The following is a 71,656-nucleotide window of genomic DNA, read 5'->3' as shown; positions in this document are numbered from 1 at the left end:
TTCCGAGCCCATGCTTCGTCCATAAAACAACCCTCAGCCCCAGAGTCTATCAAGGCACTGCAGGAAGCAGCCGAACCGGTCCAGCGTAGATGGACCGACAAGGTAGTACAGGATCTTGATGGAGAGACTTGAGTAGTAGCGCTCACCAGTAGCCCTCCGCTTACTGATGAGCTCTGGCTTTTACTGGACATGACATGACAAAATGTCCAGCAGAACCGCAATAGAGGCAAAGGCGGTTGGTGATTCTCCATTCCCTCTCCTTAGTCGAGATGCGAATACCTCCCAGCTGCATGGACTCAGTCTCTGAGCCGGTGGGAGGAGATGGTTGAGAAGCGGAGAGGGGAAACACCGTTAACGCGAGCTCTCTTCCACGAGCTCGGTGACGAAGATCTACCCGTCGTTCTATGCGGATGGCGAGTGCAATCAAAGAGTCCACGCTGGAAGGAACCTCCCGGGAGAGAATCTCATCCTTAACCTCAGCGTGGAGTCCCTCCAGAAAACGAGCGAGCAACGCCGGCTCGTTCCAGTCACTGGAGGCAGCAAGAGTGCGAAACTCTATAGAGTAATCCGTTATGGATCGATCACCTTGACATAGGGAAGCCAGGGCCCTGGAAGCCTCCTTCCCAAAAACTGAACGATCAAAAACCCGTATCATCTCCTCTTTAAAGTTCTGATAATCGTTAGAACACTCAGCCCCTGCCTCCCAGATAGCTGTGCCCCACTCCCGAGCCCGACCAGTAAGGAGTGATATGACGTAAGCGATCCGAGCTCTCTCTCTTGAGTACGTGTTGGGCTGGAGAGAGAACACAATATCACACTGGGTGAGAAAGGAGCGACACTCAGTGGGCTGCCCAGAGTAACATGGTGGGTTATTAACCCTAGGTTCCGGAGACTCGGAAGACCAGGAAGTAGCTGGTGGCACGAGACGAAGACTCTGAAACTGTCCAGAGAGATCGGAGACCTGAGCGGCCAGGGTCTCAACGGTATGACGAGCAGCAAACAATTCCTGCTCGTGTCTGCCGAGCATTGCTCCCTGGAACTCGATGGCAGTGTTGAGAGAATCCATAGTCGCTGGGTCCATCTTGGTCGGATTCTTCTGTTATGCTGGTGAATGAGGACCCAAAAGCGACGTAATAGAAACAGAGTCTTTATTCCAGTCTTAAACAAACAATGATTCTCCTGGATATTATCAAAGGTAAATCCAAAACAGGAAACTGAAATCCTCTCGTCAGTAGAGAGGAACGACTGGAGACGCGACCACAGACTGCAGGTCGCTACAGGAAGGCACAGGCCGTAGCTGACATAGACACCTGCTCACACGCAGCATCTGAAGAAGGCAAAAACACGACAGGGCGGAACAAGGACACAGAACAGCAAACATCAAACAAGAATCCGACAAGGACAGAAGCGGAAGACAGAGGGAGAAATAGGGACTCTAATCAGAGGGTAAAATAGGGGACAGGTGTGAAAGAGTAACTGAGGTAGTTAGGAGAATGGGAAACAGCTGGGAGCAGGAACGGAACGATAGAGAGAGAGAGCGAGAGAGGGAGAGAGGGAGGGGGAGAGAGAGGGATAGAAAGAGGGAAAGAACCTAATAAGACCAGCAGAGGGAAGCACAGGGACAAGACATGATGATCAATGACAAAACATGACAGGTATGTCTTTTATTTTGTCAGAATTATGTTCTGTATAGTTTTACTTGTATATGCTGTTGTGCAGCGAGTGTGTGCACGCAGCACCTGTTAATTCCTTTTGGCGCTCTTTTGCCTGACCCTCGGCTAGCAAGGTGCCGGAGAGCTGTGACTGCACCAAGGGTAACGTGTGTGTTGTCTCTTCGTGTGCAGCAAGGTGCCGGAGAGCTGTGACTGCACCAAGGGTAACGTGTGTGTTGTCTCTTCGTGTGCAGGGCAAATAAAAAGAGTTCAACGAGCAGACCGTCAGTTGTGGCAGCGTCCTAATTGAAAACACACAACGCAGAACGAACCACGCTACACCTGCTCCACGCACTCTCCCTCAAGTGCGCCTTCCCAGTCAGGTACGTCCTGTGCCTGCACCCCGCACTCACCATGAAGTGCGTGTCACCAGTCCGGTGCCACCTGTGCCGGCCCCACGCATCAGGCCTCCAGTGCGCCTCCCCAGTCCAGAGCGTCAGGCAACGGTCCCCAGTCCAGAGCTTCAGGCGACAGTCCCCAGTCCCCAGTTTCAGGTGACGGTCCCCAGACCAGAGCTTCAGGCGACGGTCCCCAGTCCAGGGCTTCAGGCGACGATCCCCAGTCCAGGGCTTCAGGCGACGGTCCCCAGTCCAGGGCTTCAGGCGACGGTCCCCAGTCCAGAGCTTCTGGCGACGGTCCCCAGTCCAGAGCTTCCGGCGACGAGTTCCAGTCCAGAGCTTCCGGCGACGGTTCACAGTCCAGAGCTTCAGGCCACGTTTCACAGTCCGGAACCTCCTGAGACGGTCCACGGTCCGGAACCTCCTGAGACGGTCCACGGTCCGGAACCTCCTGAGACGGTCCACGGTCCGGAACCTCCTGAGACGGTCCACGGTCCGGAACCTCCTGAGACGGTCCATGGCAGGAGCCCTTCTCTGCGCCGATGCCCAGTCCAGGCACGGCGTCCAGTCCTGCTCCATGGCAGGAGCCTACCTCTGAGCCGGTACCCAGTCCGGGTACAGTGTCCAGTCCAGTTCCATGGCCGGAGCCTTCCTTTGCGCCGGTGCCCAGTCCGGGTGCGGCGTTCAATCCAGCTCCATGGCCGGGGTCCTCCTCTGCGCCGAGGCCCAGTCCGGGCACGGCGTTCTACCCAGCTCCATGGCCGGACCCGTGGTCTGGGCGGGGGCAAAGACCCGCACTGGAGCCGCCAACGACGCTAGTCACCCCCCTACCCTCCCCAGTTGGTTTCAGGTTTTGCTGCCGGAGTCTGCACCTTTGGGGGGGGGGGGGGTACAGTCACGCCCTGACCATAGAGAGCCTTTTTTAATTCTCTATTTTGGTTAGGTCGGGGTGTGACTAGGGGGGGGTGTTCCTAACTAGGTGTTTTGTTTTCTATGTCGGCATGGTATGGTTCCCAATCAGAGGCAGCTGTTTATCGTTGTCTCTGATTGAGGATAATATTTAGGCAGCCTTTTCCCACTGGGTTTTTGTGGGATCGCGGTTTTGCTTAGTTGCCTGTGAGCACGCCATAGCGTCACGTTTCGTTTGTGCTTGATTGTTTTTTTTGTGCCGGTTCACTAAATAGATATGTTGAACCCATACCACGCTGCACTTTGGTCCGACAATCCTTACAACGACGTTCGTGACAGACGATCCCACCACTCACGGACCAAGCAGCCTGCACAGGAGGAGAGGGTATCCTGGGCCTGGGAGGATATCCAGGAGGTAAGGACATCCTGGACTTGGGAAGAGATAATGGCAGGAGACGAAAGCCTTCCATGGAAGCAGACGCAAGGAAGGACAGCGACGACGCCGGGGTTCGCGGCCACGATGCAAGCCCAAGAAGCAGCCTCAAAACATTTTTTAGGGGGGGCACACGGGGTGGTCGGCGAAGTTGAGGGGTGAGTCAGAGACCGTCGAGGAGTTATTGGTTAAATTGGAGGAGAGTGAACGGATGGGAGAGTTAGAGACCTTTGAGGAGTTGTTGGATAAATTGGAGGAGAGTGAAGCGAGAGAGCTGTGGGTTTGGCGTAGTATGCACGGCATTCGCCCTGATGAGCGTGTTAGCCGTCTGATGCCATCTGTGCCAGCTCCCCATACTCGTACTGAGGAGTGTGTCATTTGTCCGGTACCATGTGTGCCGGCTCTACGCACCAGGTCTCCAGTGCGCCTCCACAGCCCAGTACGTCCTGTGCTATCTCCCCCCACTCACCGTGCGGAGTGTGTCATCGTTCCGGCACCATCTGTGCCAGCTCTACGCACCAGGTCTCCAGTGCGTCTCCACAGCCCAGTACGTCCTGTGCCTCCTCGCACTCTCCCTGAAGGGCGTGTCCCCAGTCCGGTATGTCCTATGCCTACTCCTCGCACTCTCCCTGAAGTGCGTGTCCCCAGTCCGGTACATCCTGTGCCTGCTCCTCGCACTCTCCCTCAAGTGCGCCTTCCCAGTCAGGTACGTCCTGTGCCTGCTCCACGCACTCACCCTGAAGTGCGTGTCACCAGTCCGGTGCCACCTGTGCCGGCCCCACGCATCAGGCCTCCAGTGCGCCTCCCCAGTCCAGAGCGTCAGGCAACGGTCCCCAGTCCAGAGCTTCAGGCGACAGTCCCCAGTCCCCAGTTTCAGGTGACGGTCCCCAGTCCAGAGCTTCAGGCGACGGTCCCCAGTCCAGGGCTTCAGGCGACGGTCCCCAGTCCAGGGCTTCAGGCGACGGTCCCCAGTCCAGAGCTTCCGGCGACGGTCCCCAGTCCAGAGCTTCCGGGCGACGGTTCACAGTCCAGAGCTTCAGGCCACGTTTCACAGTCCGGAACCTCCTGAGACGGTCCACAGTCCGGAACCTCCTGAGACGGTCCACGGTCCGGAACCTCCTGAGACGGTCCACGGTCCGGAACCTCCTGAGACGGTCCACGGTCCGGAACCTCCTGAGACGGTCCACGGTCCGGAACCTCCAGCTCCATGGCAGGAGCCCTTCTCTGCGCCGATGCCCAGTCCAGGCACGGCGTCCAGTCCTGCTCCATGGCAGGAGCCTACCTCTGAGCCGGTACCCAGTCCGGGTATGGTGTCCAGTCCAGTTCCATGGCCGGAGCCTTCCTCTGCGCCGGTGCCCAGTCCGGGTGCGGCGTTCAACCCAGCTCCATGGCCGGGGTCCTTCTCTGCGCCGAGGCCCAGTCCGGGCACGGCGTTCTACCCGGCTCCATGGCCGGACCCGTGGTCTGGGCGGGGGCAAAGACCCGCACTGGAGCCGCCACTGACGCTAGTCACCCCCCTACCCTCCCCAGTTGGTTTCAGGTTTTGCGGCCGGAGTCCGCACCTTTTGGGGGGGGGGGGGGGTACAGTCACGCCCTGACCATAGAGAGCCTTTTTCAATTCTCTATTTTGGTTAGGTCGGGGTGTGACTAGGGGGGGGGGTGTTCCTAACTAGGTGTTTTGTTTTCTATGTTGGCATGGTATGGTTCCCAATCAGAGGCAGCTGTTTATCGTTGTCTCTGATTGAGGATAATATTTAGGCAGTCTTTTCCCACTGGGTTTTTGTGGGATCGTGGTTTTGGTTAGTTGCCTGTGAGCACGCCATAGCATCACGTTCCGTTTGTGCTTGATTGTTTTTTTTGTGCCGGTTCACTAAATAGATATGTTGAACCCACACCACGCTGCACTTTGGTCCGACAATCCTTACAACGACGTTCGTGACAAAAACATTACTAAACATTCATAGATTTCATGACACACTGTGTGTCCTCAGCCCCCTACTCCACCACTACCACATATCTACAGTACTAAATCCATGTGTATGTATAGTGCGTATGTTATCGTGTGTGTGTGTATGTATGTGTCTGTGCCAATGTTTGTTTTGCTTCACAGTCCCCGCTGTTCCATAAAGTGTTTTTTTTTCATCTGTTTTTTAAATCTAATTTTACTGCTTGCGTCAGTTAAACATGGGTCTTTGTGCGTGGCAATCAATACTTGTTTGCTCATCAGCTAAGGCACGTGCCCAAGATGAAAGTTCATGCACGCAATGCATGCATACTAACTGAAGTCTTGCTGGTGTTAACATGGTTTTGCGCGTGTGCCAGGTGATAGAAATTTCAACGACGCTACCAGCGTTCTAAAAGGTTATGTAAATAATATTTTCCTGACGATATTTTGTCAAACATTTACACCAGCTGAAGGACCAACCACACAGACAACTGGTAGAGAATGGCGCTGCAATGAATAGCAACCCTTTTACGGGCTCCTGACCAATTCTGTAATTTTATGTTTTTTTTGTGCTGATCTTAACTTTTTTTCTACATAATGTTTCCGCCATCGTTTCCTGTGACCGAAAATAGCTTCTTGACATCAGAAAAGCAATCACTAACCTCGATTCGGGTGAAGATTTGTACTTCAAGGAATCTGAGGAGCTGGACATACTGCTCACCCAGGCCCTAATCCCAGAGACTCTGAAAAGAAAAAGGCGGAGTGAGAGAAGCTGACGTATGGGCACTGGGCACGGAGACGAAACTATGTCGGCGAGTTCATAAACCGCTTCTACCCTCCGTTCTATTGACAAACATACAATCACTGGAGAACAAACTAGACGAGCTCCGTTTGAGACTACCCTATCAAAGGGAAGTGAATAATTGTAATATCCTATGGTTCTTGGAATTGTGACTGAGCAAGGACATGGATAATATACAGTGCCAATCAAAAGTTTGAACACACATACTCATTCAAGGGTTGTTCTTTATTTTTTACTATTTTCTACATTGTAGAATAATAGTGAAGACATCAGAACTATGAAATAACACATATGGAATCTTGTAGTAACTAAAAAAGTGTTACACAAATTCTTCAAAGTAGCCACTCTTTACCTTGGTAACAGCTTTGCAAACTCTTGGCATTCTCTCAACCAGCTTCATGAGGTAGTCACCTGGAATGCATTTTAATTAACAGGTGTGCCTCGCTAAAAGTGAATTTGTGGAATTTCGTCTTAATATGTTTGAGCCAATCTGTTGTGTTGTGACAAGTTAGGGTTGGTATACAGAATATAGCCCTATTGGTAGAAGACCAAGTCGATATTATGGCAAGAACAGCTCAAATAGGCAAAGAGAAACAACAGTCCATCATTACTTTAAGACATGAAGGTCAATCAACCCGGAAAATGTAAAGAAATGTGATTTTTTTTTAAAGTGCAGTCGCAAAAACCACAAAGCGCTATGATGAAACTGGCTCTCATGAGGACCGCCACATGAAAAGGAAGACCCAGAGTTACCTGTGCTGTGGAGGATACGTTATTTAGAGTTACCAGCCTCAGAAATTGCAGCCCAAATAAATGTTTCACAAAGTTCAAGTAACAGACACTACTAAAGGACACAAATAATAAGAAGAGACTTGCTTGGGCCAAGAAACACGAGCAATGGACATTAGACCGGTGGAAATCTGTATTTTGGTCTGAGGAGTTCAAATTTGAGATTTTTGGTTCCAACCACCGTGTTTTTGTGAAACGCGGAGTAGGTGAACGGAACACACACCAACACAGTCGTGAATAGGGCATGACAACGCCTCTTCCCATGCAGGAGGCTGAAAAGATTTGTCATGGGCCCTCAGATCCTCAAAAAGTTCTACAGTTGCACCATTGATAGCATCTTGGCTGTACCAGGCAGAGGAAGTCCCTAAAAATTGTCAAAGACTCCAGCCACCCAAGTCGTGGACTCTCTCCTACCACACGGCAAGCGGTACCGATGCACCAAGTCTGGAACCAACAGCCAACAGGACCCTGAACAGCTTCTACCCCCAAGCCATAACACTGCTAAATAGTTAGTAACCCTCTAAAGTCGATTGACTCACCGGTGCGTCAATCTAAGTAACATAATAAAACAATCCTCGTAAAAATCTGTCAGTTTAGTGGTTCTCAATCCACTGCGTCCGCCGATGTCGCACCTCCGCTTCTGCGGTGAAAGGTGGCAGAACTAAATTGGTCTTCTCGCGAAAACGCCTGTAGCGTCTAAATGGTTTGACCTACACAATATTATGACCACTCTATGGAAAGGGGAGACTCTCACGCGATGGTGTTCTCCGTGTCACTCGTCTAAAGTGTCACTCGTCTGAAGGTAACCGGTACCGGTTTTAAAAAATAAATGGAAGTATGAAGGTAGTTTTGTCACTACCCAAAAAAGGTGTTCGGTATGTGTAAAAAATATATATTTCCTGAGCTCTTATATCTTCTAGATAAAGGACAAACACTTCAAAAGCTTGTTTCTACTGATTTATTTTTTTTGTCTTTGTTTTGCAATTTACGAATGTGCTATTCAATGTGTTTCTCTGGGCTATAGTAGTAAAGGCCAAATTCAATATTTTATAAAATTATTGTTTTATATATATTTTTAATACCTAAAGGGGTCATAACATTCTAAATCAAATAGCTAAATTATCCATAGTATGTATGACACCCCACCCCCTGACCCTTTTTGCACAAATGTTTTATTTTACTCATCACATACGCTGCTGCTACTGTTTAACATCTGTCACTTTATTCCTAGTTATATGTACATATCTAGTTCAATTACCTGGTACCCTGTGTATTTTGCCAACCCAGCAATCCAAATGGGTTCTGTAAAGCTTCCCAGAACATTCGTTAGGGCGCGGCAAATGTTCTCACAACACAACAACTGTCCAGTCGTGGTGATGATTATAGAATATTTATATAAAACAATCACCTGGTGTTGCAAGAACGTTCATAGAACACTCATCATCTGTTCTCTAAATGTTTCCAGAATGTTCTATTAAGTTGTGGGAAGAGAACAAAATGGGGACATCACAAGAGACATGTTCCCAAAACACAAAAACTGTCCTGTTGTGCGGATGATTCTACAATGTTTCTTTTAGGGTGCAAAAAACACTCACCTGATTTTACAAGAATGTTTCCAGAACACATTTATTAAGCTGTTTTTTAAAAAGGTTCCCAGAATATTGAATTCGGTTGTGGGAACAGTCTGGTGGGAACATTGTGGAGACATCACAAAAGACATGTTCCCAAAACACTAAAACGATCCAGTTATACAATATTTATTTTAGGGTGCTAAAAACATTCGCCTGATATTACAAGAACGTTCCCAGAACACATTTAGTATTTTCTTTTGAAGGTTCCCAGAATGTTGCATTAGGTTGTGAAAACAGTCTGGAGCAAACATTGTGGGGAAATATTTTATACAAACATATACATTTTGGGGGAGTGTTCTGGGGTGGTTGTTATAGATGTTGTGCATCACATTTTTGTGAACGTTAGAACATTGCAAGGATATCTCATCTAAAACATTTTTGTAAATTAGATTGTATCAGAAACATTCTCAGAATGTTTTTGGGATGTTATCAGCCTAGACATTAGCTGCTTTTAGCAACGCTAGTATACACTAGCATTGCTAGGAATTAGCTTGCCAAAAAAAGCGGGATAGTCCACCAGAAGCCAGAAGTTAAATAAAATTCAATTTCAACTGTCAGTAGGGTTGGTCCTTATGCAGGGGGGATTTAGAAAAAATCATCTAATAGAACATAAATTAAACCGACTTTCCAAACCACAGGCAAAGTGAAATAACTAACATTTAATGGAACGTATAATTAAACCTGGGTCTGTTGTAGACCCGATGCAGTTTCTCTTCACTTACCTCATGCACGTGCACAATACCTGTACAAAAAAACCAAGAACTTCTGGGGGACTTTTATTTTGACATGAGGGAAGCAGAGAGGAACTGCATGGTTTGTTTTTTCACTTTGCCTGTGGTCTTGGTTATTTACTTGGTTATGAGGGTGAAGGTGGTATTGTCCAGGGAAGGGATAGACAGTTGCCTTTACATGTGCATTTACACATTCTGCATTCGTGGAGATGGGCTGTGCTGCTTTGAGCTGCAGTGGATTCATGTTAAACTGTTTATTTATCGTCAAAGGTTTATTCAGCTATGTCTGTGAGTCAATTTCCTTTTTTGGTGTCATGTAGAGTTGTGTCTTTTGATATTTTTCTTCACTGTCGCCTAAACATGGACATTGGACAACCTGCTCCACTCCCTCGCTGTAAATAAAACATTCAGCACTTGAGGACCTGGTTGCAAGTCATGCCTTTCTACATCTCCCTTGGCTACTTTGGGTCTGCTATTTTACACTATTATTTGCATAACATAATAACAGTAATAATTTAGAGCCCCCCCCCCTCTCTCGCTCTCTTTTGCTCTCTCTCTCCCGCTCGCTCTCTCTCTCTCTCTCTCTCTCTCTCTTTCTCTCACACACACACACACATACATATACACACCCACCCCTTCCTGTGGTTGTTGTTTATCAATTTTAGGGGAAATGACGTCTCTATCTAGTCCTTCCATAGGCACGTATAATGAATGATATGGTGCTGCATGTGAATTGTTTTCTTGTTATTGGCTACTCTCCTGATGCGAATAGCATATTTCTGTACCCAAATATTATAGCTGAAAAATATATTATATACTGAATTGCTTATACTGAAATTATAATTTAGTGTCGGATTCCATCAATATTTCTTTACATTGTAAATGTAGCTTTTTGGCCTTTAGAATTGGCAACATTGCACCTGTGCACAAGTCATGTCAGTCTATTTCCATCATTTCTGATCCGTCAGCCTTCGCCTGTGGTGTAAACTCACACACTCACATTGCTCTCATTCTTTCACTGCTGTTACTAAACAGACAGTTTCCCTCCTACAGTAGCCTCAAAAACAACCCGACAGATGTTTTAGCCAGAGTAGTGCTGCTATCTTCTGGTCATTCCGTAGTAGGACACATATATCGTTCATTATAATTGGGAGTCGCACTCAATATTGTTTTTCCGTTTGGTACTTTCAGCTCGGTGCGCATTGTACACCCCTCCTCTTTTTACTCACAAATGCAGGCACATTGTTTACCAATTTATTATTCGTTTTTAATCTGATTGATTCACAAAGCAATGTGGTAATGTATAGGCTATCATCAGCTTTGAATTACCCAAATATCTATTCATATAACGTCTATTTATCCAGTCAATCAATTCCCACCGATTTTCTTAAATGATACATGACTTATATTACATAAGACGATCATGATAGGGAACACCAAAACTAAATGTATTGTAGCCAATGTAGGCTATACCCATTATCATTACACACAGTGCTTGGAATTACGAATTAGAATACGTGAGTATGTCGAACGCTCTAACAATGGAATAGAAAATGATCGAGTTATTTTGGTTGGACTACAATCTGGCGAAGCCTGTCTATGGCGGCTACGCACCGCCTACTGGTCAAGATGACTCGAAATAAACCACTGATATGCCTTTAACCGTGAAACTGACGCCTGGTATCTTTGATTGCCAGGCTAAACAACCAATGGACGTCCAGAAAGCAACAACGTGGCAAAAACCGTCCGCTGAAGTAGCCAATCGTTGCACCCGCAGCAAAGCCTATTTGAGCCTACTACGTCCTCTAACTCTCTGACAATTTGTGTCTGAGCAGCGATTTCAGCACCACTTCGCTGTCCACTGACAGGGGTCACCGAAGGTAAGAAGACTCAAGATTGGCACTTTCTTATTCCACTTTGAATGATTTTAAAACGTCCCTAAAATATTCAGGAACTCCGACAGATTAAGTGTAGTATTTTAAACATCCTTTGTGGTTTAATTAGCTCATAAATACATAACCATGTGGGGGTTATTAGGCTAATCCTATTGAATAGACTGGAGTGGAGTCCCCCGACGCACCCTTAGATACTGTGGTAACTCGCTAGAACTCTGTGTCCACAACCCATATGTCAACACATTGTGGCATGTATGCAGGATACACTTGCTTGTAGCTTACACATTGCACGGGTCATGCTCTTGGACAGAGTGGGTATTGTCATGTAGTTGCAGCTTATGCTACTATGATAGGGGGTAGGATAAACTAAGCAAGTGATAAGTAGTCTAGTCCACCTGGTATGTTACAGTAAATCTGGGACAAGAGTGTAGCATGCAGAGTTTACTCAAAAAGGCTATTTATTCTACACATAAGCATGTGGATCATTATATTGGTGGTTTCAGCTTGAATGCTATTACTGCAGATGAGTTTGATCCATCAGACAGCAGTGCTAACGTACTGTTGCCTAGTGTTTCATGTAAGTAAAAGCCAACCACTGCCAACGACATGTTGATGTGTTGAATGGCAAATGCATACAATCCTCATGTTCACCTGTGTTTTATGTTATCACACGTTGCTCTGCGTTTCGCATTGGCGCCTTGCTTGCAGTGGAACACTGCGTTCCCAGGTGAATTCTCTCTGTCTCGCCACACTGACAGCCAGCCGTGCCATACTCAGGGGTCTCTATTAACATTTCACATTGGCATTGTAGTCATTTAGCAGACGCTCTGATCCAGAGCGACTTACAGTCAGCGCATTCATCTTAGGATAGCTAAGTAGGACAACCACGTATCACAGTCATATTGACTCTGACGTTACACAGTACACTGTCATCAACCACCTGTCAGCACATCACCACGTCGTTAAACATCTCCTAAACGGCCAGCGTCAGTTAGAGGAGAGGAGCGACGGAGACAGAATCCACTGAGGATACTGTAGCGAGTAACAGGTGTTTCGTTCTCACACATGAACTGACTGAATGAATTAAGACTAAGCTATTATTAGCTGCTAGTGGCTCTGCGTACTGTATCATCCAAGTACTGGAGAAGAGAAGAGCAAATAGACGCCATACTGTCCGATATACAGTCCAGCATGATATTGGGGAAATAGGGAGAGAAGCGTTTAAACGTGTCTGTTGATATAACCTAGTCTTGAGTCTGCAGAGGTTGTGTCCATCGTTACCCACAGGGTTCTTGATTGTCAACGTGACTGTGATCGTACAGGTGTGCAAAAGAGGATTTCGTCTTTGTTCATTTTTGTCGGGGCTGGATGACATTATTTACAGGCTGATATACGTCACCTTTCACAGTACTGGCACTGTATTTATAAACTGTTGACCAATCGAGAGCTTGGGACTTTAAGGGTCTATCTGCATTTTTGACAAAATTGGGTTATTGACATAGCCTTGTTCTGTTCAATACTGCTTCACATTTCCTAAAAAAATTAAAGAGTAAAAATGTGCTTAACAAGTCACCTAAGAAGTTGCATGGACTCACTCTGTGTGCAATAATAGTGTTTAACAAGATTTTTTAATGACTACCTCATCTCTGTACCCCAAACATACAATTATATGTGTAAGGTCCCTCAGTCGAGCAGGGAATTTCAAACACAGATTCAACCACAAAGACCAGGGAGGTTTTCCAATGCCTTGCAAAAAAGGACACCTATTGGTAAAATAAAAAAGCAGACATTGAAAATCCCTTTGAACATGGTGAAGTTATTAATTACACTTTGACGGTATAGTTTATCAATACACCCAGTCACTACAAAGATACAGGCGTCCTTCCTAAGTCAGTTGCCGGAGAGGAAGGAAACCGCTCAGGAATTTCACGAGGCCAATGGTGACTTTAAACAGTTACAGAGTTTAATGGCTGTGATAGGAGAAAATTGAGGATGGATCAACAAAATTGTAGTTACTCCACAATACTAACCTAAATGACAGAGTGAAAAGAAGGAAGCCTCTACAGAATATAAATATTCTAAAACATGCATCCTGTTGCAATAAGGCACTAAAGTAAAACTGCAAAAAAATTGGGCAAACAAATGTTACTTTATGTCCTGAATACAAAGCGTTATGTTTGGGGCAAATCCAACACAACGCGTCACTGAGTATCACGCTTCATATTTTCAAGCATGGTGGTGGCTGCATCATGTTATGGGTATGCTTGTCATCGCCAAAGACTAGGGAGTTTTTTGGGATAAAAATGTAATAGATCTAAGCGCGGGAAAAAGCCTAGAGGAAAACCTGGTTGTCTGCTTTCCACCAGACACTGGAACACAAGTTCAACTTTCAGCAGGACACTAATCTAGAACACAAGGCCAAATATACACTGGAGTTGCTTACCAAGAAGACATTGAATGTTCTTGATTGCCCTAGAAAATCTATGGCAAGATTTGAAAATGGCTGTATAGCAAGAATCAACAGCCAACTTGACAAAGCCTCAAGAATTAAAAAATAATAATGTGCAAATATTGTACAATCCAGGTGTGCAAAGCTCTTCGAGACTTACCCAGAAAGACTCACAGCTGTAATCGCTGACAAAGGTGATTCTAACATGTATTGACTCGGGTGTGAAAACTTACGTTAACAAGATATTTCTGTATTTAATTTTCAATGAATTTGCAAAAATGTATACAAACATGTTTTCACTTTGTCATCATGGGGTATTGTCTGTAGATGGGTGATGAATTTTTTCTTTTTATCCATTTTGAATTCAGGCTGTAACAGAACAAAATGTGGAATAAGTCATGTGGTATACCCTAATTCATGTTGTGAGGTTCAAAAGAATACCATATAATAATTGCTGACACCATTCAAACCAATGAGGGTTCTGAACTTAAAGCCAATTATCTCAGAACCATCTTGTTGCAGATAGAACCTTATCGTCCCAAGATCTCCAAATGTAGATTTGGCTTATTGTTTTGTTGCACAGTATGTTGTAGCTTATGAGAATACCTCAGTTCAGATGCTGGCCTATTCTTCCATGTGTCAAATGAGTTCATCTCTGTTTCTAACTGGATGTGTCTCAACTAAACTAAGGATAGCACGGCGTTATGGAAAGTCTAATGATGGAGGATATTGTGGTGAACCATCTGCGTTATTAAGAGTTAAATTGGGGATACAGTGGTCCCTCTGGTTTAATTTCGGTAGCACTTATAAACCATTCCCACAGGTCAACAACATGGTCCAAGGAGGTGTTTGGTTTCCACTATGCATATTTCCATAGGTCCACACACAACACAGATCTGACACAACGTGAATGGCGGTCTCAGGTGGAAATAGTCAGACACACACACACAACCATAAATAATTCAATCTATTCAACTCAATCCATGGCATCTCACGCTCTAAGGTCAGGGGTCAGGGAGAAGAGAGAGGAAAGAGTATGGGTAATCATCCTACCTACAGACATGCTACACACGACTCAGGTTCTTACTAGATATTAGTGTGTCAGGGTGAGTGAATGGCTCCTGTAGCCTGTAGGCTAAGGTTGTGTCCCAAATGGCACCCTATTCCCTATGTAGTGCACTTTTTTTTGCCATAGGACTTTAGTCAAAAGTAGTGCACTACATAGGGAAATGGGTTCCATTTGTGACACAGATTAGTTGATGTCAGGTGGCATTGAGTCTACCATGAGCACAGGACCAGACTTCAGCCAATAGGAAATCAGACTTAGTTCAGTATCCTCTGCAAGTCACTTTCACTGACAATCATGCTGATCCCCTTAGGGCACAGTGTGTGTGTGTGTGTGTGTGTGTGTGTGTGTGTGTGTGTGTGTGTGTGTGTGTGTGTGTGTGTGTGTGTGTGTGTGTGTGTGTGTGTGTGTGTGTGTGTGTGTGTGTGTGTGTGTGTGTGTGTGTGTGTGTGTGTGTGTGTGTGTGTGTGTGTGTGTGTGTGTGTGTGGATGGCAACTACGTAGACCTAGTCCTGTTCCACTCTCATGTAGCCACAACACTGCGAAGTATCCATTTTGTAGCGTATGGAATTGGAAACTGGAATTTTAAGGCTGTATATTAACATGTTGAATTAAAACATTACGGCTGTTTGTTGCTTCTTCAAAGGATCAAGGATTTAGTGTCCATTTCTGTCCAGCAGTCCTTTCTTATAAATGGTTTTAATTTATTTGAAATGCTTTGAATCTATACATAGCCTTACATGTAGATTAGTACATGTAGATTAGTACATGTAGATTAGTACCATGAGTACCAACATGTGAAGTTCATAGGAGCATATCAAATTGGACGTCAAATAAAAGATAAGACTATATATTTTTTTTTAAATTAAGGCGTATATAAATCTTTCAACCATTTTACATCCTAAAAATTGTGAATAAGCAAAGACTTTGATTTCTGGTCAAACAGATGGAAAAGGGGTCTTAAAAAACATGTACCAGGAAAAAGTCTTAAAAGTGAAATAATATCAACACTTATATTTGGTTTTGGAGAAATGTTTCTGCCTTCTGTAAGTTTAAGAAACACTGCCTTGTGCCTTGAAATTCCCGTCCCAAAAACGTATCTGTAAGAAACTTTCTAATTTCTCTCCCTGATGAGGAGGGAGGATAAGGAAAGTTCACAGAAGTAACAAGTAAAGGTAGACCTACCAATTAGTTATAGTTTTTTATGCATTATCAAGTGAATAAAACTCTAAATTCTGTTACCAAATCAGTAACGGAATTTCCAAAAAATCACTAACGGAATTTTTGGAATTGAATTGGATACAATCGGAAATCATAGTTGTCACAAACCACAATTAGTTTCACAAATTTGGACAGCACAGTACAGTAGAGTACAGCACAGTAAAGAAAAGTAGAGTACAGTACACAGTAGAGCACACTAGAGTTGAGTACACTATAATGTAAAGTAATGTAGTGTACTGAACTATACTCTACTTTACTGTGCTGTACTGTACTAAACTCTGCTCTGCTCTACTCTACTGTACTGAACTCTACTCTACTCTACTCTACTGAACTCTACTCTACTCTACTGATCTCTGCTCTACTTTACTGTACTGAACTCTGCTCTACTTTACTGTACTGAACTCTGCTCTACTCCACTGTACTGAACTCTGCTCTACTCTACTCTACTGAACTCTACTCTACTCTACTCTACTGAACTCTGCTCTACTCTACTCTACTGTACTGTACTGTACTGAGCTCTGCTCTACTCTACTCTACTGAACTCTGCTCTGCTCTACTCTACTCTACTGAACTCTGCTCTACTCTACTGTACTGTACTGAACTCTGCTCTGCTCTACTGTACTGAACTCTGCTCTACTCTACTGTACTGAACTCTGCTCTACTCTACTGAACTCTGCTCTGCTCTACTGTACTGAACTCTGCTCTACTCTACTGTACTGAACTCTGCTCTGCTCTACTGTGCTGAGCTCTGCTCTACTCTACTCTACTGAACTCTGCTCTGCTCTACTCTACTCTACTGTACTGTACTGAACTCTGCTCTACTCTACTGTACTGTACTGAACTCTGCTCTACTCTACTCTACTGAACTCTGCTCTGCTCTACTCTACTCTATTGTATTGTACTGTACTGAACTCTGCTCTACTCTACTGTGCTGTACTGTACTGAACTCTACACTACTGAGCTCTTCTGTGCTGTACTTTGATGTTCAAACTTGTGAAACATAGACGTCTATGTGTCACGCCCTGACCATAGATTGCTTTGTATGTTTCTATGTTTTGTTTGGTCAGGGTGTGATGTGGGTGGGCATTCTATGTTGTATGTCTAGGTTGTCTATTTCTGTGTTTGGCCTGGTGTGGTTCCCAATCAGAGGCAGCTGTCTATCGTTGTCTCTGATTGGGAGCCATATTTAGGTAGCCTGTTTTTCATTGTGTTTTGTGGGTGATTATTTTCTGTTGTGTGTCTGCACCATACAGAACTGTTTCATTTTCGTTTCTGTCTTTCACGTTGTTATTTTGTATTTTCAGTGTTCAGTTGATTCATTAAATATTGACATGGACACATACCATGCTGCGCATTGGTCCTCCTCTTCTCATTCCAACGACGAGCATTACACTATGATTGGTCCGCTCCAGACCAACCAAATATGGTCTTGATTGGGGCCAGAAGCACATTAAAGTAATAGTGTGTAGAATAATACCCAAATATGTGAAGGAGGATATTGCACATTTCTACCTTTGTGTACCTGGTTAGGATACATCACCATGAAGAGAATTACATTCATATCCATAATTATGCACTTCTGTATAGTACAGATCAGGGACCCATGATGAAATTCCGTTTCTGCAATTCCGTTACCGATTGTAAATCCACTTCACTTACTGTAGTTCAATACCAAAATATAATTTTTCAAAGTTAAGGTGTCATATCATAGCTGACACTCCATTATTTCTGCAGTCATCTTTGAATCTTAATTCAGAGCAGATATTTAACTTTCTGTTACCAAACTCTGCATCTCCACAGTTCTTCCAGAAACTGTGTTTTAGTAAAAATATTCAGTGTAACTTGTTAAAAGTAGTCCTTGTGCATAGAGTTGTATGGTTTGTTAGACTTTTAAATCAATGTTTTTTTGTTTGGCATACATTTTAAAGTGAAAAATCGAATTGTCAGCGCAATTCCGTTACCGTGGAATTGCCCAAGAGCAACACTTTTCACAGATTATTGTCTGTTTCATTGCACAACTTTGATTGCCTCTTGTTTTTATAGAACTCAAAATCAACCCTAAGAGAGAGAGAGAGAGAGAGAGAGAGAGAGAGAGAGAGAGAGAGAGAGAGAGAGAGAGAGAGAGAGAGAGAGAGAGAGAGAGAGAGAGAGAGTTTTTATTCTTGTCATAATTTGTTTTGGGAATGTAAATTCCATTACATTTCATGCCAATTAGGTCTAATCTTCCTGAAATCAATTCAATGAAATACCCAGAGTTAGAAGGAAAGGGGGGACTCTACGGCAAAGTGGAGACAGAGGCAGCATATGACTGGCATTTGTAGATCGTGCTGCTGCAAGGTTGCAAAAACCTCTGGTCCTTTGGTGGCTAATTAAACCGTACTGCTGTTCTTCCCTTGGCAGTAAGGCAACGTGGCTGCAGCGATATAGAGCCTTTGAAAACTTCCCAGCTTTCATGTGCAGAGCTGATTTAGGCCTAGGAGTCTGAATAATATTACCCAGTGAACATGACCGCGGTCTTGCATTTTGTACTTCAGTCGTCTTCAAAAACATTTGAATTCACTTGGTTGTCGTGAGAAATTGAATTCATTAGACTTGTTGATCATACATGCCAGGCGTCATACTAGAGAATGGGAGGGGTTCAAGAAAGGGATAAAATGTTGCAAAACTTTTCATTTAGGATGTGGACTGGTTCTTCCTGCTGTGCTCCTCTCCTTGGATTGTCCTTGACCTCTGTGACCAGTAACAAACCAACACCGCAGCAGTGTGTATGGCTTCCAGCCAAGTAGTCCTGCAGGACACATCTCATCAAGAGATTGGTGTAGCAGTCTAATGACCGGCTGTAGCTGTAGTATTTATAATGTAGCTTAATGGAGAGTGCATTGTCAGGCAACTAGGCAAAAAAGCTGCTTTGTGGAAAAGAAGAGGACTTAGTCTATACTTAGTCTATACTTAAGCAATAAGGCCCGAGGAGGTGTGGTATATGGCAAATATACCACGGCTAAGGGCTGTTCTAATGCACTACGGAATGTAGAGTGCCTGGATACAGCCCTTAGCCTTGATATATTGGCCATATACCACAATACCTTATTGCTATTATAACTGGTTACCAATGTAATTAGACCAGTAAGTAATATTTTTTGTCATACCCACGGTATACTGTCTGATATACCACAGCTTTCAGCCAATCAGCATTCAGGGCTCAAACCACCCGTTTTATAGTTATGATTTTATCATTCATACTCTGAATGGATGGCTTAACTCTTTCAGTAAGGATGAGCAACTTACACCTCTCTTTCTCACTCACACTCTCTGTCTGCTCTCCCTCTCCCCACTTCTCTATCTCTCCCCCCGTCTCTCTTTTTCTCTCCCTCAACCAGTGCTCAGTGCTACTTCAGTTGAACAGCCTTCCTGAGTCTGTCTCCATCGCCTAGGTAACGCTGCACCAAGTTTCCTCTCTGTCGCTCACCCCCGCAGCCGAGGGTGCTGGGATGTGAGTCCAATCACGAACATAGTCGTGGCATCACCGAACAAACCCACCTACACATCCATCCACCTCTCCTCCACCCATGTCCACCACATGACACACTTAGAAAAACACATATACCATTAAGTGACTTACAGTCATGCGTACATACATGTTTTTTAACATATCGGTGGTCCGTGGAATCAAACCCCCTATCATGGCGTTGCAAGCACTATGCTCTACCAACTGAGCTACCACTTGACTCTCCATCTAATCCATTCATTCATTAGTTGAAGGTACATTTGTCATTCTCCTGCTAATTAGAGACGAGTGTGTCTCTAGTCATTACCGTATCTACTGTCCTGTCCACACACACACACACACACACATACATGGATGCCACAGGAGGTTGGTGGCACCTTAATTGGGGGGGATGGGCTTGTGGTAATGGCTGCAATGGTATCAAACACATGGGTTCTATGTGTGTGATGCCATTCCATTTGCTCCGAACGCACACTCCCGCTCACATCGCTCACATCTCTCTCTCTCTCTCTCTCTCTCTCTCTCTCTCTCTCTCTCTCTCTCTCTCTCTCTCTCTCTCTCTCTCTCTCTCTCTCTCTCTCTCTCTCTCTCTCTCTCTGTGTAAAATATCATATAAGGACCCTCCAAGCCCCCTCAACCAACCTCAGATCCTCAGATGAGTTTAGAGACCAATCCCATACTCAAAGTCAGGAATATCTCTATCTCCAGAAACCTGTCTTTTTCCACCATCGTTGTCATGCAGATTGAGGCTTTCTAATAGAGATCGCTAGCCTCTCTAGACCCAGTGAGGGATCTCTCCACTGTGTCCTTATTAGCAGGGGCCATTACGCTGATTGCATTGTTACCATTATCTGACGGAGGAGAGAGCCAGCTCCACAGGAGACTGGAGCTGGGGATGACAAGGGGGGACAGTGGGTCCCTGCTAGAGGTTGTGCCGGGTTAGTTAGGTGGTTGTGGGTGAGGTGTGCAGTCAGTGAGGTGTGCAGTCAGGGGGTTAGGGTGAGGAAGTGTGTAGGTACTTGTGTAGGTACTTGTATGTTTGTGTGTGTGTGCATTGTGCATGGGTGTGTATAGGTAGGGGATTTATCATCATGGTACATGAGTAGGTTCACAGATGTATGTGGTAATCGGGCTGTGTGTGTGTGTGTGTGTGTGTGTGTGTGTGTGTGTGTGTGTGTGTGTGTGTGTGTGTGTGTGTGTGTGTGTGTGTGTGTGTGTGTGTGTGTGTGTGTGTGTGTGTGTGTGTGTGAGGGGGAGTTATAAGGCACGTCATTTTAATACAGGGAGCTGCAGTTGCCTGGCTACCGGCGGGGGCTGCACTTGTCTCCCACACACACACAACTACGCTGCGCCAGTCAATGAGTGCACACACACATACACACACAGTCATACACACATGCACACATACACACACCCCTCCGTCTCTATCTCTGAGACGTACACACAAGGCTCCTCTCTCTTCACTCGCCGGCTCTGTCTTCGCTGTGACAACATCACCACACCTCAGCTCTGTAAGCTTAGCTAGCTACCTTGCCTCTAACAGAGAACCTTGTCAATCTGTTAGCTAGCTACCTTCCCTCTAACAGAGAGCCTTGTCAATCTGTTAGCTAGCTACCTTCCCTCTAACAGAGAGCCTTGTCAATCTGTTAGCTAGCTACCTTCCATCTAACAGAGAACCTTGTCAATCTGTGAGCTAGCTACCTTCCATCTAACAGAGAACCTTGTCAATCTGTGAGCTAGCTACCTTCCCTGTAACAGAGAGCCTTGTCAATCTGTTAGCTAGCTACCTTCCCTGTAACAGCGAGCCTTGTTAATCTTGCTTTGGAGAGACTGGAGGGTGAAGGGATCCTTCTGGAAAATGGACACAGACAATCTGGAGTGGTACACTAAGAACGATGCCGACGTGAAGGTAGGGAAAAGAGGGGAGGGGGAGATAGAACGAGGGGAGGAGAGAGAAGGGGAGGAGTCAAGCTGTGTTTTGTTTATACGTTTTGTCGATGTGTTTTGTCTATGCGTTTGGTCGATGTGTTTTGTCTATGTACGTGCTCACAGGTTCTGTTATCTTCTGTTTCTGTCTGGTTGAGACAGAAGACAGATTATGATCTACAGGACTTTAATGAGGACCAACCAACCTTTTGATACAGGATGCAGGAACTGTCACCTGTTATAAAGCGAAGGGCGCTAGGGTAGACGGCATCCAAAGGTTTAAGAGTAGTGGAACTGGCACGAAAGTTGAGTGTACAACTTTCTGTCAGACAGGACACAATGTGTGCTTTCTGATGGTGTCAAGTCTACTTACCTTGATATTACTAAAGGTGTCCCACAGGGGTCGATTTTGGGACCTGTCCCAAAAACTATTTATATAAATAATATTGGTCTATCTGCAAAGACCTATAACGTTCATCTGTATGCAGATTTCACTGTTATGTACACTACTGCTGCTACGGCTGACCAGGCTATGTTGGAGCTGCAATCTGATTTTGTCTCCTTGCAGAAGGACCTTGTCGATTTAAAATTGGTACTTAAAGCCGGAAAAACTAAATGTATGCTGTTTTCTAATTCTCGTAGAAATTTTTAAGATGGCTTACACATTTATGCATTGGATGGTTCTTTCATCGAGCAGGTTCCAGCCTATAATTATCTGGGCTTTTGGATTGACAGTAATTTGACGTTTAAAAAACGTACGGTGACACCATTTATCGGAATGCAGCAGCAACTACTCTTAAACCTTTGGATGCCGTCTACCACAGCGCCCTTCACTTTATCACAGGTTACAGTTTTACTACGCATCACTTTATCCTGTATCAAAAGGTTGGCTTGTCCTCGTTAGAGTCCCCTAGATCACTTCATTACTCCCTTTTTGCTTACAAAGCCAGCATATTGAGCAACAACCGTCCTGGTATAGGGACACCGATCCCGTAGAGGTTCCGACCTACCAAACGTACTGTTCAAAATTAAAAATGTGCGACACCAAACCCGTTCACAGGGATGGTTAACTCTCAAGGTTCAACTAGTACTTATTGATCTAAGTAAATCCTCCTTCAGTTTCAGTCCACCCCATTTTTGGAATAGCCTATAAAACTCACTACATGTACACCTTGACTCTCTGGCGCCTGTAGGGCAATTCAGGACTTTAATGTTGAATGAATCTAATGATAATTGAAACTGTTTGGATTTCATGTAAATAATTTTATTTGTGGTGTTTGAAGCTGTAGTGTTGATTCTGTCATGTGTAGTTTATTTTATTTGTATTGATCATTTTGAATATGTTGTATTGTTGTCCTCAGGGCACCATGGCAAATGAGACTCTGGTCTCTATGGGTTCCCCTGAATAAACAACAGTTCAATACAAAAAAATAGAAGAGAAAGAGAGAGAGAGAGAGAGAGAGAGAGAGAGAGAGAGAGAGAGAGAGAGAGAGAGAGAGAGAGAGAGAGAGAGAGAGAGAAATGTAAATAGGGGGAATCTGACTGTCTCAAGGCTGTTGCTGTTGCTGTTGCTGTGTGGCTCCTCTGTGTGGTACCAACATCAACTCAACAAAAAAAGAAATGTCCCTTTTTCAGGACCCTGTCTTTCAAAGATAATTCGTAAAAATCCAAATAACTTCACAGATCAGACTGTCCGCAATAGGCTGAGAGAGGCTGGACTGAGGGCTTGTAGGCCTGTTGTAAGGCAGGTCCTCACCAGACATCACCGGCAACACCGTTGCCTATGGGCACAAACCCACCGTGGCTGGACAAGACAGGACAAGCAGAAAGTGCTCTTCACTGACGAGTCGCGGTTCTGTCTCACCAGGGGTGATGGTTGGATTTGCGTTTGTCGAAGGAATGAGCGTTACACCGAGACCTGTACTCTGGAGCGGGATCGATTTGGAGGTGGAGTGTCCATCATGATATGGGGTGGTGTGTCACAGCTTCATCGGACTGAGCTTGTTGTCATTGCAGGCAATCTCAATGCTGTGCGTTACAGGGAAGGCATCCTCTTCCCTCATGTGGTACCCTCCCTGCAGGTTCATCCTGACATGACCCTCCAGCATGACAATGCCACCAGCCATACTGCTTGTTCTGTGTGTGATTTCCTGCAAGACAGGAATGTCAGTGTTCTGCCATGGCCAGCAAAGAGCCCGGATGATCTCAATTCCATTGATCGGAGGGTGAGGGCTAGAGCCATTCCCCCCAGAAATGTCCGGGAACTTGCAGGTGCCTTGGTGGAAGAGTGGGGTAACATCTCACAGCAAGAACTGGCAAATCTGGTGCAGTCCATGAGGAGGAGATCCACTGCAGTACTTAATGCAGCTGGTGGCCACACCAGATACTGACTGTTACTTTTGATTTTAACCCCCCTTTGTTCAGGGGCACATTATTCCATTTCTGTTAGTCACATGTCTGTGGAACTTGTTCAGTTTATGTCTCAGTTGTTGAATCTTGTTATGTTCATACAAATATTTACACATGTTAAGTTTGCTGAAAATAAACACAGTTGACAGTGAGAGGACGTTTCTTTTTTGCTGAGTTTACATGCTGGTGTTTTCACTGATTCATGTACAACATCTCTGGAATCTGTTTGGTTACAAAGTGACTGGCACTCCATGTGAAATGTCAAACTACGTTTCTTATCAGTACGCGTTTAAGGCTACCGTGCTGTTATTGTGAGAATGGTCTGTTACGGCTGAATAGTAAGCCATTTCAATGTGTTATCAGTTCTGAAATGCAAGACTGATGTACATGAGAACAGAACATGTTTTAGACCTGAATGTATCCCTCAATCCATGAATAAGAATCACAGAGCATTGCCTGTGTTCTGGTGTAGTCCATCTCTTCCTCTTCTCTGTGTGTCGCAGATAAAGATGTCCCAGGTGAAACAGGTGGGCCTGCTGGCTGCCGGGTGCCAGCCCTGGAACAAAGATGTGTGTGCTGCCAGTGAAGACCGGTTCGCTTACTGTGCAACACTTGCTATATATGTCTACCAGGTAATTAGCTTGGCAAACATCGGTGTGTGTGTGTTTGTGTGTGTGTGCTCGTGCGTCCGTGTGCCTGTGCACATGTGTGCGCGCATGCGTGTGTGTGCGCGCGTGTTGGCATGCGTGCGTCTCTCTTTGTGTGTGTTCTCTCACTTCTCTGTCGAAAGGACATTCAAAAGAGATGTCTAATCTGCAAATGATTTCTGTCATTGACGTTTTCCTTATCTATCATTATCTGTGCCACTCCTTCTGTTTACATATGTAACACCAATGCAGTTGGACCACAGATACAATGAGTTCAAGCTTCGAGCCATCATGTCAGAGCACAAGAAGACCATCACGGCCATATCGTGGTGCCCACACAACCCCGAGGTGTTTGCCAGCGCCAGCGCTGACAACCTGCTCATCATCTGGAACGTGGCAGAGCAGAAGATTGTGGCCAGGCTGGATAACACCAAAGGTACTGATAATGAACTATGCCCAGTGGAGGCAGATGTACAGGGGAGTGGGTGGGCCAGAGGGGGGTGTTCAGTAGGGAGAAAACGTTTTGAAACAAGGTGGAGCGGAAAGTTTTGGCCAGCCTAGATAACACCAAATGTACTAAACATAGAGACATATGGTCTGTATAACGCAAAAGATACTGGTTCTGATCAATCATCAGAATGGAAATGAGGAATGACTGTGGACCAGTGGTAAGGGAGTTTACGTGGGAGTAGGTTCCTCTTTAGACACTACTGCTGGGAGATGTGTCAGAGAGGCTAGAGAGAGTAGGTTGGGTTGCCTTGGGAGGGTGACTCAGTGTAGTGAAGTGTTTGTGTGCTTAGTAATGTCATTAGGACTGGCTATTGTTGTTGCTACACTGACTCCTATCAGGAGGGAGATGGCTGACAACTGGGTGGTTTGGTGTTATTTGTTTTTCTAGGAGAGAGAGAGTGTGTGTGTGGGCGGGTGGGGGGGTGTGAATGTGTGTGTTTGTTTGTGTGTGTGTTTTCTGTGTGTGTGTGTGTGTGTTTGTTTTCTGTGTGTGTGTGTGTGTGTGTGTGTGTGTGTGTGTGTGTGTGTGTGTGTGTGTGTGTGTGTGTGTGTGTGTGTGTGTGTGTGTGTGTGTGTGTGTGTGTGTGTGTATCTAATGTGTCTCTAACCCTTGTGTACCATCACCCAGGCATCCCAGCGTCTCTGAGCTGGTGCTGGAACGCAGGTGACGGCGTGGCGTTTGTGTCCCACCGGGGCCCTCTCTACCTGTGGGCCATCAGCGGGCTGGACGCCGGCGTCACCATCCACAAGGAGGCACACAGCTTCCTGTCCGATATCTGTCTGTTCCGCTGGCACCCCGTCAAGAAGGGCAAGGTGGTGTTTGGACACACAGACGGGAGCCTCTCTATCTTCCAGCCAGGTAAGACTGAGGCTGCATCTCAATAGTTTAAAGATAGTCTAGACTGAGGCTGCATCTCAATAGTCCATAGATAGTCTAGACTGAGGCTGCATCTCAATAGTCTCTAGATAGTCTAGACTGAGGTTGCATCTCAATAGTCTATAGATAGTCTAGACTAAGGCTGCATCTCAATAGTCTAAGGATAGTCAATCAATCAGTCAAATTTATTTATAAAGCCCTTCTTACATCAGCTGATGTCACAAAGTGCTGTACAGAAATCCAGCCTAAAACCCCAAACAGCAAGCAATGCAGGTGTAGAAGCACGGTGGCTAGGAAAAACTCCCTAGAAAGGCCAGAACCTAGGAAGAAACCTAGAGAGGAACCAGGCTATGAGGGGTGGCCAGTCCTCTTCTGGCTGTGCCGGGTGGAGATTATAACAGAACATGGCCAAGATGTTCAAATGTTCATAGATGACCAGCAGGGTCAAATAATAATAATCACAGTAGTTGTCGAGTCATCAGGCCAGGTAGTCCTGAGGCATGGTCCTAGGGCTCAGGTCCTCTGAGAGAAAGAAAGAAAGAAAGAGAGAAAAGAGACAGAGAGGACACCGGATAAGACAGGAGAAATACTCCAGATATAACAGACTGACCCTAGCCACCCCGACACATAAACTACTGCAGCATAAATACTGGAGGCTGAGACAGGAGGGATCGGGAGACACTTTGGCCCTGTCCGACGATACCCCCGGACAGGGCCAAACAGACAGGATATAACCCCACCCACTTTGCCAAAGCATAGGCCCCACACCACTAGAGGGATAACTTCAACCACCAACTTACCATCCTGAGACAAGGCCGAGGATAGCCCACAAAGATCTCCGTCATGGCACAACCGAAGTGGTAGCCAACCCGGACAGGAAGATCACATCAGTGACTCAACCCACTCAAGTGACGCACCCCTCCTAGGGACGGCATGGAAGAGCACCAGTAAGCCAGTGACTCAGCCCCTGTAATAGGGTTAGAGGCAGAGAATCCCAGTGGAGAGAGGGGAACCGTCCAGGCAGAGACAGCAAGGGTGATTTGTTGCTCCAGTGCCTTTCCGTTCACCTTCACACTCCTGGGCCAGACTACACTCAATCATAGGACCTACTGAAGAGATGAGTCTTCAATAAAGACTTAAAGGTTGAGACCGAGTCTGTGTCTCTCACATGGGTAGACAGACCATTCCATAAAAATGGAGCTCTATAGGAGAAAGCCCTGCCTCCAGCTGTTTTCTTGGAAATTCTAGGGACAGTAAGGAGGCCTGCGTCTGTGACCGTAGCATATGTGTAGGTATGTACGGCAGGACCAAATCGGAAAGATAGGTAGGAGCAAGCCCATGTAATGCTTTGTAGGTTAGCAGTAAAACCTTGAAATCAGCCCTTGCCTTAACAGAAAGCCAGTGTAGAGAGGCTAGCTCTGGAGTAATATGATCACATTTTTTGGTTCTAGTCAAGATTCTAGCAGCCGTGTTTAGCACTAACTGTAGTTTATTTAGTGCTTTATCCGGGTAGCCGCATTGTAGTAGTCTAACCTAGAAGTGACAAAATCATGGATACATTTTTCTGCATCATTTTTGGACAGAAAGTTTCTGATTTTTGCAGTGTTACGTAGATGGAAAAAAGCTGTCCTTGAAAAAGTCTTGATATGTTCGTCAAAAGAGAGATCAGGGTCCAGAGTAACGCCAGTCACAGTTTTATTTGCGACGACTGTACAACCATCAAGATTAATTGTCAGATTCAACAGAAGATCTCTTTGTTTCTTGGGACCTAGAACAAGCATCTCTATTTTGTCCGAGTTTAAAAGTAGAACATTTGCAGCCATCCACTTCCTTATGTCTGAAACACAGGCTTCACCATGTGTCATCGAAATGTACAGCTGTGTGTCATCTGCATAGCAGTGAGAGTTAACATTATGTTTCCCGAATGACATCACCAAGAGGTAAAATATATAGTGAAAGCAATAGTGGTCCTTAAACGGAGCCTTGAGGAACACCGAAATTTACAGTTGATTTGTCAGAGGACAAACCATCCACAGAGACAAACTGATATGTTTCTGACAGATAAGATCTACACCAGGCCAGAACTTGTCCGTGTAGACCAATTTGAGTTTCCAATCTCTCCAAAAGAATGTGGTGATCGATGGTATCAAAAGCAGCACTAAGGTCTAGGAGCACGAGGACAGATAGGTAGCCTAGTGGGTGGGGTGGCAGGTAGCCTAGTGGTTAGAATGTTGGACTAGTAATGGAAAGGTTGCAAGGTTGCAAGCGAAAAAATCTGTCGTTCTGCCCCTGAACAAGGCAGTTAACCCACTATTCCTAGGCTGTCATTGAAAATAAGAATTTGTTCTTAACTGACTTGCCTAGTTAAATAAAGGTAAAATATAAAGATGCAGAGCCTCGGTCTGACACCATTAAAAGGTAATTTACCACCTTCACAAGTGCCTTCTCAGTGCTATGATGGGGTCTAAAACCAGACTGAAGCGTTTCGTATACATTGTTTGACTTCAGGAAGGCAGTGAGTTGCTGCGCAAAAGCTTTTTCTAACATTTTTGAGAGGAATGGGAGATTCGATATAGGCTGATAGTTTTTTATATTTTCTGGGTCAAGGTTTAGATTTTTCAAAAGAGGCTTTATTACTGCCACTTTTAGTGAGTTTGGTACACATCCGTACCATCCGTACTCACAATACCCATCCGTACTGAGTACACATTCGTACTGCATCTCAATAGTCTATAGATAGTCTAGACTGAGGCTGCATCTCAATAGTCTATAGACATTCTAGACTGTGGCTGCATCTCAATTGTCTAAAGTGGCTTCATCTCTTTGTCTTATCTCCTTAATTTGCACTGATGTGAAAGATCTGGGCATGCGTTTCCCTATTACAAACAATTTTACATTTGTGTCATTTAGCTAGCACACACTCTTATCCAGAGCGACTTACAATAATTTTAGTCGGGAAAAACAACCACATATTACAATTATTGCAAGTACAGATGTAGGATCTTAATTTGAGCCAGTTTGCTACAGCAGGAAAATAATCCTGCAGCAACAGGAAAGGTGAATTATTATGTCGATTATAATTAATGGATATATTTTGTAGATGTTGATCAATTTTTTGTTAGGGCAAATCAAGACTGACATTTTAAAGTGAAAATGACATACTATAGAAGCCTTTTAAAACCTTGAATACAATACAAGTTTGCATTTCCTGCAGTGCAGGAAAATTCTCAGTAACAAAAGAGTGATCAAATGAAGATCTTACATCTGTAGACCCTTCTTCGAAATAGCTGCTACCAGCAGAATCAGTGCCAGGAAGAAAAAACACAACCTTTAAATATGTATTTATTGACTGTTTCTTCCACATGGGAACCTTTATTTGGTACCTCCAGGTATTTCATTAGGGGCTGTGGTGACTTTATTTAGTCAGTTGATGCAGCAGGTCTCCTCTCCTGTCCTAGGATCTAAAAACCAGAAGCACGTGTTGCGCCCGGAGTCTTTAGAGGGGACGGATGAGGAGGACCCGGTCACAGCGTTGGAGTGGGATCCCCTGTCTACAGACTACCTCCTAGTGGCCAACCTGCATAATGGCATCAGAATGGTAGACTCAGAGGGGCTCACCTGTGTCACTACCTTCAGCTTCCCCAGTTCAGCTGCCTCTGTACAGTGTCTGGCCTGGGTACCCAGTGCACCTGGCATGTTCATCACTGGAGGTAAGGACATATTGGGGTAGGGTTTACGGGTAGGGTACAATGGGTTAGGGTGCAAGGGGGAGGGGAAAGCTGGGTCCCCAGCGCCCCCGGCCTGTTCATCACTAGAGGTAAAGACATGGGGGGTAGGGTTTAGGGGGTAGGGTATAAGGGGTAGGGTGCTGGGGGTTAAGGTAAGGTCACAGCCCTGGGTTTGTTCTTTACATGAGGTAGGGTATGTTTATCAGTGTAGGTAGCTAGAGGTCAGGTGTGTAAGGCTCAGGCCTTTAGAACTGTCAATACCACAACATGTTCCTTCTGTTTCCAGATTCTCAAGTTGGTGTGTTGAGGATATGGAACGTGTCCAGATCTACACCTCTGGACAACTTTAAACTGAAGAAGACCGGTTTCCATGCTTTACATGTGTTAAACTCTCCCCCAGCCAAGAAATGTAAGCATTAGACACACTACTGACACATTAGCTCTGATAATCCACAAATTAAGGTAGAATCCAAAGTCTGCAGCACACGCTTAGAAAAAAAGGTGCTATCTACAGCTGTCCCAATAGGAGAACCCTTTGAAGAACCCTTTTTGGTTCGAGGTAAAACCGTTTTGTTTCAAGGCATAATCCTTTTGGGTTCCATGTACAACCCTTTCCACAGAGAGAGTTGTATATGGAACCCAATAGGGTTCTACCTAGAACCAAAAAGGGTTACACTATAGGGACAGCGGAAGAACCCTTTTGGGTCCCTTTTTTCTAAAAGTGTACAATACCTTCAGAGTTTTGGATATGAATGACTGATCTTGTGAAATAAGATTGCTATATCTCTTGGAAAAACTGTAACTTTTCTATAGCATAGTGTGTTCTTTCCCCATTCTTGCTATCACCTGACCCCTCCTGGCCCCGCCATTATTTGCCTCCTACCCTCTTTTCAGCCTTGAGCTCCATCTCCCCGACAAAGAACCACTACACATCATCCACCAGTGAGGCTGTTCCTCCCCCTACTCTATCCCAGAACCAGGCCTTCTCCCTCCCCCCGGGCCACGCTGTCTGCTGCTTCATGGATGGAGGGGTTGGGCTCTACGACATGGGAGCCAAGAAGTGGGACTTCCTACGAGACCTGGTGAGGGAGGGAGGGGAAGAGATTGGGGGGGTGAAAAGAAAGGAGGACAAGTGGTAGCAAGGGAGGTAGGGAAATTGGGATGATGCTAAGGGTGTTCTTCTATTTCTTGTTTGTGTCTGCATTTCTGTTGGACATATCTCCCAATCCAGTTCGTGTTGAAGATAAACCTGACCATGAAACAATATGTTGTTCTCAGGGTCATGTTGAGACCATATTTGACTGTAAGTTCAAGCCAGATGACCCCAACCTGTTGGCGACAGCTTCGTTTGACGGGACCATTAAGGTGTGGGACATCAACACCCTCACAGCGGTTTATACGTCTCCCGGCAACGAGGGTGTGGTCTACTCTCTGTCCTGGGCTCCTGGTAAGACATGGGGAGAGAACACAAACAGACCATAATACTTTGGGTGTTTTTCAATATGCATTCTACCGTGTTCCACACTCTCGTGCTCCGAGTGCATTCTCCGAGGACGAGAGTGTGGAGAACGCATAAAACATGACATTTGAGAAGCACTCCCCCTACTGTATTACCTCACGCTGCACCTCCCCATTCAGTGAACCTAATTCCAGCCAGGACAATGGCAACAATAGAGACGAAACAAGATATACACAAAGCAAATGTTTTACTTCATAACTATCAGCTAGCTATATGTGAATCTTAATAATCTAGCTAACCAGACAGTTTAACAGGCAAAAATGACCTAAAACGAATGTTATGCAAGGTTGATGTCAATTCTTCGTCGGTAGCTCGCTACCAATTCTTCGGGGCTATCTAGCTAGCTAACAGTAGTAGCTAACAAGTCCCCCTATTGATTTACTAGGCTTGCTATCTCTGCACAGTACAGTGGATATTGTAGGCAGGTAAACATGCCAAAAATAACACAGTATGCATTTCTTAATGTATCAAGAAAAAACATTGTAGTCAGTTTATTTTTTCTTGCTTCAGCTCAAATAATGGCCATTGATTTCAAGAATTTAGCGTGTTTTTTTTTACATGGTTGCGTCATATTTCTGTGCACACTTTCCATTGAAGCTTGCATCTATGCACGCGTCAAAATATGTACAAATGGAGTACGCAGCCGAGAAGTGCCCGCATGTCCCATTGCGCATACTTTAATATGCACTCATACTCCGACCTTCCCATGCTCTAATTCGAAACACCCTTTATATTCGTCATGTTGACTTTTATTTTGAAAACTGCTCTGCTGGTGATGAATAGATGTTTTATGAACGCCTTAAGTATATATTTTCAAGTAAAATGTTACCTTGGGTTCTTTCCCATTAATAATGATTTACTGAATATATATTAAGAAGTCAACTTTATGCACTTTTTTTATGAAATATGTTGCGCTTTCTTGCGTTTGTTCATTTGGAAGTCATAAATATGTCTCTTGTTATCTTCGTTTGTGTTCTTCGAAAGGAGACCTGAACTGCATAGCCGGAGCCACGTCCCGGAACGGTGCATTCATCTGGGATGTGAAGAAAGGCAAGATGATCACACGATTCAATGAGGTACGTCAACAACACTGGCGAAAAACATGACAGTCATAAGGGCTTTTCACACTACTGAGCCGAACCGAGCTAAACCAAACCAAGCTGTACTGAGCTAGCCTGGTTACGCATCCACTAGCCAGCACAGTTTTGTTCGGGTCGGCATGATAGTGTGAAAAGGTTCATAGAGTGATCAATCACTAATCTCTTTAGTTTATCAATATTTATGTTTACGCCATAGACTTTTTGTTCCCTTGTGTACTCAACAGCATGGGAATAATGGTATCTTCTGTATCGCATGGAGCCATAAGGACTCTAAAAGAATAGCCACATGTAGTGGCGACGGCTTTTGCATCATTAGGACCATCGACGGCAGGGTCTTACACAAGTACAAGCACCCTGCTGCTGTGTTCGGTTGTGACTGGAGCCAGAATAACAAGTAAGAGTCCAGTTGTGTAGTTCACCTTTCATACTGTATAACAAGTATACTGGAAGATATAGTTAGTTACCTATGTTCTACTAGATCTTATATCCTCTCTCTCTCTCTCTCCTTCCTTCCTTCCTTCCTTCCTTCCTTCCTTCCTTCCTTCCTTCCTTCCTTCCTTCCTTCCTTCCTTCCTTCCTTCCTTCCTTCCTTCCTTCCTTCCTTCCTTCTCTCTCTCTGTCTCTGTATCTATCCCTCTCTCTCTTTCTTTCTCTCACTCTTTTTTTCTTTGTCTCTCTCTCTCTCCATTCCCAGAGACATGATAGCCACGGGTTGTGAGGATAAAAACGTCCGTGTGTACTACCTGGCCACCAGTTCTGACCAGCCACTCAAGGTGTTCACGGGTCACCTGGCCAAGGTGTTCCACGTGCGCTGGTCTCCTCTCCGAGAGGGTATTCTCTGCAGTGGCTCAGATGACGGGTACATGCAGTACATTAATACATTATTCATATATGTTCTTTCACTGAGTCTCACAGCACATTGCATTAGGGTAATTTATCACATCCACCAATGTGTAACAGTACCTGAATAATGCATGGCAAACACTTTGTACTGATACACAGATACTGATACACAGGTAGTTATTTGATATGCTACCATTATCAATACAGATGCCATTGGTTTGAGTAGTCACTCTATTATGTATATGGGAGTCCGTATTTAACCTCTCTCCCCCTCTCCTCCCTCCCTCCCTCCCTCCCTCCCTCCCTCCCTCCCTCCCTCCCTCCCTCCCTCCCTCCCTCCCTCCCTCCCTCCCTCCCCCACTCCCTCCCTCCCTCCCTCCCTCCTTCTCCAGGACTGTGCGTATCTGGGATTATACCCAGGATGCCTGTATCAACGTGCTGAGTGGTCACACGGCGCCGGTCCGAGGCCTGATGTGGAACACGGAGGTGCCCTACCTGCTGACCAGTGGCAGCTGGGACTACACCATTAAAGTCTGGGACACCAGGGACGGAACCTGCCTGGACACCTGCTACGACCACGGCGCTGATGTTTATGGTACCGGTCCTCAGTAATGAATCAGGAACACCACACTGCAGCCATCATCAAATCGACTCAGCCACGGGCCCAGGATCATTTCTAGAATGCAAACTGACCACCAGAAGGCCAAACATATAATATTTGACTAAAACATTATCATCTCAAACCTTGCTTGCGTTTGCATACAATCACATATCTCTCTCTATTATGCGTGGGAATCAAAATTAAAATTACTTGGAGCTGATTTGCTGGTGTTTTCACAGCCTTTTATGTCCAACAAGAAAAAAAATCTGGGTTGTTCACAAAACTTTGGGGGGCAAATAAAATAATCTGCGGACCACCAGTTGGGGAAGCCTGCTATTGTCACGTTCCTGACCTGTTTTCTCTTGTTTTGTATGTGTTTAGTTGGTCAGGGCGTGAGTTGGGATGGGCAGTCTGTGTTGTTTGTTCTATGTGGGAGTGTTGGTTAATTAGCCTTATATGGTTCTCAATCAGGGACAGGTGTTATTCATTTCCTCTGATTGAGAATCATATATAGGTAGGCTGTTTTACACTGTTAGTTTGTGGGTGATTGTCTTCCGTGTCAGTGTATGTTGCGCCACACGGGACTGTTTCGGTATGTTTGTTCGTTCGGTTTTTGTGTAGTCTATTTTCCTGTTCGTGCGTTCTTCGTGTCATGTAAGTTCGTTTGTTCAGGTCTGTTGACTGCGTTTGTTATTTTGTATATTCTCAAGTGTTTCGTGTTTGTCTATCATTTAAATAAATTCATTATGACTGCATACCTCGATGCGTATTGGTCCGACCCATGCTTCTCCTCTTCAGACGAAGAGGAGGAGAGCAGCCGTTACAGCTATGCTTTATAGAGGTCACTGAATGTGAAATGAAATATATGGTACTGTTTCTACACTGACACTGTGTCTGCAATGCTGTAACCTGATCTGATTCCTCCAGGCCTGACTTGCCACCCCAGCCGTCCGTTCACCATGGCCTCATGTTCCCGGGACTCTACGGTCAGGTTGTGGTCCCTCACTCCGCTCATCGCTCCGCTCCTGGTCAACGTCCTGGCTGACCACAGCTGGGACGATATCATCGGCAACACGGGTCAGTCAAATGTTTACGATACTGAAGAAATGTTTTGTGTAGAACATGTACAGTGGAGGGTAACGCACGTAAACACCCTTATTTTGTGCCAGCGTTTACCCACCTTTCGCTGACAAAATGCATTGAAAATACAGGGAGCGTAACTTTACTCACCGCGAACTGCGGTTAGCGTTTGCCTGTATTTTTTTTACCTCTACATCACTGGCCATGTAGAATAAGGAATCGTGTTAGTTCTATGTGCTACATTTCTATCTGTATACACTCCAGGATGAGGGATTCATCAGTAAACATCTCTTTATCACTCTCCCATCAGTCACTATGACGATATTGTTACGGAAGTGTTGATTACTCATGACATCAATATGTTGATTGCTCATAACTCTGTCTCCACTGTGAGAGTGATACCGCAAATATTTATCAGTCCAAACACGACATAGCCTCACAAGAACCAGTATTCTGAATCTGTGTGTGTCTGTATGGTAGAGTACTATATCCCCTCCTCTCCTCCAGATCGGGCCATGGTACCTGGTGCTACCCCTCTGCTCTGTGGGAAGGTGTCCAGAGACATCAAGCAGGAGCTGGATAAACTCTCCAGTGAAGTACGGATGAAGAAACTCAGGTGGTTCTCCGAATGTTTCTCTGTGAGTATATTTACTTGCAATTTTCCTTAAATTAATAGCACTCTATTTACAGTCATTTAGGTATTCCATTCCCGTAGTCCAGACACATGGTTTTAATCTGATGGTTTGATGGAAGTATAGTCGTTTTTTCCATGGTATAGTTTTACGTCATCAGGTATCAAATAACCTATGGATAACCCTTTAAGTTAGTACTCCTATTTGGTAGTAATATTAGCACATATTACTGGAATCACCATGTATTATGTACTGTACTTTACACACTACCTACTCTTATGAAGTGCTTAGGAATAATTTTTCTATGTTCTTTCCTCCAGCCACCAGGGGGCAGTCATAACCTGTGGGACCTGGTGTCAGTGATCAATGGGCAGGACGACAGTCTGCTTCCCCAGAGCTACGGCAAGGGCATCATGCACATGAAACACTTGGTCCGCTTCAAAACCGTAAGTCGACCACTGACTGACTGACTGTCTCATCTCACACATGATCCAGTCCCTTCAGATCTGCAAACATCCAAGGGTTAGGGCCGAAGGAAAGGGGAATAGAGGGATTTTGGACCAAGCCTATTAATCATATTTCTAAGGGGTTCGTTTTTCAAAAGAACATCAAACGTTTCACGACTATTCCCTTACAGTACCCATTTCAATGTGTCTGTTCTGTAGTCTGAGGCCCAGGAATTGACCATAGTGAAGATGTCTAAGTTCGGCGGGGGGATCGGGGCTCCCAGTAAAGAGGAGAGACTGAGAGACGCAGCAGAGATCCATCTGAGACTGGGGCAGATCCAGAGATACTGTGAGCTCATGGTGGAACTGGGAGAGGTAATGGACTGATTCGTTATAGGCCCTAGGCTACACTCTTAGAAAAAAAAAGGTTCCAAAGTTCCAGGTAGAACTCTTTTTGGTTCCTGGTAGAACTCTTTTGGGTTCCGTGTAGAAGGGTTTTACCTGGAACCAAAAGGGGTTATTCAAAGGGTTCTCCTATGGGGACAGCCTTAGAACCATTTTTGGTACTAGATGGCACCTTTTTTCTAAGAGTATAGAATAACTGTGGGGTGTATCAGGAACAATACATGGACTCATACGGCATTACAGTATGTCCCTCATTAAAGGGTGTCCATGAACAATCACAGCATTAATTGCTGTACATAAGGATGATGTTTGTCATGTTTTCTGTGTTTGCCAGTGGGACAAGGCATTGTCAGTTGCCCCTGGTGTATCCATAAAGTATTGGAAGAAACTCATGCAACGGTATGTTTTGAGATAGTTTGTCAATTCAAGAGGCATGTTATGGTTACGTGTACATTTGAGCCATTTAGCGGACGCTCTTATCCAGAGCGACTTACAATTAGAACCACAACAGTGGTTCTTGACTTCCTTACTCAATGCGTGTGTCCTCGTAGAAGAGCCGACCAGCTCATGCAGGAAGAAAACCATGATGTCATCCCGTACTGCATCGCCACGGGAGACGTGAGGAAGCTGGTCAACTTCTTTACTGCCAGGGGTCAACTGAACGAGGCGCTGCTAGTGGCTCAGGTATGACAACATTGGCATCCTATGATTAATTGTATAGTTAGAAAACAAAGTAATAACATAATATAAAACATGTATCGGTTCAAATCGGAACCCCTGTTCTCTAAAGGAGAGAACAAAATACCACCATGTTAATGGACTTATCTGTATTGATGAAGGTTCATTCAGCCAAATTGCTGTCGCACGTCATACCTTTGTTGTTGTTCTTGTACAGGGAGCTTGTGAAGGCAACATCCACGTGCCTCAGACCGCCGTAATCAGCCATACAACCACTACAAACAGCGACGACATACAGGCATATAACGGGTGTGTCCTTTTCACATGAAAATACACCATTTTGCCTCATTTTGGTGCGTTCCACAGCATACGTAATCACCATCCTGTCCATGGTGCATTGCATCCATACTGGGCAACTGAATATCCCCTCGTGACCCCAGGCTTGTGAGGGTGAAGTGTAATCTCTGTTGTTCCAGGCTACTGCAGTGTGTATGTAAGGAGCTAGCGGAGTGGTATTTCCAAGATGGCCGTGCTGTGCTGGCGGCCTGCTGTCACCTGGCTGTGGACAACACTGAGGTAAACACACAGACAGGGCGTCAAAGGTTACATATGATCCTCTCTGTATGTTCTCTTGTAATACACACATAACATTCACTGTTGCGTATGCTAAAGCTGGTCATGAGCTACCCTCCTGCAGGGTTTTGTTCCAACCCTACTCCCAATACACCCGGTTCTACTAATCAGCGGCTCCTCTGGCCCTTGATTGGCTGAATCAGTTTACGTGTAGGGCTGGAGCAAAAACCTACAGAGCACTAATGCCTCAATGTGAACATAAATGTGCATATTTAGTAGATGCATAACTTATCATGTTGGGTGTGTCCCACAGCTAGCCATGGCCAGTCTGATCCGGGGTAATGAGCTGGAGCTGGCTGTGTGTGTAGGGCTGGTGTTGGGAGAATCAGCCAATCAGGCCACTCACTACGTCCTGGAGCTACTAGCCAGGAAGTACATGACCACACCCACCTGGTAAGAGCCAATGAGAGCTAATGAACATGACAGGCTAGATTATATATATATCTTCTCCATATGATTGTGAATATACAGAGTGCATTTGTTTATCATCTCCATCCTCTCATTTCTTGTAGCTTTTCATCAGTTGGAAGCAGGTATTATACATTTTTCATGTATCATAACCCTATGTTTACTGGATAAAGGATTTAACTTTATTCTGGATTGATTTTGTTCCATCCGGTTGTACCTGGTCTTGTACAGTACCTTACCTCATTCATAAAGACTGCTTGGGTTTTCAAAGGGATGTGTGGATGTGTCCTCTGCAATCCAACAACTGGACTAATGTCCCCACCCTTCTCCTTCCCAGGGACCTGGCAGCTGACCTTCTCCAGATGATCCCAGACAACCAGGTCCTGCTGGCCAAGCTGTGTGCCTTCTACCCTGGGAGCTCCTCAGAGATAGACCAAATCCATGAAAAAGTTGGTGCTGAAATTCAGCGGAAATTCTCTATTGAGCATCCTTTTTAGTCCAAATTGGGTCCGGGAAACCTGTCCTAATTGTTTAAACAGAAGAACATAGAAATAGACCTATTGACAATATGACATGAAAATGTCAACAACAATATTGAAGTAAGAAATGCATGTTAATAATTGGTGGTGTTGTTTCAGTGTGGTCTTCCCAGTCTGGAGGAGTGTCAGGCGTTAGCTGAGTCTGCTGTCAGCGAGGGTGACATCTTCAATGCTGTCAAGTACTATCTAATGAGTCCAGAACCCGAGGCAGCCCTGCTTGTTGGCATCACCCACGTCAAAGAACAGCTGAGTGATTCTGACTGGACCGTAGACTCTGTCCATCCTATCCTGGACCTTCTGGGTTACATGAGAACGGACCGGCTCATACTTGCCAAGTTCACTGAGTAAGTGAATGGGAATCAGAATGTGTGAGACAACGTCACCTGGGTCTAGGCAGGTAGCCTAGTGGTTAAGAGTGTTGGGCCAGTACCCAAAAGGTTTATGGTTCAAATCCCTGAGCCGACTAGGTGAAAAATCTGCCAATGGGCCCTTGAGCAAGGCACTTAACCCTAATTGCTCCTGTAAGTCACTCTGGATAAGAGCATCTGCTGCTATAGATTGGTCCTCAGCCCTCTCACCTTGGATGTTCTTTCTGTGTTATAGAGCTCGAAGTGAGCTGCTCATCCTATCTGGCTACATCGGTGCACTGTTGGCCATCAGAAGACAATACTCCAGCATCGTTCCTGCACTTTACGAGTACACCAGGTAAGATGCAAAAAGCCACAGTATGGAGCACTTTCTAAATGTCTATGTTGAACCTACATCACCTAATGCTTCAACGTTGAATTTAAAAGCCCTATCTCTGACCTCTCACCTTCCTCCTCAGTCAGTTGATGAAGAGGAGAGAGGTGTCTGTTCCCTTACAGATAGAGCAACTCTCTGTAGAGCTGGAGGCATGGATGGCCTGCACACAGTCTCTCATCAAGTGAGTCGAAGAATTGTCTTATCAATCCATGACACTGATATACTCTAATCTGGCCTGGCCCATACGTTAGTCATCACATCCAAGTATTGGACTAGCAAACTCAAGACAGTTTGAGGTTCAAAGTCTGACATTAAAACACACCGGTTTTTACCTGTCTGAATTGTTTGATTCTGTCTCCATGCCACCCAGCTCCAGGGGTCCTGATGAGGCTCCCTACACCCCTCCGTCAGAGGCCCAGAAGGCAGAGCATGCCCGTCTGCTACACAGACTCCAGGAGGAGCCACTCAGGGGCCTGGAGGGGCCCGACTATGTCACAGGCTCCAATCTGCCCAGCCACTCTGACGTCCAGGTCTCCTGCTTTACTGGACTCAGGATCCAGGTCAGCCTCAAGCATTCAACCAATTAATAAATCAAAGTGTATTCAGAAAAATACATTGGTCACAAAGGGACAGTTTCGAGGACACAGAATTTGGTTAAGGACTAGGCTTAATCTGGGTCAGGCAAACAAAGGGCTCAGCAGCAACCCAGACCGAAACCGCCATGCTTTCTAATCCCTTATAAAGAGGACCATGCTATATATAACCCATAAGTGGTTACTATTTGTAGTCCCCTAGTGGTGGGTAATCACTATGTGGGTGGTAATCAGTAAATTGCTGCTCAAGCTGTACACACAGCGACGATTTCAAGTGCCTTTCTGCTTCAAGTGTGTCTCAGTCACTTCCTCTGGTGAGTCAAGGGGAGAAAGATGATGTTACTTCAACCTTTAAACTGTTTTGCAGGCCATGGTGATGTAAAGGTCAATGATAGAAGAATAAAAGTAGTGCCGTGTTTTTCCTTTCTTCACACAGGGCCCAGTGTTTTTCCTTGAGGACGGTAAATCGGCCATATCATTGAACGACGCTCTTATGTGGGCCAAAGTGAACCCTTTCTCACCTCTGGGGACGGGTGTCCGTCTCAACCCCTTCTAAGAGCCAGCCTAGCCAACGAGGATGGGCTACAGGACTAATAGCGTTTGATTGGTCAGCCTCCGAGGCCAAGGTCACACGACGGTAAAAGGGCGACGTCAGGACCGACACCTGCTCTTCCTGAGAGAAAGAAGGAGAAGGGATGGACGTTCCAGAACGAAAGAAGAGAGATGGAAGGAAGGATGCTTAAAATGAGTTCTCTTCACTATGTGCTTTTTCTATGTGGTTTACAATGTGTGCACCACATGTCATCCAGTCAACAGTGTTACAGCTTCTCATAGAAAACGTGTTGCCGTACTTAGACACTGACAAAGAGGGTTCGCATGGTTGAAATGGGTTATAGTGTTTCTATGTAGGCGCGAGACCATTATAGTACGGCTGTCTTGTTTTAGACACACCGTCTCGTGCACATCAGTACACAGACAGACAAGTCGACGAGCTATGTGATTCTTATTATGCTCATGGTCATAGCACCAGCATCATTTGACTGATGAATACCATATTTGTGTTGTATTGCTGTTGGTTTAACGTTGCGCAATGTTGCATCATCATTTCTGTTTGTTACAGAAACCAGCCCGCACACATACATGTACAAGAGCAAAGCATATGATGATGTAGGCTTATAGTGGTAGTTGATCGAAAGCAAACAAATACAGAGAATCGTACCTGTTAGCCTTTTATTTAGCTTAGCATCAATCAATCAAATAATTGATGTAGGACTTGATTGCTTTCGCATTAAAACAGCTTAGCAGCATCGTGTCTGTACAGTACTGTGTTTGACTGTGAATGTCTAAGACTTCTGCTGGACCAAAAAAAAAGGATGTGGACCTGTAAAGTTGTCAATTTAAAACCTCTTTGGGCTAGGCGTCTCGCTAGCGAAAACTTCCGGTGAAACAGAAGGTCGTGCAATTCAAATAAATAATCATACAAATTATGGATATTAAACATTTAGGTACATACAAGTGTCTTATATTGGTTGAAAGCTTAAATTCTTATTAATCTAACTGCACTGTCTGATTTACAGTAGCCATTACAGCGGAAGCATGCCATGCGATTGTTTGAGGATGGTGCCCCACATCAAAATATTTTTCCACCGGCACAGGTTTCATAAACTCGCAAATAGCAATTAAATATTCCCTTACTTTAAAAAAATCTTTCTCTGATTTGTCATCCAAAGGGTCCCAGCTATAACATGTAGTGTCGTTTTGTTAGATAAAATCCTTCTTTATATCCCAAAAAGTCTGTTTAGTTGGCACCATCGATTTGAGTAATCCACTCGTTCAACATGCAGAGAAAGGAATCCAAAAATCTATCACTAAACTTTGTTAAAACAAGTCAAAATATGTTTCTATTGACTTCTCAGATGCCCTAAAATGTAATCAAACTATAATATTTCATACGGAAAGAAGTATGTTCAATAGGAAAACGATATTAGCAGGTCCGTCTTGTCCTCATTGCGCGCATATATACGAATTTCCAATAGTGTGTCCTTGTACTAAAACTCAGTATTCTTACTCATTTTGGAAAAAACAAGCCTGAAACCTTGAACATAGAGTGCTGACACCCTGTGGAAGCCATAGGAATTGCATACTGGGAGCTAGATTTAATTATTTCCCTATACTTTCCACTGTAAGACCATGGGCTCTCAAAAAAAAAAAATCTGGTTGGTTTTTCTTTGGATCTTCTCCTACCATATCTATTGTGTTATAGTCTACATAGTTTTAACATTCCTACAAACTTCAAAGTGTCTTCTTTCCAATGGTACCAATTATATGCATATCCTGGCTTCAGGGCCTGAACAACAGGCAGTTTACTTTGGGCACGTCAGTCAGGCGGAAATTGAGAAAAAAGGACCCTAGCCCTAACTTATTTTAACTTGTGAATAGGTTCTTGTATTGTACATAAGACTGTAATTCCTATTGAGTACTATTTCAGGGATCACAGTTGCTAGCTAGAAGGGGAGGTAGTTGGTACTGTACACGGCTAGGGACTTGCAAGTGTAATAGCTGTTACGATATTGGATCCATAGAATTAAAACTCATATTCTATGCTGGGGTCGACGCTTTAGAATGTCTCTGAGTCTCATCAGCGTTACCGTGTCATCATTCGTAGGCATCACCTGACTGCAGAATTTGAAGTGATTTCATAATGATGACAAGCTTCTGTATGCAATTCATTATTACTATCACAATTTGGCGAACAGGGTGACAACCTGCTAAGACTAGCTAGCTTATATGTTAAACAGAAAGCTGTGATAAAAAGGCAATATTTGAGAATCATTTTGCTTTTGAAACACAGACTTGAAGAAATAGGCTAATTAATAATTTTAAAAATGTAATAACTGAAGGTTGTGCCTTAAGAAAGTAGAAAACTATTTATCACTGCAACATATAGTATATTGGTGAGTAGGTACATTCATGTAAAGAGAAAAGGTTTTCTTCCTTCTGCTTAATGAAACAAACATTTATTCAGATAATTTATACAAGTATTGTATTTTTTTTTACTAATGTATTGATATTAGTTTTCCACCTATACTTCAATTATCTTCAAATGCATTTGTTTTTATTTATCTATGTATTTATTTATTTATTATGTTTTACTTAGACATATGTACAGTTTGTTTGTACTGCCATTGCAGTTTATAAAATGTGTTCATGAAAATATCAAAATGTTAGTTTTGTAACATAAAGACGATACCAATGTAAACATTTGTAAGCAGGATATAGTTTTGATTCATGGAAAAGGATCTTCTAAATCAATTGAGAAAATTGGTCATGCTACAGAGCACCATCTAGTATTGTAGACAAAATTAAAAAGTCTACCAAAAACAAAACAACTGAACTAAACCACAGCTGAAAAATGCCAGAAGTATAATCTCCAAGACAACCACATCATGGAATAAAATTCTTATTTATTCGAGTGAAACAGGTGAGAGGTATGTGAAATGAGTTTTGGCAAAATACTATACATTTTTCAGTGAGTTATACATATACAGGTCACGTTAATATACAGTATATATATAATATATATATATTAGTTGGCTAATGTTATAAGAAAATAATTGAAATACAATATTATTCACATCATAAGAGCCTCATATAGGACAGACACAATCAGAGTATCATGGGTATAATTTTGAATATTTTTTCCTCCAGAGTCAATGAATCTTTAATGTACACATGTCAATGTGTAATGAATGAGCTGCATATATCCGTCGTTTGGATGGGACGTTAAATGGGTGTGGTCTGTGGTGACTAAAGATCCCATGGCACTTATCGTAAGAGTAGGGGTGTTAACCCCGGTGTCCTGGCTAGATTCCCAATCTGGCCCTCATACCATCACGGTCACCTAATCATCCCCAGCTTACAATTGGCTCATTCATCCCCCCTCGCTCTCCCCTGTAACTATTCCCCAGGTCATTGCTATAAATGAGAATGTGTTTTCACTCAACTTATCCGGTAAAATAAGGGTTAAATAAAATAAATAAATAAAAAATATATGCTACCAATGATGCAAGCACAATAATACTGTACATTAAAGTACATGATGGTATCTTCTTTACATCATTGGTAGCATAAAGGCAGCTCATTCAAATAAGATGACATAACATTATTTGTGTACATTAAAGTACATTATGTTATACATTACATTAAACATTCAATGACCCCTTTCATTATTTGGGCCAATGAATATTAGGCAGTTCAACGTATGGCGTGGACAGGAACATTGGATACAAAACCAAAGTGACATGAAAGATGATCAACTTGACTTAGATAGTATTGTGCAGAAAAACATGATTTACACCAATACACATCTTTGCAGAGAACTTTCTGACAAGTTGGGATCACAACGATCACTGCAGTGGGGGTGTCCTTTTAATGGATAACACAGTATTATACAGTATTAATATTTAGTTATTTTGAACATTCAAACTCATGTTTTGGTCAATGTAACAGAATATACATATTTACATGACCATGGGCGTAGGTGCTACAGAGAGACAGTTAAAACAGATGTCAGTGAATGGGAGGGATTCGGTGCCTTTGAGGTTCTGTTTTTTATATTTTTAAATGAGGTTCAGTGAGTAATAATACATTCACTTGATGATGAAATGGATGGAGCGAGAAGCAGAGAGAAAACCGAAAGAGAGAGGATGGGATAAAGAATATCCTCTATTATGATGATGCTCTCATTTAGAAAGAGAGAGAGAGGAAGACAGGGAGAAACAGAGAGGGAAGGGAGAGAGCAACAGACAAGAGAGACGGACAGAGACAGAAAGAGAGAGAGAGAGAGCGTTGATGTGTTCTATCTGTACTGGAGGAAGCGTTTGAGGAGGTTGGGGAGGTGTAGCTGAGGGATGAGGTGTAGTCGAGTTCGGCCCATGTAATCTCTGACACTGAGACGACACAGCTGATATAGTGGCCGAGGTGTTGCTGCAGAGAGAGAGAGAGAAACAGAGGGAAAGAGCAAGAGATCGAGATATTATCTGATTCATCCAAGACAGCCTCAATATCATCCACTTGTATAAACCAAATAACAATGTTTTACAAGGGATTCTGACTTCTTCCCACCAGCTGAATGGAGATATTTCCTAACCTGGTCCCAGATCAGAAATAGTATCAGAAAACTTAGCGTATCGGTTTCTGATCAGACCACAAGTTTGGCATGAAAACAAACACATGAGTTAGCTATACAGTACAAACTGATCTGGAATCAGGCTAATATTCCCATGTAAACTGAGCATAATCTTACCTTCATGCAGCAGTAACGTCTCCTCTGCTGTGCTGTTAGGTGGGGCTGACTCCACCGGTCTCTTCAGCTGTAGGTTTTTAGCGTTAGTGTTCGCTCCAAACTCTAACAACACATTGATGATCTCAGTACAGTCCTTCTGAGCTGCCGCATGGAGCGGGCTCTCCAGGAACCTGCCCTTCTGCACATTGGCCCCTTCGGAGAAAACCAGACACCACTGGTTAAGCTCAGTAGGTCACACTGTAGTAAAATGGTTTGCAACAGAAAACGTGAATTTATGCTCTGATTGGACACGTTTGTGCTGATCCTTCCCGTTTCACTCAGTTTCAAAAGAATTCTCCCTCCTGAACACGCTCCGTGTTTGTGAGTACTGCATCAGGTAAAACAATGTCCTGTGACATACCGTTCCTTAGTAAATGCAGAATACAGAAGAAACAAATTACAAACGAATGAATCATAAAAAATATATATTTTTAAATGCATTGATGTCAACGGGAGAGATCATTTGAAGTTAGGACCAAAGTGTCTGGTTAGTTACTGACCTCCATCGAGGAGTTTCTGTGTGCACTGGAGTCCTGAGGAGATGCATGCGATGTACAGGGGGGTTCCTAGGTGAGGAATATCATAGTCCACGTCTGCTCCCCATGTGATCAGTGCCTCCAGACAAGCAGTTCTGCCTACACACAATACGTCCTGTGTTACCAGGATACTCTCATTCAGAAACGCATTCAGTAGTCTCATCTTAGAATAGAGAGGGGAAACATACTAAAATTACAGCCAGAGTATTTCAAAACCTCACAGTAAAGTGACAGCTATGTGCATGACACACATATCCTGCGACGGCAGTCCTCCTACAGTACCTTTGCTGGAGGCTTCGTGTATGGGCGAGGGCTGGCATATCTCTGACTGGGGCTTGGCACCGTTTTCCAGCAGTACCTCTGTACAGGTGGCACTGCCCACTGAGCAGGCATTGAACAGCGGCGTCACCCCATCAATGGTGGTGGCATTTACCTGATCAGATAGATGGAGCATTGTCAGAAAACCATGAGTATCTATAAGTTACAACAAAGGCAAGTCAATCGGAACGTAAAAAGATCGGTTGCTGCAACAAAGTTACAACAAAGGCAGGTCAATCGGAACGTAAAAATATGAGTTGCTGTCACAGCATAATGATGTCTTAATCTGACGTGGAGTGTATGTGTTTGTGTGTGTGTCCGTTTGGTCATGACTTACATTGGCACCAGCTGCAATAAGCGCCTTGGCACATGACGCGTGGTCTGACAGACAAGCCTCATGCAACGGCGTCACATGGTCTATGGTAGGGATGTTTGCGTTGTAACCCTGGGATGACAACAAGAAATGTTTGCATTCATTATATAGGTCTCACTTTCCCTACACTTTATTTTGTGTAAATGCTCTACAGATGGTCATACTATCAACACACTATGTGTTGATAAGCAGCTGCTTGCTAAGGTTACAGTTAGGTTTCCAATACGGGTTACACTCTTTAGAAAAAAGGGTTCCAAAAGGGTTCTTCGGCTGTCTGCATAGGATAAATAATTTTGGTTCCAGGTGGAACTATTTAGGGTTCCATGTAGAATCCTTTGTGTAAAAGGTTCTACCTGGAACCAAAAGGGTTTGGTTTTTCAAAGCGTTCTCCTATAGGGTTCTCCTATGGGAACAGGCAAAGAACCCTTTTTAGTTTCTAGATAGTGTAGAGTGAGGGTTAAGGTTAGGTCTAGGGTTAGAGTTGAGTTTAGGTTTAGGTTTAGGTTTAGGATAAGGGTTAAGGGTTAAGGTTAGGGTTCGCGCTAAAGTTAGTAGATAGATAGTTGAAATATTACTGATAGTCTGTAGAGCATCTACATCTACTATCCAAATAAACTTTTGGAAATCTGACTACGAGGGAAAATGGCAAACATATCATATGTATCTTATCTGCAACGTACAGAAAGTGCATAAGCATTTTATTTCACATAAAGGTGTCAAAAAGTTTCTCTGTCTTAACACTGTATAAACAATTGACCAGAAAGCTTTGCGTTGTGGTGCCCCGCCCCTCTGTGTGTGACTCACCTGTGAGAGTAGGGTCCTGAGGGCCAGGAGACGGCCCTGACACGCTGCCTCGTGGAGAGGAGACCGGTCCGCCCATGACCCTGGGAGAGGGACGACAAAACACTGAGCCTCTCCAAAACAACACACATTACAGTCATACATTTACAGTGATAGCGCTTCACTATCATACAAGCTCTTATTGGTCACATCCACAAATATATATATATATATATATAACCAGCACATTCCCATTCAAGTCTGATACATTGACAGCATTCATCATAGCCTTCACTCTCTGTCAGTATCCTTATTATTCAATCATTACCGTAATCCTAATCTAGAATTACTTCCCAAAAGCCAATAGTACCAGTCCACTATCCATGTTCATATGTTCAGAAAACTGAAACCCAGTTGTCACAGCTGTCACTAATATCACGGAGCATATAACAGAGCGCTGGATAGGTTTTCACTCTCTCACTGTGTGGATGGAGCTATATATAGCTGTAGCTCAACCAAGCAGGCCATCTGGCAGGCATAGCCTTGTACAACTGGCAGGCATAGCCTTGTACAACTGGCAGACATAGCCTTGTACAACTGGCAGAGCAGAGCTCAGTCTCTCCCTACACACCCAACAACACTACCATCCACGTCAGAGAACAACATTTAGGTGGTTTTAAAATATTTTATTAATCCTTTATTCAGGTGAAATCCTATTGAGATATGAGTCTCTTTAATGAGGGAGCCTTGAGTATAATTAAATGTCAGCAATACTTCCACATAAACATCACACAGCAGTGCAGTATTCAATACTACATACCCATGTCTCCGTCTCCCCACGGAACATCTAGCCATTGATAGGTATATGACATTCCTGCCTGTAGGAGAAGAGGGCGCCTGTCACATACTGTACTGTTATTGTACTGAAGGGTCTTGTTGTCACTCCATGGATTCACACAGGCAGAACTGTGACTGTGCCGGCCATCTTTGGAAGGGCATCTGCATCACCTGACAAGCTCATGTAGTACATTGAAATGGCCTGTTGTTGCTACTATCTTTTATGATGAACAGGACAACTAAAATACTGTATATTTATTTTTTGTTGTTGCAAAATCTGAATTCCTTTTTAATATATAGACCAAAAATGACATTCATTTTGATATATTTTTTGGGGGGAAAGGACAATAACAGAGATTCCTCTATCAAGGTATACATAACATAACAACAGGTGGCAATGAGGACCACCCCTGCTGCAGAAATAAGTAGAGTTTGGAAGCTATTCTTAGGAAGCACATGTTAGAACCACAGTAAGTAGTTAATTCCAATCACAACAGCAACAGTGACCTGGAATCCTCCCTCTCTCTATTTTCTATCTTTTCTCCAGGAAACCAGTCCACCTTTCCCGCGGTGGTGATCCTCTATAGCTGGTTGCCTGGTGCGGCTGAAGCCCATTATTCTCATTCGGACAGCACAGGGTGTCTCTATTCTAGCAGGGTAAAATGGTGGCTCTCATGAATATTGCAACAGTGCACTGAACATATGACTTTGCTTAAATCTCCCATTTGCCACACTGAGCAAGAACACAGGAAGCAGAAAGGGCTATACTTGTCACGTTCCTGACCTGTTTTCTGTTAGTTTTGTATGTGTTAGTTGGTCAGGACGTGAGTTTGGGTGGGCAGTCTATGTTTTCTGTTTCTATGTTGGTTTAAAGGGTGACCTGATATGGCTCTCAATTAGAGGCAGGTGGTTTTCATTTCCTCTGATTGAGAGTCATATTAAGGTAGGTGTTTTCACACTGTTTGTTGTGGGTGGTTGTCTCCTGTGTTAGTGTCTGTCTATGTTGCACCATACGGGACTGTTTCGGTTTGTTTATTTTGTTCGTTCGGTTTTTATGTAGTCATTTCCCTGTTCCTGCGTTCTTCGTGTTACATGTAAGTTCTTACGTCCAGGTTTGTCTACATTCGTTTTGTTATTTTGTTAGTTAATTCAAGTATAGTTTGTTTTTTGTCTTCGTCGTTTTGTCGTGTCTAAATAAATATCATGTCTAAGTATCACGCTGCGTCTTGGTTCAATCCATGCTCCTCCTCTTCGGATGAAGAGGAAGAGGAGAACCGTTACAATACTATCTGCCATTTGTATTTCTGTTTATTTCTTCTGCTTAAATAACAAACTACTGCATTTAGAACATTTGAATGTCAAGGGCCAAAGTCAATAAGTAATCACACAGTTACAACCCTAATGTGACCCAGCTACTGTTTAGATTAGATACAACCATTAAAGAGATATAATCAGGTTTAATTGACTGAAGCTGCTGCTTAGTCAAGTTCAAAGGTCATACTCTGTCTTGTGTGAAAGAGTCATGAGAGCACATGGTAACTTCAGCTGTTGTAGGCCAGTCATTAATAGACACATACCCCAAGGCCTACTACACATAGGCCTAGTAATAGTACTACTACAAATAATAATAATACACTATAATGTGTTAAATAAATAAAACATGCATTTGTGTTATGATGTAAGATATATGGATCTGTATTCACATCAATAGGATAAGCACTGGACTGCTCTAGGGACCCATTTGACCAGATGTGTCCAAGGCGTTTGTTTGATTATGTCATGATATTCTTATATCATAGAGCTTCGTTTCACATGCTATAGCACAGTTCCAAATAGGCTGGATGCCTATGAGAATGTTCCAGAACAGGTGCCTTTATCACGAAACATTTCCATGTCAACCCCTCTGTCTACCTCAAATAAACTTGACACGAACAGCACAGGTGTTATATAATAACATTGCACAGTGACAGTCCGAGACGCACTCACCCAGTGCGCAAATACGCAATTGTGTGTGCGTAAAACGCTACTGACCTTGGCTAGTTAAAATACCCCAGCAGCGTTGTTTCTTTTTTGCGGTGTAATCGTCTGTGTTCTCTAACGTTCTTTTCCTCTGCGTGTTTTCTGGCTGCTGTTCGCTCGAGCTCTCTGCAGGTGGAACTTCAGGCATGTTTACATCAGCTATCTGTCCCCGCAGCACTGTGCACCATGATCCAGTCTAAATCCTGCTCTCTGGTTGGCTGCTCGGCTTGTTGTCGTTTCACAGCCAAGGACAAGCACGACAATAACATGAACAGGCAGAGAGGGAGGTAGGGAGAAAGTGAGAAAAAGAGAGAGAGAGAGAGAGAGAGAGAAAGCGATAAGAAGGTGTAGGGGTGAGATATTGTGATAGGGCGAAGAGAGAGAGACGACTGAGGGGATGAAGAGAATGTGGTGGCTGTGGCAGTGGCACCCTGCTATTTTTATCAGAGGTTAAGAAATGGCTTAGACCAGAACAGCCTTTACCCCGCTGGTCTCAGGGTTAGGAACTGTTCTGTTTATAAAGGATTCATTCTGCATGGTTTGAAATATTAAAGTTTGACCTTTGAGTTGAGTACAGTATTTGCTCTTTTGAGTATGCCTAGTTGCTTATGTAACAATCATTTGCTTGCAATATTCAAATGCAAAAGCCATGTACTGTTTATAACATTGGTTCGTTATAAGGTCATAATTGTCAGGTTATATTTCAGGGACCGACATAATGCAGGTTTTCTTTGGTAGTTAATTCATTGATCAGTCCTTGATTGACCAGAGAGTTCACATACCTGATGTCCCTGGTATGAAATAGTCCTTGATTAGAAGGGAATTTTAATAACTAGTTAATAAGTATTTTGTCTCTCCAGAGCCATAATTGAATAGCCCTACTATAGGTTTTCAAATCAAATAGACTAGTTAAACTAGTTGTACTTGGGGATGGAAAGCTAGAGCCTCTCTAACCTCTCTCTAACATGCTTCTGTTCAGCTCAAAACATTCCTGGCTGACAGTCGCTGTGCGTAACCTACGTGGAGTACGACTACAGGCTGCAGCCTGTAACTGCCAAGTCTCAGCTGTGATAGAAACTGTCTATGAATTGTGTGGCATTTTAATAAGGGCACAGCTCCTAGGTATGACACCCATCCAAGGGCATGCACAATTATACATACATGTACAGCTGAAAACCTACGGTTTGAATATATTAATTTGACATACTCTCAAAAATGTGCATTTCATGTGTCATCTAATCAGACCACTTGATGATTGCAGTGCATGGAATACGCTAAGGGCGGAAGCAATGTTGAATCAGAGACTTCTGTCGTGCCAACCCAACATGCCGTCATGATGCCAAAGGTTCTGGGTCTTTTCCCTCATCCCAGGTGTGGTTGTGACAATGCAGTGCTTTCCCCCAGTACCTCATCAAGAAAAGAGCATTGAAAGACATCAAGAAGTTAGTATATCTAATACACAATGTATCTAAGTGTTCCTAGTGTCCCCGGCCACAACGATAGGCTGGGTAGTTCCTGGGCAGACTGGATACAGTTGCCTGGCATGTTACAGACACAGAGCTTTTAGAAAGCTGGAATACCCTAATACACACACTTTACTGTAGAAAGTATGTGTATGACCCTCTACTATAGAATAATAGTCTGTTGCCTTTCACAGAAACAGCTACTTACTGTGCCCTTGTCCAAAATCATAAAACTCTTCTGCAATCCGGGCAGCCTCCTTCCGATTCCCCTTCACCACATAGAAGTGGGTGAGAATATTCAGGCTGGTCTTGACAAAGAGCTTGACGCAAAACAGAGCGAATATGGAGAGGTAGACATTGGAGTGGTGTACTGTTCCAAAAGACTGGCTATCCACATTTGGAGTCATTGCTTCCTTGCTTGTCTAGCCTTGCTTATGTCTTGCCTGGCTGTCGGTGGCTGGCTGCTAATGTTTTGGAAATTTAAATGGGGGGCCTGGCTATCTGTGTTGTGTTGACTCTGGTACTGGGTCATATGCCAGCCCAGAATGACACAGAAATTCCCCTCAGCAGCTGGGTCGAGACCAGATAGAATAAGTTGGAGAGAGCAGCTGTATTATAGCGCTGCCTGCCTGCCTGTGGGACAACTGGGGCCCATAGTCATACAGTGTCTCAGAGTAGGAGTGCAGATCTAGGCTTAGGCCACTCCTATCCATGTATTCTTATTCATTATGATCTAAAATGCAACACTGAACCTAGATCAGCACTATCAGCACTCCTACTCTAGACGCTTTGTGGATACAGGCCTAGGGCCATTTAGACTGTGCCAGCAGCCCTAGGGCAGGGAATACAGTACAGCTATAGCCAGGGGCTTTCTGACTGTGACCTATGATTACAAAAAACTAACCCAGGCCTTAATCTGTGGTTTGTTCCATTTTGTTGCGATGCTTCGGAAAGGTTAAAAAATATGTGTTGAGTATTTCTTCTCTTGAGGTTTAACATTATCTTGACTCATATACTTTTACTTCAAAATGATATTATCCAATCAATTGTCTACTATCATGAAATTCCAAGCCGTTAGTTGTAGTGCGAACTGCAGTTCACCTCCATAACACATGGGGGCAATGTTTCACTTTAATGTTCCATCGATTACGGAAAAACCATCCAGTTCCGTATTTCTTTGTGTCAAACTACACTTCCTGCTTTTGCTGGTAGAAGTGTGTATGAATCGTTGTGTGTGTGTATGCATCGTTGTGTATGAAACTGTAATATAATTGTATTTCAAAATGAATACAGTGTTGTCGAGGGCAAATTCCCTCTTCGCCTTCTCGCTCAGCGTGATGGCAGCTTTGACGTTTGGCTGTTTTATCACGACAGCGTTCAAAGACAGGAGGGTGCCGGTGGATATCCGCGTCTCGAGAGTAATGCTGTGAGTGATGACTAGTTATTCTTATTATTAAACTACAGTGTACATGCATTGCTTTGGTTTCGATAGATCACATTTTTATTCGTATAAATAGTTATAGGCTGGCTACATAGCTAGCTCGGTGTATGAGTCTGCAATGGTTCTAACTAATTCTATCTCGAGGTGATCATTGAATCCATATATTGACGCCAGTCAATCTAACAGACACCAGTGTATTAAACTGCCCGAGCAATGAACAACCGTTGTTTTTGTCTTGACCAGACCGGATGCCTGCTGCTTTTTGCAAAATCGTATCCAATAGTTGAACAGCACGTCAGCGCGGTATATTTTGTCAAACTGTAAACGAGCTGCCAGCAGATGGAATGTTTCCGAACTTACTTTTGACATTTAGCTACCGTCACACCTTTGCATTAGCTTTATAATAGTGTATGTGAATGCTTCCATCCATATACATTAACATATCACGTTACAATTTGTAGCTAAGCATCTATAGTAGGCATTGCTCATACCTTGGAACTGTGGTATGCCATTCTTGTAGCTGTACCAAGCCATACAGTGCAAAGTGTAGCTAGAGAACATTGCCTAAATGTACAGCCAGAAACCATAAAGTAAATGTAGCCTACTACTATCTATGGTGTAGGCAAGACAAAAAAACAGATATTTTGACAGCTTACTGTTCCACGTGGTGAAAGAAATGTCTTGGCCTAATTCTAGGATGCAATGCACTGCACACAACTAACTCGGCCTTTACCATTTGACAGGAAAAACGTGGATGACTTCACAGGACCCAGGGAAAGAAGTGACCTGGGGTTCATCACCTTTGACCTCTCTGCTGACATAAAGCCCATATTTGACTGGAACGTCAAGCAGCTCTTCCTCTACTTGTCTGCCGAGTACGCCACCAAGAGCAACGTAAGTGTCTTACAACGGGTGTATACATTACGTCTTGCAACGGAAACGGTTTACCATTTAAGAAATAAACGGGAGGTACCTACCTGAATTTATCTAATTAGAACTCTTGTTTTCGTTGCAAATAGTTTTCCTTTTCGACTAAACGTTTTCTGTTGCGAAATGTTTTGCAGAATCGCCATGATGAATACAACCCAGACCTGTTCTCTTTCCTGTTGATCTATCAATTATCATTATCATACGATCCTCTTGGCTTGCTTTGAAGGGATGACCTTCTATAGGTAGATTACCCTATATATAGAAATGCAGCAAAATAGTCATACTTCTACACCACCAGGAGCAATGTAAGAGCTGACCTCTTTCCTTTATGATGTATCAATGATCATTCTCACACGTTCCTCCTCTTGGCACGGGTAGGCTGGTTGCCACACGCTGTTGACACATTGGTTCTTCTACAGATCACACACATTTAATTGGTGGAAGCCGAGAAGGCAATATGGAGTGATGGGTGACATTTTATAAATAGTGTATCCTAAGAATTAGCCTGGGTTGGTCTCAGGTCTGTTTGTGCGGTATAGTCCAATGTAAACTATGACTATAGGAAATTGATACACAGTCGTGAAGAGAGCACGACAACACCTCTTCCCCCTCAGGAGGATGAAAAGATTTGGCATGGTTCCTCAGATCCTCAAAAAGTTCTACAGCTGCACCATTGAGAGCATCTTGACTGGCTACATCACCGCTTGGTATGCAATTGCTTGACAACCCACCGTAAGGCGCTACAGGGGTAGTGCGTACGGCCCAGTACATCACTGGAGCCGAGCTCCCTGCCATCAAGGACTTTTATACCAGGTGATGTCAGAGGAAGGCCCTAAAAATTGTCAAAGACTCCAGCCACCCTAGTCATAGACTGTTCTCTCTGCTACCGCACGGCAAGCGGGCCATAAGACAGTTAATCAAATGACTACCTGGACTATTTGCATTGACACCCTTTTTAAAATATTTTTTGCACTGACTCTTGCACCGGCTCTGCACACTTACTGGACTCTACCCACACACACATACTACTGACGCTCCAATACACACACACAGACACACTTTCACACACGCTGCTGCTACTCTGTTTATTATCTAACCTGATTGCCTTGTCACTTTTACCCCTACCTACATGTACATATTACCTCAACTACCAAGTATCCCTGCACATTGACTGCGTACCGGTACTCCTTGTATATAGTCTCGTTGTTATTTAATTGTTACTATTTCCGTGTTTATTTTTAGTAAATGTTTCTTGCTTTTTAACGCTGCATAGTTGGGAAAGGGCTCGTAAGTAAGCATTTCACAGTAAAGTCTACACCTGTTGTATTCTGCTCCTGTGACAAATAAAATGTGATTTGATACAGATCTGGGATCAGGCCACCTAGGAAGGTGAATGGTAAAATGGCTGCCAACTAGTGATATTTAACTGCGGCGTGGTGTGCTTTCTTCCAGGCCCTGAACCAGGTGGTTCTGTGGGATAAGATCGTGCTAAGGGGAGAGAGCACCAAGCTCAACCTCCGAGACATGAAGTCCAAGTACTTCTTCTTCGATGACGGAAACGGTCTTCGGTAAGCATCCTCTGTTCACCCTCTCACTTTTTTATTCTGGCGCCAGTAACCTAACGATAACAATTCATGTTTTTGATATAGACCTCCCGGGTGGCGCAGTGGTCTAGGGCACTGCATCGCAGTGCTAGCTGCGCCACCAGAGTCTCTGGGTTTGCGCCCAGGCTGGGCTGGGTTCGCGCCCAGGCTCTGTCGCAGCCGGCCGCAACCGGGAGGTCCGTGGGGCGACGCACAATTGGCATAGCGTCGTCCGGGTTAGGGAGGGTTTGGCCGGTAGGGATATCCTTGTCTCAGTATGTAAAAATGTAATAAAATGTATGCACTCTACTGTAAGTCGCTCTGGATAAGAGCGTCTGCTAAATGACTAAAATGTAAAATGTAAATATAGCATCGGTGTGGAATCTGTCTTGATGCCATTTTATTTAATCAAATCAAATCGTTTGTCACATACAGTTTGCAGCAGGTATAAAAGGCACATCGACATAATTTTGCAACACCTTTTAAACCTGCTATAAACTATCTGACAAATTCAATTTAATCTGATTTTACATAGAGAAACAAATATATTTTTTTGCATTTAGTCCTACATTATGTTGAATAGTTATGGAACACCCTTTGTATGCAGCAGAGGGCAGTATAAGACCACTTTTGGCACCCCTCCCGCTCCTCTCCAGTCTTTTGAATGGAAATACTGTAGGAATGCTCTACGATGTTTAAGGCCTTTGTGTGATGATCTCTCCACCAGGGCGAACAAAAACATCACCCTGACTCTGTCCTGGAACGTGGTGCCCAACGCTGGGATCCTGCCCCTGGTCATGGGCTCTGGCCACATGTCTGTCCCCTTCCCCGAATCATACGAGACCACCAAGAGCTACTAAACTGTTCCACCATTTGTGTTTGTTGTGTCATCTTTTATGACTTTTAATAAAAGTGTACATTTGGGAACGGTTCAATTGTATGCCTTTGCATTGATGCTGCCACAGACAAAAAGACTGTCTAAATGTTGCTAGCAGTGAAATCCTTGTGTCTTTTTTTCCTAAATTCCTCTCAAAGCTCATTAGAGGAGAGACCTTGGATCCTCTACTTCAATGCACTTTGAGAGAGGTGAGGAAACAACGAGGAGGAAGCAAGGATTTGACTGCTAGTAATCCTTAGTTTAAATGGTCATTGCTGAGATGGACTTAGTAACTAGAAAGGCAGGACTCCTCATGCTTCATATAACTCTACAGTAGTACTCAGTACCTGTGTAATGAATGGTAATGTGAAATCGTTGAATAATTACGCTTTTGTTTGTTCACTGCTTTCATTTTTCTAAAAAACATCTGAAAGATAATTCTGTATAATTGCTTATTAGTAGAGAAGCGGAAGAGGATTGGTTAAAGAGGGTTCTCGAATGGCGCAGCTTTCTAAGACACTGCATCTTAGTGCAAGAGGTGTCACTACAGTCCCTGGTTTGAATCCAGGCTGTATGACATCCGGCTGTGATTGGGAGTCCCATAGGGTGGCGCACAATTGGCCCAGCGTCGTCTGGGTTTGGCCGTCATTGTAAATAAGAATTTGTTCTTAACTAGCTTGCCTAGTTCAATAAAGGTAAAATTAAAAATGTGTAATGTTTACATTTTACTGACAGATGGCGCCATATGACCACAAACACAACCTACCACTTACATGAAGCGTTCAGAGTAGTTGCCACATTTAGAATGATGGACATAGGCCCATAAGATAAATTTCAATGTCTTATAATTGACTTCCAAAAAACAATATCTGTTCTATTCATAATGTTTTGAAATTATGGTATATGAATATAATGGTATCGTTTGAAATGTGCCTATGTGCTCCAAATAACTGAACATAGTTCAATGTCCCTCTAAATAATGTCCATAGGTAGTAGACTAGACAGATTGGCGATTTCAACATTTAATTGAAGGCCTCACGTTTGAGTGGGTTTGGGGAGGTAGCGAGTGGAAAAACATCCATTGAATGACAATATGAACAGAAAAGCCCAAGGTTGTTGACACAGCAGCCACAGTTGAAGGGGAAATGTAATTATAGCTAGCCAGATATTTGTATTCAAGAGACTGACTTTAATCTTGGAAAATAACAAATTCATATGAGTTGTTCTTAGACCATATGTGATATGCAGGGGAACCAAACAAGAGTTGGGGAAATTCAGCTGCGTATAGCAGAGCGCCCTGCTATTTAGACGAAGGGTGTATAGTGAAAGGTTGTACAGGTTATTAAACCCAAAGTGACTTACAATTTAATACAAAGGGGAAGCTCACCAGGGTAGCAGGGTATCTCCTCAACTAAGGCCTAGATTCAATCAGATCATGCGTTAACTAGCGATAGCTGACACCCGCATTATAGCTGATGTTTAGGCAGTGGTGGAGGTGGAACTGGGTTGGAGCTGTCAAATTGGTGAGCAGCCTCTTGTGCACTGTCACGAAGCCACACCCGCACCACTGGCGTTAGAAGTTCAGAACGAGAAAGTGTAGGCTATATAGAAATAATTACGCTCAAAATGAAAAATCATTAAACGAAATGAGAATTTATATCATTCTAATCGAGGTGTAGGTTACATTGCAGTGTTTGAATTTGTAATCAAGGCTGCATGAGATTTATGTTAATGCGACTGTGCAGCCAATGGACATGTCTGCTTTAGGTAGAATGCCACGAGCTGCTGATGGATTTGACAGCCCTAAGGAACAGTTCAAACTTCCAAAACGGGAGGGTTGTGTTTTTTTTTTTTCATTTTAAATTGGCCACATGGAAGGGTTGTGCGTTTTTTTCCTGGTTTACATTGGCTCTTTTGCAGGTTTTACTATATAATTTCATCCATCCTAGCCACATTTCCTCATCTGCTTGCATGCGCCTCCACTATATCAAGGGGTTTTGGTACTTCCCTTATGCACTATGCTTTTCCACAAGCTAACTTTTACTAAGAGGGCAGAATAAAATCTATTCCCCCTCAGGAGATTTGGCATGGGTCCTCAGATCCTCAAACGGTTCTACAGCTGCACCATCGAGAACACCCTGCCTGGTTGCATCACTGCCTGGTATGGCAACTGCTCGGCCTCTGACCGCAAGGCACTACAGAGGGTAGTGCGAACGGCCCAGTGCATCACTGGGGCCAAGCTTCCTGCCATCCAGGACCTCTATACCAGGTGGTGTCAGAGAAGGCCCTAAAAATTGTCACAGACTCCAGGCACCCTAGTCATAGACTGTTCTCTCTGCTACCGCATGGCAAGCGGTACCAGAGTGCCAAGTCTAGGTCCAAGAAGCTTCTTAACAGCTTCTACCCCCAAGCCATAAGACTCCTGAACAGCTAATCAAATGGCTACTCAGACTATTTGCATTCCGCCCCCCCTTCTCCCCCTCTTTTACACCGCTGCTACTCTCTGTTGTTATCATCTATGCATAGTCACTTTAATAACTCTACCTTCATGTACATATTACCTCAACTAACCGATGCCCCCGCACATTGACTCTGTACCGTTACCCCCCTATACAGTTGAAGTCGGATGTTTACATACACTTAGGTTGGAGTCATTAAAACTCGTTTTTCATCCACTCCACAACTTTCTTGTTAATAAATTATAGTTTTGGCAAGTCGGTTAGGACATCTACTTTGTACCTGACACAAGTCATTTTTCCAACAACTGTTTACAGACAGATTATTTCACTTATAATTCACTGTATCACAATTCCAATGGGTCAGAAGTTTACATACACTAAGTTGACTACCTTTAAACAGCTTGGAAAATTCCAGAAAATGATGAGGTCATGGCTTTAGAAGCTTCTGATAGGCTAATTGACATAATTTGAGTCAATTGGAGGTGTACCTGTGGATGTATCTCAACATCAACTGTTCAAAGGAGACTGCGTGAATCAGGCCTTCATGGTCAAATTGCTGCAAAGAAACCACTACTAAAGGACACCAATAAGAAGAAGAAACTTGCTTGGGCAAAGAAACACGAGCAATGGACATTAGACTGGTGGAAATCTGTCCTTTGGTCTGATGAGTCCAAATTTGAGATTTTTGGTTCCAACCGCCGTGTCTCTGAGAGACACAGAGTATGTGAACGGATGATCTCCGCATGTGTGGTTCCCACCGTGAAGCATGGAGGAGGAGGTGTGATGGTGCTTTGCTGGTGATGCTGTCAGTGATTTGTTTAGAATTTAAGGCACACTTCACCAGCATGACTACCATAGCATTCTACAGCGATACGCCATCCCATCTGGTTTGGGCTTATTGGGACTATCATTTGTTTTTCAACAGGACAATGACCCAAAACACACCTCCAGGCTGTGTAAGGGCTATTTGACCAAGGAGAGTGATGGAGTGCCTCATCAGATGACCTGGCATCCACAATCACCCGACCTCAACCCAATTGAGATCGTTTGGGATGAGTTGGACCACAGAGTGAAGGAAAAGTAGCTAACAAGTTCTCAGCATATGTAAGTACTTCTTCAAGACTGTTGGAAAAGCATTCATCATGAATCTGGTTGAGAGAATGCCAAGAGTGTGCAAACCTGTCATCAAGGCAAAGGGTGGCTACTTTGAAGAATCTCAAATATAAAATATATTCTGATTTGTTTAACACTTTTTTGGTTACTACATGATTCCACGTGTAATTTCATAGTTTTGATGTCTTCACTATTATTCGACAATGTAGACAATAGTAAAAATAAAGAAAAACCCTTGAATGAGTAGGTTTGTCCAAACTTTTGACTGGTACTGTAGATAAGTATTCAGACTCTTTCCTCGGTACTTTGTTGAAGCACCTTTGGCAGCGATTACAGCCTTGAGTCTTCTTTGGTATGACACTACAAGCTTGGCACTCCTGTATTTGGGGAGTTTCTCCCATTCTTCTCTGCAGATCCTCTCAAGCTCTGTCAGTTTGGATGGGGAGCGTCGCTATAAAGCTATTTTCAGGTCTCTCCAGAGATGTTCGATTGTGTTCAAGTCCGGGGTCTGGCTGGCCACTCAAGGACATTCAGAGACTTGTCCCAAAGCCACTTCTGTGTTGTCTTGGCTGTGTGCTTAGGGTTGTTGTCCTGTTGGAAGGTGAACCTTCGCCCCAGTCTGAGGTCCTGAGAGCTCTGGAGCAGATTTTCATTAAGGATCTCTCTGTACTTTGCTCTGTTCATCTTTCCCTCGATCCTGACTAGTCTCCCAGTCCCTGCCACTGAAAAACATCCCCACAGCATGATGCTGCCACCACCATGCTTCACCGTAGGTATAGTGCCAGGTTTCCTCCAGACGTGATGCTTGGCATTTAGGCCAAAGAGTTCAATCTTGGTTTCATCAGACCAAATAATCTTGTTTCTCATTGTCTGAGAGTCATTTAACTGCTTTTAGGCAAACTCCAAGCGGGCTGACATGTGCCTTTTACAGAGGAGTGGCTTTAGTCTGGCCACTCTACCATAAAGGACTGATTTATGGAGTGCTGCAGAGATGGTTGTCCTTCTGGAAGGTTCTCCCATCTCCACAGAGGAACTCTGGAGCTCTGTCAGATTAGCCATCGAGTTCTTGGTCACTTCCCTGACCAAGCCCTTTTCCACCGATCGCTCAGTTTGGCCAGGTGGCCAGCTGTAGGTAGAGTCTTGGTGGTTCCAAACTTCTTCCATTTAATAATGATGGAGGCCACTGTGTTCTTGGGAACCTTCAATGCTGGAGACATTTTTTGGTATTCATCCCCAGATCTGTGCCTCGACACAATCCTGTCTTGGAGCTCTATGGACAGTTCCTTCAACCTCGCGGCTTGGTTTTTGCTCTGACATGCACTGTCAAATCAAATCAAATCACATTTTATTTGTCACATGCGCCGAATACACAGGTGTAGAGCTTACTGTGAAATGCTTACTTACAAGCCCTTATTCAACAATGCAGTTCAAGAAATAGAATTAATAGAATAAATCCAAAAGTAACACAATAAATGTACATAACAATAATGATGCTATATACAGCGGTTACCGGTACTGAATCAATGTGTGGGGGTACAAGTTAATCAAGGTAATTTGTAAAGTGACTATGCATAGATAATTAACAGCGAGTAGCAGCAGTGTGAAAACAAAAAGGGGATGGGTGTGGGGTTTCAATGTAAATAGTCCCGTTGGCCATTTGATTAGTTTAGTTGTTCAGCAGTCTTATGGCTTGGGGGTTGAAGCTGTTAAAAACTTCTTATGGCTGGGGGCAATATTGAGTAGCTTGGATGAATAAGGTGCCCAGAGTAAACGGCTTGCTACTCAGTCCCAGTTGCTAATATATGCATATTATTATTAGTATTGGATAGAAAACACTCTGAAGTTTCTAAAACTGTTTGAGTGATGTTTGTGAGTATAACAGAACTCATATGGCAGGCAAAACCTGAGAAAAAATCCAACCAGGAAGTGGGAAATCTGAGGTTGGTCGTTTTTCAACTCATTCCCTATTGAAGATACAGTGGGATATGGGTCATGTTGCACTTCCTAAGGCTTCCACTAGATGTCAACAGTCTATAGAACCTTGTCTGATGCTTCTACTGTGAAGTGGGGCCGCATGAGAGGGGAATGAGTCAGAGGTCTGGCAGAATGCTTTGAGCTCGTGACGCTCGTTTATGTGAGAGCGAGCTCTGTTTCATTTGCTTTTCTGAAGACAAAGGAATTCTCCAGTAGAAACATTATTGAAGATTTATGTTAAAAACATCCTAAAGATGGATTCTATACATCGTTTGACATGTTTCTACGGACTGTAACGGAACTTTTTGACATTTCGTCTGCTCCTAGTGAACGTGCTTCATGACTTTGGATTTCTTTACAAAACGCACTAACAAAAGTAGCGCGTTTGGACATAAATGATGGACATTATCGAACAAAACAAACATTTATTGTGGAACTGGGATTCCTGGGAGTGCATTCTGATGAAGATCATCAAAGGTAAATAAATGTTTATAATGTTATTTCTGACTTCTGTTGACTGCACAATTTGGCGGATATATTTTTGTCTTGATTGGGTCCTGAGCGCAGATCTCAGATTATTGCATGGTTTGCTTTTTCCGTAAAGCTTTTTTGAAATCTGACACAGCGGTTGCATTAAGGAGAAGTGGATCTAAAATTCCATGTATAACACTTGTATCTTTGATCAACGTTTATTATGAGTATTTCTGGAAATTGATGTGGCTCTCTGCAAAATCACCGGATGTTTTTGGAACTACTGAACATAACACGCCAATGTATACTGAGATTTTTTTATATAAATATGAAAACATACATGTATTGTGTAATATGAAGTCCTATGAGTGTCATCTGATGAAGATCATCAAAGGTTAGTGATTAATTTTATCTCTATTTCTGCGTTTTGTGACTCCTGTCTTTGGCTGGAAAAATGGCTGTGTTTTTCTGTGATTTGGCGGTGACCTAACATAATCGTTTGTGGTGCTTTCGCTGTAAAGCCTTTTTGGATGGTATAAGATACCATTTTAAAGGTCCTCGTGTTGTTAATCCCACCATAGTGTCCGATTTCAAAAAGGTATGTTTGAGGAAAGGTATGTTTGAGGAATTTTAATTATGAGATTTCTGTTGTTTGAATTTGGAGCCCTGCACTTTCACTGGCTGTTGTCATATCGATCCCGTTAACGGGATCTCAGCCATAAGAAGTTTAAGGAGCCTTTTGGTCCTAGACTTGATGCTTCGGTACCTCTTGCTGTGCGATAGCAGAGAGAACACTCTATGACTTGGGTGACTGGAGTCTCTGACAATTTTTTGGGCCTTCCTCTGACACCGCCTAGTATATAGGTCCTGGATGGCAGGAAGCTTGGTCCCAGTGATGTACTGGGCCATACACACTACCCTCTGTACCGCCTTCCAGTCAGATGCCGAGTAGTTGTCATACCAGGCGGTAATGCAACCGGTCAGGATGCTCTCGATGATGCAGCTGTAGAACTTTTTGTTGATCTAGGGACCCATGCCAAATCTTTTCAGTCTCCCGAGGGGGGAAAAGTGTTGTCGTGCCTCTTCTCAACTGTCTTGGTGTGCTTGGACCATGATAGTTTGTTGGTGGACACCAAGGAACTTGAAACTCTCGACCCGCTCCACTTCAGTCCCGTCGATGTTAATGGGGGCCTGTTCAGCCCTCATTTTCCTACAGTCCACAATCAGCTCCTTTATCTTGCTCACATTGAGGGAGAGGTTGTTGTCCTGGCACCACACTGCCAGGTCTCTGACCTGCTCCCTATAAGTTGTTTCATCGTTGTTGGTGATCAGGTTTTTAAGGATCTCGCTGTACTTTGCTCTGTTCATCTTTCCCTCGATCCTGACTAGTCTCCCAGTCCCTGCCACTGAAAAACATCCCCACAGCATGATGCTGCCACCACCATGCTTCACTGTTGTGTCGTCAGCAAACTTAATGATGGTGTTGGAGTCGTGCTTGTGAGACCGTATATAGACAGGTGTGTGCCGTTCCAAATCATGTCCAATCAACTGAATTTAACACAGGTGGACTCCAATCAAGTCGTAGAAACATCTCAAAGTTGATCAATGAAAACAGGATGCACCTGAGGTCAATTTTGAGTCTCATAGCAAAGGGTATTTTTTATACATTTGCGAACATTTCTAAAAACCTGTTTTTGCTTTGTCATTATGGGGTATTGTGTGTTGATAGATGAGAAAAAATAAGGCTGTAACGTAACAAAATGTGGAAAAAGTCAAGGGGTCTGAATACTTTCCGAATGTACTGTATGTATTGTAACTGACAAATAAAATAAATCAATCAATCCAAACTGTGCCATGTGATGAATGGAAAGAGATCTGTTACAAAACACAAACGTTTAATGACATTTAGAAATTGTAATGCTAAACCTACGATATTGAGTTGGCCTTCAAGGTAGGGAGGGATGTGTTTTCTGTTTGTCGAGATTGACATAGTCTGTTTATTGTGGTGTTGAAAATGCAAACCATGATATTGAAGTGCACGAAGTCAGTATGCTTTGTTTTTGTTTTTTGTTTTGTTGTGTGGTGCATTGGCATTGGCAAATTCGTTGCACATTTTTAATATAATTATTAATATGGCATCAAATTGTTGAAAATCTGATTTCCCCGTAGCTGACCATTGTCTGCAGGTGGCTCCTCAACCATCTGGCCCATAGCCCTGCATGCTGTTACAGGCAGGGAGAGTGAGCTCGTCCGTGGTCGCTGGCGAACCCTCAACCATCTGGCCCATAGCCCTGCATGCTGTAACAGGCAGGGAGAGTGAGCTCGTCCGTGGTCGCTGGCGAACCCTCAACCATCTGGCCCATAGCCCTGCATGCTGTAACAGGCAGGGAGAGTGAGCTCGTCCGTGGTCGCTGGCGAATCTTCAACCATCTGGCCCATAGCCCTGCATGCTGTAACAGGCAGGGAGAGTGAGCTCGTCCGTGGTCGCTGGCGAACCTTCAACCATCTGGCCCATAGCCCTGCATGCTGTTACAGGCAGGGAGAGTGATCTCGTCCGTGGTCGCTGGCGAACCTTCAACCATCTGGCCCATAGCGCTGCATGCTGTAACAGGCAGGGAGAGTGAGCTCGTCCGTGGTCGCTGGCGAACCCTCAACCATTTGGCCCATAGCGCTGCATGCTGTAACAGGCAGGGAGAGTGAGCTCGTCCGTGGTCGCTGGCGAACCTTCAACCATCTGGCCCATAGCCCTGCATGCTGTAACAGGCAGGGAGAGTGAGATCGTCCGTGGTCGCTGGCGAACCCTCAACCATCTGGCCCATAGCCCTGCATGCTGTTACAGGCAGGGAGAGTGAGCTCGTCCGTGGTCGCTGGCGAACCTTCAACCATCTGGCCCATAGCCCTGCATGCTGTTACAGGCAGGGAGAGTGAGATCGTCCGTGGTCGCTGGCGAACCTTCAACCATCTGGCCCATAGCTCTGCATGCTGTAACAGGCAGGGAGAGTGAGCTCGTCCGTGGTCGCTGGCGAACCTTCAACCATCTGGCCCATAGCCCTGCATGCTGTTACAGGCAGGGAGAGTGAGATCGTCCGTGGTCGCTGGCGAACCTTCAACCATCTGGCCCATAGCCCTGCATGCTGTAACAGGCAGGGAGAGTGAGCTCGTCCGTGGTCGCTGGCGAACCTTCAACCATCTGGCCCATAGCCCTGCATGCTGTAACAGGCAGGGAGAGTGAGCTCGTCCGTGGTCGCTGGCGAACCTTCAACCATCTGGCCCATAGCCCTGCATGCTGTAACAGGCAGGGAGAGTGAGCTCGTCCGTGGTCGCTGGCGAACCTTCAACCGTCTGGCCCATAGCCCTGCATGCTGAAGTGGCAAAGTCAATATCCATGAGTCGCTACAGTTATTTTTATTTGTGGTCGTAAACATTATTTAGAGTTAATGAGGAGGGAGGGTGTGATTTTTTTATTTAATTTTTTTACAGTACAAGGGGAGAATCTTGTGAAAATATTTTATACGTTGGCGAGGGGGCGGGTACATTTTTATAATGACACCTTGTGTTCGACCAATCCATTTCGAACTCTCTCTCAATGTAGTTCCACCTCTAACACCGCCAAAACAACCTCTATGCAGATGTCAACTAAAGCGGATCTGATTGAATAGAACCCCATGTGTTCTTTAGCACAGAAGTAGAAACACGAATAGGTCAAATGATTTAGGCGATAACTCTCACATTAGCATAATGCGTCTTCTCTGTGTGTGATGAGAAAACCGTTCAGCAGCTTTTAATTTCTACGGGAAGTCGGGAAGTCCCTGATAACCTTTTCACACTATTTTGCCAAACCGGACTGTGCTGACTCAGATTTTCTATGAAACATTATCCTATCTAGCATCTATAGTGAATGCTTTACCAGTACAGCTCAGTAGTGTGAGAAGGGTACATAAAATGTCTCTCTGTCATGTTGTGACACAGAGCAGAAGTACCAGCGTGGATCCACTTCACACAACCTCTTCTCCAGAAGCACCGCACAGAGGCTTCTGTAATCACTCAAGGGCAAACCTAAGGCACGATCAGCATGTATTAAGCAGCCCTGGGAACTCCTCCTGTCAGAGACACAGAGCGCGGGAGAGCGACGTTACCCACCTGTCTGGCGAACAGGGAGGGAACACTTTCAAATTGCACGACTAAGAACTCCTTGGCAAAAACGTCAACATGAACTACAGATTTCTTTAGTATTTTGAGGAAGTGTACTTTTGCTACGGCATCTCAACAAATCGTAATATTGACGCTTTTTTCTCGATTTCTAAGCAAAGGTATTTTAAGGGCGTGTGCGAGCACAGACCTTCACTTCGTCCCTAGCCGAATTCTGCTAGGAGCAAACTGAACCAATTATGTGGAGGCCTTTATCCCCCCCACCCAACTGTGATATGTGGTTGTCCCACCTAGCTATCTTAAGATAAATGCACTAACTGTAAGTCACTCTGGAATTATTACAAAATTACTCAAATGTTAATGTGTTTGTCAGGAGTGTGTGACTGTGTGTGTGTGTGTGTGTGTGTGTGTGTGTGTGTGTGTGTGTGTGTGTGTGTGTGTGTGTGTGTGTGTGTGTGTGTGTGTGTGTGTGTGTGTGTGTGTGTGTGTGTGTGTGTGTAAGCTAAGGGCTGAGAGATACCCTGGAGCTGAGGGATACCCTTGAAGTCACAGTCACACCCCACCAAGTAGAGAAGGCCAGTTGTGTTGCAGCCAGGGGCTATCTCATCCAAAGTCTGCATGTTTCAGCAGTAGTGGGACACCCTTCTGGTTACACACCAGTAAACAAAGAACATAGGAAGACAGTTCAGGGTTGTCCTATTCCAAAATTACAAAGAGAGCTTGGATCATAGGACTGTGATGTCGCTGACAGGGCACAGCCAAATAGTAGAGCTCAGTCATGCATAGTTGTATGAAAGAAGAATAGTGAATGCATGTATTATCTTCTAGACTCTTGCCCTGGATCCACACGTTAACAACACTGTCGAATGTTAATGTGACAGGTCAAATAAGGGTTAGATAGAAATTGTTGAACAGACTTTTTAAAGACATTTAAAATGACAAAGAGATTGATCGCGGGCAGGTTTGTATTTTCGTCAAAGTTTCTGGAAAGCTTTGACAGCAGAGCCTCACGATAATTTAAATTCACCCTCCCCCTTGCAAACTTCTAGGAAGAAAAACAACATTCATATTATTACCAAGCCTCAAGCCCCTCTAGTCTCTGAGAGAGAGAGAGCAGAGAGAGAGAAAGGGAGAGAGAGAGGGAAAGGGAGAGAAAGAGAGAAAGGGAGAGAGAGAGGGAAAGAGAGAAAGGGAGAGAAAGAGCAGAGAGAGAGAAAGGGAGAGAGAGAAAGGGAGAGAGAGAGAGGGAGAGAGAGAGAGAGAAAGGGAGAGAGAGAGAGAGAGAGAGAAAGGGAGAGAGAGAGAGGGAAAGGGAGAGAGAGAGGGAAAGAGAGAAAGGGAGAGAAAGAGAGAGAGAAAGGGAGAGAGAGAGAGGGAAAGAGAGAAAGGGAGAGAAAGAGAGAGAGAGAGAGAGAGAGAGGAAAAGAGAGAAAGGGAGAGAAAGAGAGAATCACACTAGGTCATCAAGCAGATGGCCACAATTACATGGCACCTTTATGGCATCCATATCACAATGCACACGAGACATGAGAGGTCAAAGTTCAGCCTGCCTGCTGCCATTATTGTACCTTTCAAGTGTAGCGCTGCTAATGCTTTGTGTGAGGTGCAACTCCCAGTCGCTGCACGATAGCCCAATGCGATTATGCAGAGTCTGGGTAGGGGAAGGTTAAAAGAGCTGCTACATTGGAATATTCAAGATTTGGAAAGGAAATAGGCCTTTCGGAGCCATGTGGGGGAGATAAAAATTACTCAGGTGGATCGATGGTTTGGTGTGCCAGTGACGAACAGGATACTATAATTCCCTTAGTGTGCAGTGAGCTAATGAGCCAACAAGCAAAGTGAATTTATACACATTGTAACCGCCACAAGACCAAAATCGAATTGAATTTGCTCTCCTGTTAAATAAAATATGCTTGTGAGAGCATTCAGATGTTGTTCATTGGAAATTCAATCCCTGTCGAAATACAATCCCCTTTAAAAAAAAACGACTTCACGTGGAATATGCTGATCATACTGGGAAAAAACCCTTACTGTAATTCCCCTTTGTCATACCTGATATCATCTGATTCCTCGTTTAGCTACTTTTCAGTCAGGTTTGAAGAATGCAGGGGGTAATTCTGAGGAAGACAGATTCTCCTAGCTACCCCCTCATTCACCCGTGGCAAGCGCTGCTCCGCTCTGGCAGCCTCTCTATCTTTGGCCCTAGTTATGATGCCATTCTGGCTCTTCTCCCAGTGTCTGGGAGGCACAGCCCTCATAGACTCACCCTCCTTGGTGGAGTATTACTCCTATCAGGGTCGGGGGTACATTTCATTTCAATTCCAGTCAATTCAGGAAGCATACTGAAATTCCAAGTCTCTTTTACGCAATTCAAAGATGAACATTTAGAATTAGAATTGGAATTTGGTTTACTTTCTGAATTGACTGGAACGGAAATGGAATTGACCCCCAACCCTGACTTATCTGCCCCAACCTATAGAAACATAGTATTGTTATGAATGGAAGTTGTTTAGGGCACAGGTAGACTTTCCCTCTACACTTACTCTACACACATCACAACCCTGGAAGGCAGCAGCAACTGGGCCGGGTGAGTGATAAGCAAGTGATTGCTCACAGGTGATCATTGTGGAGAGGTGGATTAAGTAGCCTTCCCGCGGTTGTTTGCTCCATTTTTGCGATAGTATGCATTTTTCATGTCTTTCCATTGTTCGCTTGTGTCATTAGCCTCAACATTAATGATCTGCTTGGGATGGCTGACCTCCGAGTCAAGACAGAGCTCGCCCTGGATCCTGGTAAGAATGCTGTCATCTCGGCACGTGTATCTAACAGAATGAGTTACAGTGAGAGAGGAACACTGTGTGTTAATGTGTGTATGAATATAGAAACCAAGAGATTAAATTTTAGTTTAGTTTATTAGGATCGCCGTTAGCTATTGTACATGCAGCAGCTACTCTTCCTGGGGTCCACATAAAACGTACAAATACATGATAATGTACAGAACAATAATAGACTAGAACAACATAAGATATTACATTACATTCCAAATAAACACATTTTTACTCCAAGAGACAAACAAAAATACTATTTATACACTATTCATATATACATATTCGTATTCCTAATATAAAACACAGTTAAATTAGATATTTGGAAGAGGAGAGGCGCTGTGATACACAATGTTTTTTATCCCAGGAAATGCTTTACTTGCTTTTTGTCTGAGTAACCTCTGGTGGCAGAGTATTCCACGATGACATGGCTGTATACGTAACCTAGCAACGCATTGTCTGTTTTTGGTTTGGGTACCGTGAAGAAACCAATAGTGGTGTGTCTGGTGGTGTAACGCTCTGGGTGTCGGGGGGTGTGAAGTCAGGCGCAGGAACAACAGAGAGTTCAATATAGTGCTTTTAATGCACAACCGGCAAACAATGTCCACACGAAAAAACACTGGGTGTAACAAACAAATGTCCCATACACGGAGGACAAAAAACCCAGTCCAAAATACAATTGATGAACGAAACAAACAAACGGTCATCTACTCCCGAATCCAAAATTACAACTGAACAATCCCGCACAAAGAAACGTACGGGCTGGCTGACTAATAAAGCCCAACTAATTATAATCACCTCAACACAGGTGTAACAAATAAACACATAAGGAGGGGGAGGAAAAAGAGTCAGTGGCAGCTAGTAGGCCGGTGACGACGACCGCCGAGCCCCACCCGAACGGGAAGGGGAGTCACCTTCGGTCGGAGTCGTGACAGGTGGGGTATGTATGTCTGTTTGAAGTGTACGCAAACAGATTATACAAGTGGTTAGGCATTTTCAACACAAATGTTTCTTATTAAAAAATACAATAAGATTAGTCAATTGCTCCTCAACCCTCAACCATAAAATAATTTTTTATATTTACATTTGAGTCATTTAGCCGACGCTCTTATCCAGAGCTACTTGCAGTTAATGCATTTATCTTAAGATACTGTAGCTAGGTGGGACAACCACATATCACAGACGATCATGTTGTTGATGTTAGGCCTGTGTGTGTTAGTCATAATGCTCCATTGTTCTTGTCCTGATCCAATGCCACCCAGAGCCCAGAGTGGCACAGTTGGCATTCCAAGCACAAAGCCAAGACCTATTTTGCCAATGGTTGGCAGTGACTAGTACCTCCAGAATGCTACAGCATTGTATGATCCGATCCCCAAAGTCCAAACACAAAGAATAACCCTGGCGATAAAATGTGTAATTCCAAATGGGCTGTTAGGCCCATGCTATTGTACCTACTGTAAATCCCCTAGTATTGAAGTAATAACTGCTGGAACACAAAGCCACAGGAGTTGTTTGCTCTGACCACCAGTCCCTGTGCATTCTCCTGGAAATAACCCCAATGTCACTCATTGTGTCATTGTGTCATGTGTGACTCTTCGTTGGATGACGTCATTCCAGAGTCATTTCTAGAATTCATCTGTTTTTTTCACTCTCTCAGGTATTTCCTCATTCTGTCTTCCCTGTCGCCGAAATGTAGCACGTAGGTCTGTTCCGTGGACTGAATGGAGGCATAGGTGGTTGACGTAGGCCACAGGAGGTTGGTGGCTCCTTAACTGGGGAGGACGGGCTCGTGGTAATGGCTGGAGCGGAATTGGTGGAACGGTATCAAATACATCGAAGACATGGTTTCCATGAGTTTGATACCATTCCATTTGCTCTGTTCCACCCATTATTATGAGCCGTCCTCCCCTCAGCAGCCTCCACTGTTTGTGGACATCAAAGCACGTAGAGTAGGAATACCAGAGTAAAACCATTTGTTACATGGCATTTAGAATTAGTTTTCTGCATTCCTTGCGTAGCCACACATTTCATACTGCACCACACGTTCACATTAAAGCCATACATGTAGGCCTATCCACACATTGTGAATTATGTTATCTCTTCAATATGAGTGATTGAATGAGCTTTCCATTTGTTCCCCTCAAATCAAACACATGTAAGTGCACACGTTCTCGCCAGTCCACACACTGTCTGGCATGTATGTCTACTTCTCTCTCCTCCACTCCTTGTTCTGTTACCAGTGTTTTTCCTTATCAGTTGACCTCTGTTGTGTGGTATCAGGAACCCAGACATCCAGTTGTAGGCGTTGGGATTCATTTGCGTCCTGGCAGCCGCCCCGTGTTTCTGTTCTGTTACATGGATATATTAATTATCTAGCACAACAACGGACTAGGTTCATATTCAGCAAGTCAGTCAGTCAG

General features: G+C 44.1%; 3 protein-coding genes across 4 annotated transcripts; 2 read left to right on the top strand and 1 right to left on the bottom strand.

The window, feature by feature from the left end:
• Positions 1–24,270: 24,270 nt before the first annotated feature.
• Positions 24,271–40,300, top strand: LOC120051994 (WD repeat-containing protein 17-like). Its single transcript, XM_038998872.1, has 26 exons — positions 24,271–24,393; positions 24,661–24,844; positions 25,547–25,777; positions 29,254–29,505; positions 29,810–29,932; positions 30,418–30,605; positions 30,802–30,970; positions 32,027–32,118; positions 32,367–32,536; positions 32,837–33,001; positions 33,378–33,580; positions 34,514–34,663; positions 35,174–35,304; positions 35,619–35,744; positions 35,964–36,119; positions 36,484–36,548; positions 36,701–36,833; positions 37,045–37,136; positions 37,304–37,403; positions 37,714–37,853; positions 38,206–38,317; positions 38,507–38,751; positions 39,011–39,112; positions 39,234–39,332; positions 39,528–39,711; positions 40,181–40,300. The coding sequence occupies exons 1-26, from the start codon at positions 24,271–24,273 to the stop codon at positions 40,298–40,300; spliced, it is 3,855 nt and encodes a 1,284-aa protein (XP_038854800.1).
• Positions 40,301–43,698: 3,398 nt separating this feature from the next.
• asb5b (ankyrin repeat and SOCS box containing 5b) lies at positions 43,699–50,314 on the bottom strand. Of its 2 annotated transcripts, XM_039000279.1 has the most exons (8): positions 49,964–50,069; positions 47,916–47,973; positions 47,120–47,199; positions 46,280–46,387; positions 45,907–46,057; positions 45,589–45,723; positions 45,050–45,241; positions 43,699–44,730 (listed from the first exon to the last, which is right to left on the bottom strand). In XM_039000279.1, the coding sequence occupies exons 2-8, from the start codon at positions 47,965–47,967 to the stop codon at positions 44,603–44,605; spliced, it is 846 nt and encodes a 281-aa protein (XP_038856207.1). In that variant the 5' UTR covers positions 47,968–47,973; positions 49,964–50,069; the 3' UTR covers positions 43,699–44,602. The 2 variants fall into 2 exon arrangements, with proteins under 2 accessions (XP_038856207.1, XP_038856205.1); XM_039000277.1 differs by lacking the exon at positions 47,916–47,973 and having other exon boundaries at positions 49,964–50,314.
• A 2,282-nt stretch (positions 50,315–52,596) lies between these two features.
• Positions 52,597–56,303, top strand: LOC120053031 (signal peptidase complex subunit 3-like). The gene is made up of 4 exons (XM_039000276.1): positions 52,597–52,840; positions 53,599–53,749; positions 55,238–55,353; positions 56,096–56,303. The coding sequence occupies exons 1-4, from the start codon at positions 52,698–52,700 to the stop codon at positions 56,226–56,228; spliced, it is 543 nt and encodes a 180-aa protein (XP_038856204.1). The 5' UTR covers positions 52,597–52,697; the 3' UTR covers positions 56,229–56,303.
• Positions 56,304–71,656: the final 15,353 nt, after the last annotated feature.

This window comes from Salvelinus namaycush, chromosome 8 (assembly GCF_016432855.1).
Source record: "Salvelinus namaycush isolate Seneca chromosome 8, SaNama_1.0, whole genome shotgun sequence".
NCBI lineage: Eukaryota > Metazoa > Chordata > Actinopteri > Salmoniformes > Salmonidae > Salvelinus > Salvelinus namaycush.
The sequence above is the reverse complement of the archived record's forward strand: the minus strand, read 5'-3'. Positions and strand labels throughout refer to the sequence as shown.

Coding starts and splice junctions, on each gene's coding strand:
- LOC120051994 (XM_038998872.1), top strand. CDS start 24,271: ATGTCCCAGGTGAAACAGGTGGGCCTGCTGGCTGCCGGGTGCCAGCCC. Junction 30,971..32,026: donor CTCTCTGTCCTGGGCTCCTG/GTAAGACATGGG, acceptor GTTCTTCGAAAG/GAGACCTGAACTGCATAGCC. Junction 39,333..39,527: donor TGCACACAGTCTCTCATCAA/GTGAGTCGAAGA, acceptor ACCCAGCTCCAG/GGGTCCTGATGAGGCTCCCT.
- asb5b (XM_039000277.1), bottom strand. CDS start 50,099: ATGCCTGAAGTTCCACCTGCAGAGAGCTCGAGCGAACAGCAGCCAGAA. Junction 46,058..46,279: donor TTATTGCAGCTGGTGCCAAT/GTAAGTCATGAC, acceptor CTATCTGATCAG/GTAAATGCCACCACCATTGA. Junction 45,724..45,906: donor ACACGAAGCCTCCAGCAAAG/GTACTGTAGGAG, acceptor TATTGTGTGTAG/GCAGAACTGCTTGTCTGGAG.
- LOC120053031 (XM_039000276.1), top strand. CDS start 52,698: ATGAATACAGTGTTGTCGAGGGCAAATTCCCTCTTCGCCTTCTCGCTC. Junction 52,841..53,598: donor CGCGTCTCGAGAGTAATGCT/GTGAGTGATGAC, acceptor ACCATTTGACAG/GAAAAACGTGGATGACTTCA. Junction 53,750..55,237: donor AGTACGCCACCAAGAGCAAC/GTAAGTGTCTTA, acceptor GCTTTCTTCCAG/GCCCTGAACCAGGTGGTTCT.